The sequence below is a fragment of the Callorhinus ursinus genome, unplaced genomic scaffold (assembly GCF_003265705.2).
Source record: "Callorhinus ursinus isolate GAN/ISIS: 27379988/994484 unplaced genomic scaffold, GSC_fseal_2.0 scaffold13, whole genome shotgun sequence".
NCBI classification, from domain to species: Eukaryota; Metazoa; Chordata; class Mammalia; order Carnivora; family Otariidae; genus Callorhinus; species Callorhinus ursinus.
This window is the reverse complement of record NW_027397075.1, coordinates 48,187,105-48,259,193: the sequence shown is the minus strand read 5'-3', so window position 1 is coordinate 48,259,193 and position 72,089 is coordinate 48,187,105. Positions and strand designations below refer to the sequence as shown.

At 37.6% G+C, this 72,089-nt stretch overlaps 1 protein-coding gene, 1 long non-coding RNA gene and 1 pseudogene across 7 annotated transcripts; all 3 read left to right on the top strand.

The window, feature by feature from the left end:
- The first annotated feature begins 17,426 nt into the window (after positions 1 to 17,426).
- On the top strand, positions 17,427 to 71,360 carry RCOR3 (REST corepressor 3). 6 transcript variants are annotated; one of them, XM_025877721.2, is made up of 12 exons: positions 17,430 to 17,789; positions 18,207 to 18,263; positions 26,849 to 26,926; positions 29,774 to 29,826; positions 31,667 to 31,828; positions 33,227 to 33,351; positions 34,108 to 34,186; positions 45,042 to 45,260; positions 51,365 to 51,442; positions 59,893 to 59,950; positions 68,011 to 68,252; positions 68,722 to 71,360. In XM_025877721.2, exons 1-12 carry the CDS (start codon positions 17,615 to 17,617, stop codon positions 69,064 to 69,066), a joined length of 1,671 nt encoding a protein of 556 aa, XP_025733506.1. In that variant the 5' UTR covers positions 17,430 to 17,614; the 3' UTR covers positions 69,067 to 71,360. The 6 variants fall into 6 exon arrangements, with proteins under 6 accessions (XP_025733508.1, XP_025733506.1, XP_025733509.1 ...); XM_073900228.1 differs by having other exon boundaries at positions 17,431 to 17,545; XM_025877722.2 differs by having other exon boundaries at positions 17,432 to 17,786.
- LOC112828788 (vesicle transport protein GOT1B pseudogene) lies at positions 47,643 to 48,469 on the top strand (annotated as a pseudogene).
- Positions 59,958 to 64,261, top strand: LOC141374029 (uncharacterized). Its single transcript, XR_012380583.1, has 2 exons — positions 59,958 to 61,593; positions 61,672 to 64,261. It is a non-coding gene; the product is annotated as an uncharacterized lncRNA (long non-coding RNA).
- Positions 71,361 to 72,089: the final 729 nt, after the last annotated feature.

Below are 72,089 nucleotides of genomic sequence, written 5' to 3'. Positions count from 1 at the left end.
CATCGCTCGGCATCAGGGAAATCCAAATCAAAACCTCCATGAGATACCACCTCACACCCGTCAGAATGGCTAAAATTAACAAGTCAGGAAACGACAGATGTTGGCGGGGATGTGGAGAAAGCGGAACCCTCCTACACTGTTGGTGGGAATGCAAACTGGTGCAACCACTCTGGAACACAGTATGGAGGTTCCTCAAACAGTTGAAAATAGAGCTACCATTCGATCCAGCAATTGCACTACTGGGTATTTACCCCAAAGATACAAATGTAGGGATCCGAATGGGTACGTGCACCCCGATGTTTATAGCAGCAATGTCCACAATAGCCAAACTGTGGAAAGAGCCAAGATGTCCATCGACAGATGAATGGATAAAGGAGAAGTGGTATATATACACAATGGAATATTATGCAGCCATCAAAAGGAATGAGACCTTGCCATTTGCAATGACGTGGATGGAACTGGAGGGTGTTATGCTGAGTGTAATAAGTCAATCAGAGAAAGACATGTATCATATGACCTCACTGATATGAGGAATTTTTAATCTCAGGAAACAAACTGAGTGTTGCTGGAGTGGTGGTGGGTGGGAGGGTTGGGGTGGCTGGGTGATAGACATTGGGGAGGGTATGTGCTATGGTGAGTGCTGTGAATTGTGCAAGACTGTTGAATCACAGATCTATACCTCTGAAACGAATAATGCAATATATGTTAAGAAAAAAGAAAAAGAAGAAGATAGCAGGAGGGGAAGAATGAAGGGGAGTAAATTGGAGCGGGAGACGAACCATGAGAGATGATGGACTCTGAAAAACAAAATGAGGGTTCTAGAGGGGAGGGGTGGTGGAGCGATGGGTTAGCTTGTGATGGGTATTAAGGTGGGCACGTTCTGTGTGGAGCACTGGGTGTTATGCACAAACAATGAATCATGGAACACTACATCAAAAACCAATGATGTAATGTGTGGTGATTAACATAACAATAAGAAAAATTTAAAGACAAAAAAAAGAAAGTAGTGGTCTTTTGAAGAAGTCCTGTGGTGCCCTGCAGTGCAATGTCCCCTGTTCACTGGAATCTAGTGCTTCAGGCGTGTCTCCTGCATGTGTTGCATGTGCCCTATTGTTGTTTTTTTTAATAATTTTTTTTGTTATTCCTCATATCAGTGAGGTCATATGATACATGTCTTTCTCTGATTGACTTATTTTACTCAGCATAACACCCCCAGTTCCATCCACGTCATTGCAAATGGCAAGATCTCATTCCTTTTGATGGCTGCATAATATTCCATTGTGTATATATACCACATCTTCTTTATCCATTCATCTGTCGATGGACATCTTGGCTCTTTCCACAGTTTGGCTATTGTGGACATTGCTGCTATAAACATTGGGGTGCACGTACCCCTTCGGATCCCTACATTTGTATCTTTGTGGGCATGTGCCCTATTGTTATGGCTGAGCCACTTTTTCCTTCAATCCAGTCATCTGCAGTGGCTCTCTACCTGTTGTAGGCAGTGTTTGGTCCCTGTGGTGTTAGTGGGCCAGTCTGGGGCTGCCTTAGGTTTGAGTTGAGTCAGACCAGGTGTTTGCCAAAGATGCAGTAGCACCAAATTGCAGGGCACTTTCCCTGGGTTGTCCCCTGAAAAACTTTCATTGGTGTGTGAAGCCTGCTGTCATACCAGTTGTCTGCCTTCAGCCCACTTCTGGTGTCTCTGTCTGATTGGTATGTGTGGTTATCTTCCCCTCTCTCCAGGGCAGGAGTCACTTTGGAGTGGTGCTAGGCACTAAAGGGGCGGCTTGCACACTGCCAGGCCTTTGACACCACCCAGGATGGGCTCCAGCCAAAAGCATATTGGAGGGAGCAGATCTGCAACATGTGGGGAAGGGGAGTGTTGGGGAGGGAAGTGGTATCAGCAAGGTTTGGGCCACTGGTCCTCTGCGGAAGTGGTCCTGCAGCTCTGGGACTGAGGCAGTCTTGACTGAAGAGAGTGGATCCACCAAAACAGAGCACGGAGGGAAAGGGGGGATGAGGAGGGCAGTGTTAGCAAGTTAGGCAGTATCAGCACCAGGATGGTTCCTGCAGGTGGCCATGTGTTCATGCTCGGGGGTAAGGGAGGGAAATGGTGCCTGCCAGCTCCTTTATTCCTGGAGAAGTCTTTCAAGGAGCTCTGTCCCTTTGGGACATGCTCTGAGATGAGAAAACTACTCTCCCTCCTGTGTGCCCCAGGCAGTTTTCAAACTGCTTCTCGCTGTATCTCTGTTGGCTGTTTTTTTTTTGTATTATCTCTTTTTTATTTTATTTAAATTCAATTAATTAACACATAATGTATTATTTGTTTCAGGGGTACAGGTCTGAGATTCATCAGTCTTTTTTTTTTTAAAGATTTTATTTATTTATTTGAGAGAGAGAGAATGAGAGATAGACAGCACAAGAGGGAAGAGGGTCAGAGGGAGAAGCAGACTCCCCGTTGAGCAGGGAGCCCAATGTGGGACTCGATCCCAGGACTCCAGGATCATGACCTGAGCCGAAGGCAGTCGCTTAACCGACTGAGCCACCCAGGCGCCCTGAGATTCATCAGTCTTATATAATACCCAGTGCTCATTACACCACATACCCTCCCCAATGTCCATCGCCCAGTTATCCCATCCCCAGTTACCCCATGCCTCCATTGTGTTGTGTCTTTAAGGATGGGGACTCAGTTTCCTTTTGACCTTCTGGTTCTCCCAAAGCCAATCCCATTGATTTTTAAAATTTCAGGTTTTAAGTCCTGCTGGTTGTAGGAACTTACAATATTAGGCTCCTCTGGTTTTCGAAGCCAAATGTTATGGGGATTCATCTTCCTATACAGGCTCACCTGTGTAAGGGTCTGCTTCTCGCCCCTTTCCATGCCCATGGTGTCCCTCCCTCCCACAGACAGTCCTGCATGTCCATTTAGCTTTTAACTCCACCCTTCTTTCCCTTTTCAATGTGGCCACTTCTCTACATTTAGTTGTGGAGTTTATTCTGCCTGTTTTCAGGTTATTTTCTGTGTTATTTGCTGGTGTGAGTGTTATCTAGTTTTTACCTATGGAATAAGATGAACTTAGGGTCCTACTCTGCTATACTCTTTTTCATTGTTTTTGAATCTAAGAAATATTAAGATGTTTAAAGGCCACGAAGAAGATGCCAAATGTAAAGGGAGACATTAAAAATACAGAAAAAGTGAAATAGAATAACCCAATGATTAAGACTCCAAGGCTTTGCACATACTGTTCCTCTCTTACCACAGACTCCCTTCCATTTACTCCATCAGGCCATCTACCACTTGTTCAGGTCTCAAATCAGAAATCATGTCCTGCAAAAAATCTTACAGAATCCGACTCTGTATTTCCAAAGCGACTGAAACTTATCCTACTGTATTTAATGACATTGTGGATTTGTTAGACTCCCTCACTAAAGACCAAGTCTGAATAATCCTTGTAGCCCCAACCTCAGGCCGAGGACTTGGTGCACATAGTAGGAGGTTCTCAGTTAATGTTTGCTGAATAAATGCTTTAAAGATAGAGATGGTCATGCAACCATAAAATCAGGATGGAATCTTCTTTTTCTTGAAGGAAAACACTTAAACCATTTCAGTGGTCTTGACTTAACTATGGTAGGAATTCTTATAGCTCCTTTATTATATTTGAAGGCTGAAAGAGAAAGTATAAAAGGAACTAAATACTCTATAATTTAAAATACTAATTGAGGGATGCCTGGGTGGCTCAGTAGGTTAAGCATCTGCATTCAGCTCAGGTCATAACCCCCAAGGTCCTAGGATCAAGTCCCACATGGAGCTTCTTGCTCAGAGGGGAGCCTGCTTCTCCCTCTGCCGGCAGCTCCCCCTGTTGTGTGCTCTCTCTCTCTCTTGCTCTCTCTCTCTCACTCTGACAAATAAATAAATAAAATCTTAAAATAAAATAAAATAAAATAGTTGATTCCAAAGGTAGTGGGTTGTGGAAGGCAGCCCATTTCAAATCAGAAATGTAATCAGAAAATATGCTCTTTTCCTTTATGGCTTTAGATTTACTGTCCCAGAGAATTAATGTTTGTTTTAGAAAATATATTATTAATATAACTGTTATTATCTCACATTTCATGTGGGTCAGGAATCACAGCATGGCTTAGCTGAGTCCTCTGGGTCAGGGTCTCTCACAAGGCGACCATCAAGGTGTTGGGCTGTACAGATCTTCCTTGACTACAGTGGGATCACATCCCAATAAACCCACTGTAAATTAAAAATACCATTATGTCAAACATGCATTTAATACAACCAACCTACGAAACATCATAGCTTAGCCTACCTTAAAATGTGTTCAAAACACTTACATTAGCCTAGAGTTGGGCAACATCATCCAGCACAAAGCCTATTTCATAATAAAGTGTTGAACATATCATGTAATTTATCGAGTACTGTACTGAAAGTGAAAAACAGCACGGTTGTGTGGGTAAGAATGGTTATAAGTGTATTGGTTGTCTACCCCTGTGATCACCTGGCTGACTGGGAGCTTTGGTTTACTGCCACTGCCCAGTATCATGAAAAAGCATGGTACTGCAGATTGCTAGCCCTGGAAAAGATTAAAATTAAAAATTCGAAGTATAGTTTCTGCTGAATGTGTGTGTATTGCTTCTTTACCATTGTAAAGTGAAAAAATTGTAAGTAAAACCATCATAAGGTGGGGACCATCTGTATTTATCTCAAAGATCAGCTGAAGGAAGAATGTGTTTCCAAGCTCACTCATCTGGTTGTCCACAGGAGTTAGCTTCTTGTGGGCTATTGCACTGAAGGCCTCAGTTCTCTGCAGACTGTTGCCTCAAGGCCTTCCTCAGTTCCTTGCCTCGTGGGCTTTTTTGTAGGGTATCTCTCAAAACATGGCGGCTGCCTTCCTCAGAGTGAACAAGTGAGAACCAGAAAGTGTGAGCAAGATGGAAGTCACAGTCCTTTCTAACCTAATCTTGGAAATGACAGCCCATCACTTTTGCTGTATTCTATTTGTTAGAACCAAGTCACCTTTGGATTCAGAGAGAAGCCCATTCAGGGCAGAGTTTTAGCCTTTTCTCTCCCATACTGTAATTCCACTTTTAAAATTGGCCCAAAGCACCAGTGAGGAGATTTATGTGTATTTGCATAGTTTAAGTGGTGATCCTGGGTAAACTGGAGTGGTAGTCTACCCCAGGCCCATGTCTTCTCTGAAGGATACCATGTCCCAGATTTCCTCTCAGTGACCAGCAGTACAAAGAACAGTGCCATAAAGCCGACTAGATGCCCAGAAGAGAACTAAGTGGGCAGCTTAAGGGAAATGTGAGACTGAACTTCCCTATGATCTCTACACTGACCTCTGGAAGGGAAGGGGAGGTAGAAGCTTGGACTACAATTTGGTGGCAGAGTTTTTAATGGCTTATGGTTGGGGGAGGGGGTTTGAAGTGAGAAGAAAGGTCATCTATGAAAATAAAGAGAGGTGACTAGTAGGGTTAGAGAAATGAAAACAAAGAATATCTGAAATAGCCCTTTTTGAGAATGAGAAAATGAGCTGACTTTAAAAGACAGGACTGTGGGGCACCTGGGTGGCTCAGTCAGTTAAGCATCTGTCTTTGGCTCAGGTCATGATCCCAGGGTCCTAGGATGGAGCCCCACAGTGGGCAGGGGTAGGGTTGGGTCCCTGCTCAGCAGAGGGGTCTGCTTTTCCCTCTCCCTCTGCCTCTGCTCATGCTCTCTCTCACTCTCTCAAATAAATAAAATCTTAAAAAAAAAAAAAAAAGGATTGTTGGGAGGTATGGCGAGTCATATTGAGCTGGTGCCAGTCAGTTGCTAGCGTGGTAGTTTGCCCAGTGGCTTGATTCTCTTGAGCCAGGCTCAGACCCAGGTACAGATTTATAAGAGTTTGTGTCACCTCAGTGTTTTCTCTCTTACTGGGTTACCAACTCACTACAATTTGCCCAACTGGTTATAGATTTTTGCATCTATTTTCTCCACCTATAAAATGGAGAAACAAGGGGCCTGTTACTAGACCAAGAGAGCCTCTACACTCCAGGATTGTTTTTGATAAGTCTCTTTCTCTCTCATATGGTTATGAGCCCCTTAAAGCTATGGACTATGTATTATGCATCTTTGTGTTTCAAATATCTCAAAATTATGATGGGTAAATGTTTGTGGAATAATGATGGAATGAATTTTAAAGCCTCTGGATTCATCAGATATAGTCTGTGACTTCTTTGCTCCTTCAAACTAAGAAATTGTGAAAAATAGAAAAAATTTAAGAATTAGGGAAGACTTTTCTGGTTTATTAATAAAATGGGAAGAAAAAGATAAGACTGAGTTAGTCTGAAACCCCAACAACTTAAGACCTTAAAAGACAGCCTTCACTTTATAAGAAAATTAGTTAAATATGTAAAACATTTGGTTGATAAAAACAATGTATGTATATTTACATTCCATTCTTTTCCACAGGGATTTGAAATAACTTTGTGTGTTTGTAGAAAAAAAAATACAATTACTTTAAGATTTCTGTGTAAAACAGTATTATTTACAGTGAGGTATTAAACCCCAAAGAGGGTATTCAGTGGTGGACTGGGAGTTCACAAAACTACAAGATAAATATGGCCTATCTTCCAGAAACAAGAATGTTATGATGCATTTTTTCCAGGGTTTGGGGACATGGGGAATGAATAATTGGAGAGGTAGATTGGGGATGATCACTATTCTAGAAAAGCAAAGCATAAAGAGACTGTGACCGTTAATTTTATGTATCAACTTGACGGATCCATAGGGTGTTCAGATATTTGGTCAAATATTACTATTTTTTAAAAAAGATTTTATTTATTTATTTGACACAGAGAGAGAGAGAGACAGCTAGAGAGGGAACACAAGCAGGGGGAGTGGGAGAGAGAGAAGCAGGCTTCCCGTGGAGCAGGGAGCCTGATGTGGGGCTTGATCCCAGGACCCTGGAATCATGACCTGAGCCGAAGGCAGACGCTTGATGACTGAGCCACCCAGGTGCCTCTGGTCAAATATTATTTTGAGTGTTTCTCTGAAGGTGTTTTTGGATGACATTAACATTTAAATCCTTAGGTGAGTTAAGCAGATTGCTCTTTCTAATGTGGGTGGGCCTTGTCCAGTCAGTTGAAAATCTAGTAGAACAAAAAGGCTGACCCTCCCCTGAGTAAAAGAAGCCTATGTCAGCTAACCACCAACCAATCCAGACACGAGCTAGCCCTGCCAAGATCAGCCATGAAACCCAGCTGAATCCAGCATAGATCCGCTGACCCTAAGCAACACACACCAGTAAGTGAAAATAAATGCTTAGTGTTGTATGCCCCTGAGATGTTCTGGTTGTTATCACACAGAAATAGCTGACTGATACACATTTATGTATGTCTGTATTGGGTTGACAATATATGTGTATTGCACTGGTTTACAAAATGTTTAAAAAGCCACCAGTCTAGTAAAGCACTATGTTTCTCCTTCATTCCTTATTATTTAATTATATAATTTAACTTAAAGGAAGTTCATGTCTAGGAGTGGCTTCTTGCAGTATTAGAGAATAAAGGTAAACCCTGAGAAAATATAGCACAGAGATGAGAAATGAGAGGTGTGCATGAGTGTATGCAAGAGACAGACAGAGACAGTGAGAGACATAGAGACTTAATAGCAATAAGGGTCCTATACCCACTGCAAGCCCCATGAGCCACAAATTTGGCCCATGCTAAAGAGAATCATATTATCCTGATAACCAAAGTAATGAAATTAGATCAAGATGTAGCTAAGAGACCCTGTAGCCAGAGGGGAAGGGGGACAAAACATAGCACCATTGGTAACAGTTAATTTTTTAAAAAATCCTGTATATATCCAGTAAATTGAGTTTCTTCAGGAAACCTGTTTCTTTGTATTGTTATCTCTAGGAATATTTTACTCTAAGTAAAGGACCATTGTATAGATTTCAGGTGCCATCTCTTTGGTCTCTTTTTCTTTCTTTGACTTTATTTCAAGTCTATACATTTAATAATAATAATTAACAGCTGAATATTTACTATATGCCAGTGACTGGATGTGTGTGTGTGTGTGTGTGTGTGTGTGTGTGTGTGTGTGTCATTAATGTCTAAATACCAAATTTATAGATCATTCTACACATTATATTTTGATTACTATCTCTAGTCTACAGGAATATATATTCGAAGCCCTTAATTTCATGAGCAGCATTTTTTTTCTTTTTTTTTTAAAGATTTTATTTATTTATTTGAGAGAGAGAATGAGAGACAGAGAGCACGAGAGGGAAGAGGGTCAGAGGGAGAAGCAGACTTCCTGCTGAGCAGGGAGCCCGATGCGGGACTCAATCCCGGGACTCCAGGATCATGACCTGAGCCGAAGGCAGTCACTTAACCAACTGAGCCACCCAGGCGCCCTGAGCAGCATTTTTTCTAATACATTTTCAAGTTACTTTCTAGGATTATTTCCACAAATGGATTTAGTGTTAGTTTGTTTCCATTTCAGAGGTTGGCATATCTAATCTTATCCCCAAATCTTCAGATTACATCAGAATTTGGATCCTAGACTGATTTTAATGAATATGTTCTTTAAATGCCTTTTCAACTTTAAAAAAATTGATTTATGAATTCTATTTTGTAATTTATAAAACTGAGGGAAAGAAGTGAGTTAGGAAAGGATACTATGTATCAGGGCAGAGTTAAGATGTAAACTTTAAACTTGTCACTGTCTAGTCTTTTCCTTTTTTAAATTTAGCCAACCAAATCATCACAAAATTGTATTTGTATGATCTAGAAATTTAGCAAAACTGTTTAAATCACCTTCCCACTTTTATTATTTATTTATTTTTAAAGATTTTATTTGTTTATTCGACAGAGAGAGTGATAGAGTACAAGCAGGGAGGAGTAGTAGAGGGAGAGAGAAAAGCAGGCTTCCCGCTGAGTATGGAGCCTGACATAGGGCTCTATCCCAAGACCTTCAGATCATGACCTGAGCCGAAGGCAGACACTTAACCATCTGAGCCACCCAGGCACCCCACCTTCCCACTTTTAAAAGTCAGGATATGTGTTCAAATATAATTCTCCCAGGGTGTCTGGGTGGCTCAGTTGGTTGAGTGTCTGCCTTTGGCTCAGGTCAGGATCCCAGGGTCCTGGGATGGAGCCCCACATTGGACTCCCCGCTCAGCGGGGAGCTTGCTTCTCCCTCTGCCTCTGCTGCTCCCCCTGCTTGTGCTCTGTCATAAAATAAATAAAATCTTAAAAACAAAAAGACAGGGAGATTTCATAGTTTCCTTTCATAAACAATTCCAGAATTAAAAAAAAAAACAACAAACAACACAACTCTTCAAGAAAATGTCCTTTACTTCTAAGTGCAGAATTCATTCACTAAACAACTGAGACTCTCATATGCACAGGGATTGTACCAAGTGCTGAGAATATAGATTAAGACACTGTTTCTCTTCTTAAAGCAAAATTGTTTTTGCTTTAAGGTGCAAATGCCCACAGCTAAGTTATATGCTAAGTAGGAAAGTTGGAATGCAAAAAGCTCTCAAAAGCTTCAGATAAGCAGGGCGCCTAGGTGGCTCAGTTGTTAAGCTTAAGCGTCTGCCTTCGGCTCAGGTCATGATCCCAGGATTTTGGGATCGAGCCCCTCATCAGGCTCCCTGCTTGGCGGGGAGCCTGCTTCTCCCTCACCCTCTACTGTTCCCCCAGCTTGTGCTCTCTTGCTCTCTCTGTCAGATAAATAAAGAAAATCTTAAAAAAAAAAAAAAGGTACAGATAAGCTAAAACAAACCAGGTGAAATTAAATGACAATGCATTTATATTCATTTGCTTAGGAGGGGAGGGGTTAAAAAAAGAAAATAAAAAACCTACTGGAGTCTAAGTGGAGACACAGGCTAAACAATAACAAATGTCAAAGACTCAGAGAATAACCCCTGAAACAAATAACACATTATATGTTAATTAAAAAAAAAAAAGACCCAGAGAATAGAGATGACTCCAGATTTAGTAACATGGGCAGTTGTTGTCAAGAAAGCTTATCTTATTATTTTTTTAAGATTTTGTATTTTTATTTGAGAGAGAGAGCACAAGCTGGGGGAGCAACAGGCAGAGGGAGAGGGAAAAGCAGACTCTCCACTGAGCAGGGAGCCCGACCTCGGGCTCCATGGGGTGCTTGATGGGTGGGGTTCAACGCTGGGTTGGATCCCAGGATCCTGGGATCGTGACCTGAGCCAAAGGCAGAAGCTTAACTGACTGAGCCACTCAGGCGCCCCTGGTCTTTTCAAATGTTTAAATGACCAGTGTGACAGAGCTTGTTAGCTGCCTTTCAGTACTCATTTCCTCCTTCATCCTTAGCAATGGAACCTTGGTTTTTATGACCTTTCCCAGTCTCCTTTCAAGTTAATGGGCCCTGTGACTAAGTTCTGAACATTGATGTATCAACATAAATGGCATGCTATACTTCCAGAAAATCTCCTTAAAGAGAAGGGGTGTGGCCTTCTGCCTTTTTTCCTCTAACTTGGAGTGTGGTCATGATGACTGGCATTCTAACCGCCATCTTGGATCACAAGGGCAAAAGTGACACTCTAGGAAGGTGGAGAGCTGAGATAAAAGCAGCCTGGATCAATGACACTTCCATTGCAGTTGTCATTTCAGCCCAGGACTGCCTACTTCTGTATATCTTTTACATGAAAAGTAAATTTTCATTTTGTTTAAGACAGTTATTTGGGGTTTCTCTTAGATGTAGTTGAACTTTGGGTACAAAAAAACAAAAAAAAAAGGAAAGAAAAAGAAAGAAGAGATTTTCTAGGACTTAAACATCTTAAAAAATGAAATGATCTACTTTGTGTTGTAGTTTCCTATCTCTATATCTGTTTAAATGGAGGTTGTAAGACCATTTTCAGAAATGGTAGCTATGGGGGGAGGGGAGGGCATTGCCAGACCTCTAAAATTATATGATCCCACCCCCACTCCACCTTGAGGATCAGTGGCTCTAAAAAAACAAAACAAACAAAACAAAAACATGAAGCTCCCCCCTGTTGTGAATATGTTTGGGCCCTCCCCACCAGACTGGGCTCAATGTTGCACAGCATCACCTGACTGTTTTGGAGTTAAAGGGCACTTCTACTATAATAACGAAGAACAACCAAAAAGCAAATCAATAAACTTTTCAGCAAAATTGTTGTCATAAAGAAAATCATTATGAGCCTGGATGATATGAATAAAATAGGACATCTGTTGAAGTCCTTCCTGTGTGCCTAGTGTAGTTGGTGAATTAAGGTGTAGTCCACAATTACTGCCCCGCTTAAATTTTTTCTTTCTTTTGTAAAACGGATAATACCCCTATCCTTTCCACCTTTCCTCTTCCATTCTACTTCTCAACTTCTAGTAGGTGGAATTTTACATTATTTTTAAAATTATACTTATCTGTGTTTTGTCTATTGATTCTTTAAACATTTATTTCCTTGAAACAGTAATACATACACATGGCAAAAGAGACCAACTGTGAATGGAATACATGAGATAAAATCCCCCTTCCATCTCAGACAGTGACATCCCCTCCCCAGCAGTAAAGTTTCTTATATACTCTTTCAGAAACACTCTCAGCATGTACAGGCAGCTATAGTTATTTATGTGTGGATGTTAAAAAGGAGATATATACATACTGCTATGGTCTGGATGTTGGTTTTGTTCAATTCAGCAAACATTTATTAAACATCTACTATACACACAGACCTAGATAACCTTTGTTCTCTCTTTTCCTTAACATAAAGTTCCAGCTGTATATATCCATCTGATAATAGGGAAGAAATAATCACACTCGGTACTTCAACTTTTGAAATATTACATACATACTTTTGCCTATAACTCTAGAGCTACATTGCTCTAAGACACTTAGTTCCATTTTTTTCCTTTTCTTATCCGTACGAGTACTTTTCTGGAGTAGGTTCATATTAGTTGTTCCCATTTCCTTAAAGGACTTCTTCACTTCTCAATCCACTGCAGTTTGGTTCTTTGGCCCATGATCCCAGTAAAAGTGGTCTTTCCAAGATCATTCACCTTCTCTTACTTGCCGAAGCATTGTACATACTGGAGCCTTGTCTTTAACTACTGACTTCTCTGCTGTCCTGGATCCTTTCTCTTTAGATCTCTCTATACCTCTGGTTTCAGGAAGTTACACTCTTCCTTAGTTCTCTTCTTTCTCTATTTATGCTCAGCCTCTTTTATGCATTTCTTTTCCTCTGTATGGCCTTTCAATTTTGGTGTCCATCTGCTTTTCATTCTCAGTTCATTATACTTCTCATTTTACATCCTCTTCTTGCCTGATCTACTTAGGTCTCATGACCTTAGTTAGCTACAAGCAACTGGTAACAAATCCCTCTCTGCACCCTTGATCTTAATTATATATCCAACGGCATGCTGGTTATCTCCCTATTGAGAACCCAACATATCTGGAAATGAATTCATTCTCCTTGTCCCTCAAACTGGTAAGTCTTCAGTATTCACCAACTCTGTTGTTGACACAATCCACCCAGACATTCAAGCCAAAATCCTCGCTTCAGCTTAGATTCCTCCATTCCCTCTTCCTTTCCATATTCAACCAATCCCCAAACTTTGCTCATTTTACCTAATTATTTGTATCTGTCCCCAATTCTATTCTTGCTACCACTGCCATAACTTAAACCTCATAATTTCTTAACTAATTTAACAGTCTAATTGATTTGCCACATTCAATTTTTATCTAAAATACCAATTGAACTAAATCACTCTCTTGCTTAGATCCCTCTGATCTATTTTCCATTATCTATAAATTGCTTAACCCTTTGAACACTATCAAGGCCTTTATGTGGTTCAGTCCTTGCCTAACTCTCTAGGCCCATTCTGAGTTCACTTCATGCTCCAAGAATACAAAATTATTTGTAGCTCCTTGACATAACACAATTCAAGATTCTTTGCATTTCCCATACTGTTTCCTTTCCTTTTTTTTTTTTTTTTAAGATTTTCTTATTTTTAAGCTACCTCCACACCCAACATGGGGGGCTTGAACTCACAACCCTGAGATCAAGAGTTTCATGCTCTACTGACTGAGCTAGCTAAGTGCCCCGTACCTGGAATGCTCAATATTTTCCTCATACTTTTTATGTCCTATTTGAGAAATAATTTGACTACCCAAAGTTACAAAGACAATAAACCATGGTATTTTCTAAAAGCACTATTGTTTTACTTTTTACTTTCAAGTCCATAATCTATTTTGTTTTGCTTTTGTTTTTAGTATGAGTAGGCATCCCAAGGTTTTTTATTTTCCACATAGACATTCAATTGACCCAGGAACATTTATTAAAGCATCCATTGTTTTCTCCACATTAGTACAGTGTCACCCTCGCATAAATAAAATGTTCACATGAGTTCTATTCAATTCCATTGGTCTACTTTCTAACACCTGGTAGTATAAACCCTCCAACTTTGTTCTTCCTCCAGATTATATTGACTGTTCTTTTTTTTTTTTTTAAGGTTTTATTTATTTATTTATTTATTTGACAGAGAGACACAGCCAGAGAGGGAACACAAGCAGGGGTAGTGGGAGAGGGAGAAGCAGGCTTTCCGTGGAGCAGGGAGTCAGCCCGACGTGGGGCTCGATCCCAGGACCCTGGGATCATGACCAGAGCTGAAGGCAGACGCTTAACCGACTGAGGCACCCGTCTTGGCTGTTCTTGATCTTCTGAATTTCCATTTAAATTCCAGCTTGTCAAATGACACACACACACTCTGCTGGGATTGTAATAGGGATCAGACTAAATCTACTGATCAACTGGGGACACTGACATTTTCCAATATTGAATCTTCCAATCCATGAGCATACTGTATCTGACCAGTTATTTGGGTCTTCTCTAATTTCTTTGAATATAATTTTCAGTATAGAGTTCTTATACACCTTTCATTAAGATTTATTCCTATGTGCCATATGTTAGGTGGTGCCCCCTAATATATCAGGTCCTAATCTCTGGAACCTATAAATGTTACCCTGTTTGGAAGAAGGGTCTTTGCAGATGTGATTAAGGCTTTTGAGACAAGGAAATAATCCTAGATTATCCAGATGGATCCTAATGCTATCAGTGTCTTTATATAATTGAGGAAGAGGAAAATTCATAACACACATAGACGAGAAGGCAATGTGAAGATGGAGGCAGAGATTGGGGTGATGCTGCTTCAAACCAAGGAACGCTAGCAGACACCAGAAACTGGAAAAGGCAGGGAACAAATTCTCCCTAAAGCCTCTGGAGGGTGTGCAGCCCTGCTCACACCTTGATTTCAGACTTCTGGTCTCCAGAAGTATGACAGGAGTTTGTTTTAAGCCACTGAGTTTGTGGTAATTTGTTACAGCTGTCACAGGAAGCTAATACACTAGATATTTGATATTTTTGATGCATTCATATGTTACCACTTTTAAAAATCCATTTTCTAATTGTTTAGTGCTAGTATTTTAAAACATAATTGACCTTTATATACTGACTGTAACCAGGAACTTGCTAAATTCATTATTAATACTAAAGGTTTACAGATTATCTTATATACAGACTATCATGCTTTCTCCAAATAACAAATTTATGTATTTCTTTCCAATCCTTATACTTTTGGGGGGCACCTGGGTGGCTCAGCCAGGTAAGAGTCTGCCTTCAGCTCAGGTCATGATCTTTGGGTTAAGCCCAGAGTCAGGTTCCCTGCTCAGTGAGGAGTCTCCTCCTCTATCTCCCTCTGCCCCTCCCCAACTCATATGCATGCTCTCTCTCTCAAATAAATTAAAAACAAAACAAAAACAATCTTTATATATTTTTCCTTGCCTTTTTGTTGCTGGGATGTCCAATACAATAGTGAAGTATTTCCTCTTAAATCTTTTGATTTTAGAACTATGAGATGTATCATCTATTCCAAATTTAAACTATAATGAAAATAGTAAAAAAAAATTTTAATACAGTCAAAAAGCAGTCAAACAAGATAACAAATATTGTTCTAGTTAACAAATCCAGAGGCCTTTTCTTAAGCCCTTCTCATGATTCTGTACCACTAGACATTATTTATTAACCCTTTCTTAAAGCTTTCTTCTTCCTTGACCATATTCTTTTCTTCTAACCCCTTATAGACATCCCCAGGATTTTCTTCTTAGGTTTTTCCTTTTTTTAGACTGTTCTTATTAACTGTTGGGAAATCATTTTAAAGCTTAGTATTCTTCAGAACCAGGCCAGCTTCAGGTTTTCCTTCTCTTCAGGGACAAAACAGAAAGAAAAGCCCCCATCCCTGAGTTCTTCTCCCAAGAGTGGAATGCATTCTTCCTTGTTCTGTCCTCTTTGTTGTACTCAAGAAAAGTGTGGAATCTTAAGAGTTTTACTAATAATTAGAAATGTTACAAAAGTCCCCAAATCTTCACATTTTTTTTTTTTAAGATTTTATTTATTTGACAGTGAGAGACAGCGAGAGAGGGAACACAAGCAGGGGCAGTGGGAGAGGGAGAACCAGGCTTCCTGCGGAACGGGATGCGGGCTTCGAACACAGGACCCTGGGATCATGACCCGAGCCCGAAGGCAGACACTTAACGACTGAGCCACCCAGGCGCCCCTCTTCACAATGTTTTAATCCTTGATCTATATGCAGAAATTCCTTTCAGTAGAAAAGAGGCTGGAAAGTGTTGCAAAGTTGGGGGAGTTAGCATGGTGGCCAAAAGGCCTCAGAGTGACATTTACTTTTTGTGAATTCACTTAGTTCCAGGTCTGGCCTTTGCATTACAGGATCAGAGATGCTGAATCACGTTCATTAGAGGCTTGGTATAAAAATGGAAATACCAACGTATTAATTTACAATCAAAAGTGTATGTCATAGGAAATGGTATTCATTTGACCAGGATATTCTCTCAGTGTAGAAAAACTATACAGGAATTAAAATAATATTCAGAACTGTGTTTGTTGAGACAAAGAAATGAATAAGAGGTTTAGTTGTATGAGCTAAGGGAATCACACCAACCTTCGATAGATCAAACTACTTCCACTATCAGAACAAGACAGGTTTTGTACCTGCTCAGGAGACTTTTCCCTTTAGACGGGGATCCTGCCAAATATTTACTTCCCAGGCTTTTTTTTTTTTTTTTTTTGGCCCAATTCCCTGATTGAGACATTCCTGCTTTAGGTATGTTTCTGCTTTCAGTGAAGTCTTGCTCTAGCCAGAGAGGCTTATTTCTGCTTTGATCCACTCCGCATTGACCTATAACAGAATTCATACAGGACAATTTTTAAGTGTTTGGGAGAATACCTTACCTATGGACCATAAATACTGTTTTGCATTCATTTGCATACTACATGTTCACCGGATGTCCTCAATTCTTACTGCTGTGCAAAAACAATAAATAATAAAGAAAAATATAATAAATAGCTCCCAATGCCAGGCAGGCTGGCACAGAGCAGACTTCCTCAAATCTGATGAACGAAATAAGCAGTTCCCTATTCCTCCTGCCTAATGCAATTCCGAAAAGCATTACAGAGCACATAGCCTGCCAGGCTGGAAACCCTGCCAGAATGCAGCTCCTGCCTCACCTCTACTGGGGGCTCCGCCCTCCCTACAGCTCTGCTCCAAGCCCTGACCACGGGGCAGCGCGGCCTGAGGAAGCACCACTGGATAACGCCCCGGTCGTAATTTTATTTCACCACTGACAACACCCACTTTCTAACTAATGAAACAGTAAAGGCGAAAAATGGATGAAAATAAAGCAAAGGTGAGAAGAGAAAATGGAGGAAAGGCTTTTAACAAAACGCAGCGTCCAGATCATCATGACCGCGTCTGCTGCTCTGGGCCTGGAACTCGGAGGGCGCCGGGTCACCCAGTCCGATTCCGCGGCGGACAAGGGCGCGACACCAGCTCGACGCCGGCGGAAGAGCCGCGAAGCCGAGCAGCCGAACCGCCGCAGGATCTCAAGGGGCCACGCTCCCGCCGAGACCTGCCCGGCCGTGCCGACCCGCAACCCTCCGAGAGAGGGGGGCCGCTGCCCTGACTCCGGCGCCTCGGTTCGCGCCGGCCCCTTCTCAGGCTGGGTGCGTTCCTTCCGCCCTGAGAGGGCAAAGAGTCCCACGCCCTCGTGTTCGCCTCCGCCCGCGCGCCTGAGCGCCCCCTAGGAAGGAAGCCGGAGAGGCGGCCGCGCCTCTGCGGCGATTTTATTAGCTCGGTTGGGGTTGCCCGGGCTGCCAGCGAGCGGGGCTTCCCCGCCCCTCCCCCTCTACCCCTCCTCCTCCTCCCCCCCCCGTCCCTCCCCGCCCCGCGGCCGGAACCTCCCTGCGGGGCGGAGTGATACCGGCGGCGGCGAAGAGCGCGGCGCGGCCGACAGGGGCGCCCGGGACTGCGCGGGGCGGGAGGAGGGAGGAGGGGAGAGAGGCGGGGCCGGGGCGGGTTGTTGTGAGGCGACTGCGCTACTGCCGGACCGGGGCGGTTATGGCGGCTCCATATTAACACCCTCCTCCTCCTCCTCTGCCGCCGCCGTCTCCTCCTCCTCCTCCTCTCCCTCCCGCCCGCACTCGTAAGCCATCTCCCCCTTCACCCTGACGCCTACCGCTTCCCCTCACCTTTCCCCCTCCCCTCTTCTACCATGCCCGGCATGATGGAGAAAGGGCCCGAGTTACTGGGGAAGAACCGATCGGCCAACGGCAGCGCCAAGAACCCGGCGGGCGGCGGCGGCGGCGGCGGCGGCGCCTCGTCCACCAACGGCGGGCTGCACTACTCCGAGCCCGAGAGCGGCTGCAGCAGCGACGACGAGCACGGTGGTAGCCTCGAACTCCTCCCCGCCAGCCCGCCTGCCCCCCTCCCTCCTCCCCTCCCCCAGCCCCCTCCCCTCGCCGCGCTCCCGCCCTCCCTCCCCTCGGAGCCCGGGCGCTGCGGTAGCCTCGAACTCCCGGTGCAGTGCAGCAGCACCCCCCGCGACCCCCGTCCCTCCGCCCTCGACCAATCCTCCGCCCTCGCCCCCCCCCGCTCCCCGCCCCCATCCGCTGCCATCTCCCGGAGCGCCCGGAGTTAATATCTTTCCATCCACCCGCCGCTTCTTTCCTCCCTCCAGCAATTTTTATATTTTATTAAGTGTCTCTTCCTTTTTCTTTTTTTTCTTTCTTTTCTTTTTCTTTTTTTTTCTCTTTTCTTTCTTTCTTTCTTTTTTTTTTTTTTTTCTCTTTGGCATTGCTTTGCAGATGTTGGGATGAGAGTCGGAGCTGAATACCAAGCTCGGATCCCTGAATTTGATCCAGGTAGATATATTTGCTTAAGCAAATCCTGTCTCCCCTTTTCTGGGAATGGTTTAGGGTGGAAGGGGTAGAGGGGCGGCCGAGGTAGGGGTCCGGGTGTGCGGTTGGGAGGGGATGCGGGGCTGGGATGGGCAGGCATCTGGCGGGGAGGCTGTCAGGCTTGGCAGGGCTGTGACACAGGGCGTGTGGGCAGATGTGTGCATTGCAAGGTTAACATGGTTCCTTCGGAGGCCACTTGCCCGGTGGTGGCATCGCCTTTCTGTCCCCATGAGCCCGGGGCGAGGTCGGGGAGAGCAGAGGGAGGCGGCCCTCGGCGGATTCGGGGGTCCGAGGCTGGGGAAGGAGCGGCTGCTGGGCCGAGGGCTGGAGGAGAGGGTGTGCGGGCTGCGTGTGGAAGAACCGTGCAAATGTCAATTGCCACACCGCCGGCCCCCGGGAGCGGAGGGCCGCGCTCCGCAAGGGCGGCGGATGCCGGGGCTGCTGTCATCGGCCGAAGCCGAGGGCGAGCCCTGGCCGACCCGCGCGCACACGGGATTTTCTTTTTTCTTTCTTTTTAGCTAGGTGGTGTAGCATTGGTCGCGAAGCTCTGCGGAGTGTAGGAGCCGCGGAGAGAAAGGGATGGGGGAAGGGGGTGGGGAGAAGCCAGAGGCACACCTCGCCCTCCAGCCAGCCCTAGGAAGTCAGACCACAGGACAGTGGCTGCAGCTGCCAAGGAGACATTTTCTCCCCGAGCAGCCAGGTTCCAGCGTCCTCTGCCAACCCAGCTTGCGGGCTCCCTGTCTACTTTTCTCCAAACAGGCTCTCTGGCGGTCACGGGATTTCAGCCTGGACGGGGATTGGGCGAGAGTTCCGCATATGGAGGCGCCCTTGCTGGAGCCTCCCGGAGTGGAGCGTGTTTCCTTCTCCCCACCCCAGACCCTCTACAGTTCAGGCTTTGGACAGACTTTGAAGGAGCTCTTCCCCCCGCCCCCTTTTTCCCTTACAATTGGTCAGTTTTTTGCCCATTGCCCACTCCTAATAACATTGTGTCGGACTTTTGAATTCCGTATTAGATATTAATAGGGCTTACTTTTTTGGAGGGGGGGGAGGGAGGGATAGCTTCTTTACTTCGTTATAGGGCATAGGTATTATCATTCATCCCCTGCCCATTACAGCAATGCAAAATAAAGAGTTTTAAGTAGCCTCTCCTCCTGTCCCGAGGGGGAGGGTAAAATAATGAGTGTTACAAGAATTGTCAGTGCAGTCTGTTTTTCAGTAGGTAAAAGCTATGATAGAAGTGCTCACTAGATGTGGGTTGCCTTCTAAATGACATAGCTGTTAATACATTTTATTCAGAAGCTATCGAGTGTGTGTACTGGTGGTCTTCAAATAATTTTAAATGTTCTGTGAAACTAATTTTACTGATGTAGTTAGTAGGTGAATAACACTTTCACATTACTATGCTGCTTCAGGTATTAACTTGATATTTGGAAAATGCATGCTTTGGCTTAAGATAGACTGAATTCAGTTCCCAGCTGTTTTAATTTTGTGTTCTAAGTCAGTGACCTTTTCTGATCCTTAGTTTCCCTAGCTGTAAAATGGACATAAAAAATGCTTCATGGAATTTTTTTTTTTAAGACGTTATTTATTTGACAGAGAGACACAGCGAGAGAGGGAAGACAGGCAGGGGGAGTGGGAGAGGGAGAAGCAGGCTTCCCTCCGGGCAGGGACCCCCAATGTGGGGCTCAATCCCAGGACACTGGCATCATGACCTGAGCTGAAGGCAGATGCCCAACAACTGAGCCACCCAGGTGCCCTGCTTCATGGAATTCTTACCAGGAATACATGATTGGGCATATGGCAGTTATTCAGTAAAGATCAAATTTAATAATTAAGAATGATTCTGCAAACATATCTTTATGATTTGGGGCATTCATTGGTACTCTGCTTTTTTGGGAAATGATAAACTGACTTACAAATTAGAATTCAACAGCCAGAACTATTCCATAAGTTAATAAACATAGCTATTTTTTTGCTCCATTAAGTAGGTTTATATTTCATAGACAACTGTACACAGGTTGAGTAGGAGGTCTTGTGTCTAAAAACCAGACTTCTTGCTGAAACAAATTTATATATGCCATGGTCTAGATCACTGTAAAGGTTTTTTTGTTTTGTTTTATTTGTTTTTTGGTTTTCATGATAAATACTAGAATAAATTTCAAAATTTGAAAAATAATTCACTAAAAGTACAGAACACTTCAGGTAGTTTCACATGGACACTATTTGAATTACCCAGTGTACTTGATCATCATTTTTATTTTGTTTTTTAAAGATTTTATTTGAGAGAGAAAGCATGAGCAGGGAGGAGGAGCAGAGGGAGAGGGGGAAGCTGATTCCCCACTGATCAGGGAGCTTGGCTCAATCCCATAACCCTGGGATCTATACCTGAGCCAAAGACAGACGCTTAACCCACTGAACCACCCACACGACCCCATTTTTTTATTACTATTTTGAACCTAAGCAGAATATTTGGGGGAAGAAATCACTGAATTTTTACTTTTTTTAAAGTCATTTTCAAGTTACTCAGATTATAATTGATATTCTTTATTAGGATAAGAATGTCACATTTTAAAAATTCATGTATAAATTTTCTCCTTAATAATTTGCAGAAGAATACTGACCCCAAGGACACAACTAAAACCAGTTATCATTTAACCTGGGTAGGCTTTCGTATAGCCATCATAAGCAAATCTTGTCAAGCAAATGCAGATTATCAGTTGTTAGACACTTTTTTAAAAGTAAATATTGAACCTCTATGCCTTTCAATATAGTGCCATTGTTCTGTTTTATTCTAAGTGTTGTGCTGTTGTGTGAAGTTTCTACTTCACATCAATTCAATATAATTTGGTAAGAAGCGTATTTCCTTGGAAAAGGTAAAAGGAAAAGAGATATTTATTAATGATAGAAATTGAGAAATGGTCAATTCCTGTCTCTCCTGTTCTCCTTCACACCTTTGTCTTTAGTCTCATAAACCATTCAGTCTACCTTCATGGAGATTATTTACCCATAACCAAATTATTTGGAAGAAAAATTCCTTAGGTACCAAGATTATGATCAGAATATAGGAAAATTAAAGTGTGTGTGTGTGTGTGTGTGAGGATATTTTTATTGGAGGAGTTAATAGTGATGATAGAAATCAAACACAGAATGACTTACTAAAATGAGTATTTTAGAAAATATGAGAAGAATTGTGATTTAAATTGGAACTACTGAATATAAGTTTAGGAACAGTTTATGTTAACACCATTGCTAAGAATGCCTTTATAAAAATTTACTAACTGGATTTGATTATTTTCTTAGGTGCCTTTTTTTCTCCAGGTTTTTCAATTACCAACTTTTATTTAGTGCCTCCTGACTATTTGTATATCAAGGAGGAGCAGTTTCGTGTGGTGATTAAGTCTCACCTCTTCCCGTATGCCTTTTAGCTAATATGGCGTAGTGACCTTGACAAACTACCTGATGTATCCATACCTTTATTTTCTCATTTGTGAAAGGGAGATAATGTTAACTATATCATAAGATTAGGTGAAAATTATTGTCTATAAAACAATGGTCTTCAAAATGTTTTGCTTGTATATTCATAAAAGAATTTTCAAAAAAATACTTTCTCGCATATTTTTAACATCTGTCACTTACTGCTGTGTTTAAATCGTTGAAAAACATATCTCCAGTGTATTGAAAATATTAGCACTTTGAAATAAAGCCATTATACCCTTATTTTAAATGCATCCAGTTAAATATAAATACTAGAGTAATATGATAGTATCTATTTTATAAAAAGTATGAATAGGTGAACAGTCTGAAAGTTTACATTTTCCCTTTTTATCTTTGAAATCATTTCCATGCATTTTCCCCCACGGAATTTTATATTTTTGTGCTTGAATGTGCTTTATTGATCACCTATCCAATTTCTCTACCACTGTAATATGTATTCTTGTGAACATAAGGTTCTAAGTGTTAAGTCTCTTCTGGTTTGAGTTATTACAGTTAATGTGTAATTGATTGGAATTGTAATAGCTAAGATGTCTTGAGTAAAGGAGAGCCTTGCCGACACCCTTTGTTTGGCACTGTAGAGGTCTTAAAATTTGGGGCGATGTACTCTTGTCAGATGTAGGGTGGGATGAGAGAGCTACCCCCCCTTTTTTTTTAAGTGAGAGAAGGGCGTTTGTGAAGGAGGTCATAAGTAGAATGAGCATATAGCTTAGACTGCAGGTGAGTTCTCAGGCCGATTGTCTTGGGAAAGAGCCCACAGGGAAACTAAAGTTCTGAAAATTGATTCCCATAAAACTTACTTATGCTTATGTACCTCTTGGAAAGTCGTTATTTATCCCAGTTTGAAGGTAGTGAATTAAATATGTAAGTGAGAACCCAGTTCATAAATAGGAGAATTTTTAAAAATATGTGTCTTAATATTCTCAGTACTTAAGTTCTTTATATAGAACATTTGTACCATGATTTCCATCAAAATCCTTATTCTAAATGTCTTAAATCTAAGAAGTGGATTTTTATTTTTGTACTTATTTTGAAATTTGCTATTGGTGTAAAAATCCTAGCTTATCAAAATTATACTTTTGTTTTTTTAGTTGTTGGTTTTCCCCAATTGGTCTTATAAATGTACTTTACCAACTGCAGTTAAGATATCTAAAAGATTTCAAAAGGTTTAAACTTTTAAGTGTTTCATTTCATACTTTTAAAAATTGTTTAATAATTTTGTTTCCAGAACTGTCATGCTACTATACAGTCTTTAAAAATGAGAGTAGCTTGCTTTTTTTTTTTTTAAAGATTTTATTTATTTATTTGACAGATAGAGAGAACACAAGTAGGCAGAGTGGCAGGCAGAGGGAGAGGGAGAAGCAGGCTCTCCGCTGAGCAGGGAGCCAGACGTGGGGCTTGATCCCAGGACCCCAGGATCATGACCTGAGCTGAAGGCAGCCACTTAACCGACTGAGCCACCCAGGTGCCCCAAGTGTAGCTTGCTATCTAGGCTTTGGTTTGTTTTTTAATCTATTTGGAAGATAGGCTATTTCTAAGGCTGGATTATTTTGTTGGTGAGGCAAGCTTAATTTTCAGTATTATTTCTTTCCTTTTTTCAAAGATTTTATTTATTTGTCAGAGAGAGAGAGAGTGTGTGCACAAGCAGGAAGAGTGGCAGGCAGAGGGAGAAGCAGGCTCCCTGCTAAGCAAGGAGCCGGATGTGGGACTCAGTTCCAGGATCCTGGCATCATGACCTGATGCAGAGGCAGATGCTTAACTGACTGAGCCACCCAGGCATCCCTTCAGTATTATTCTGAGTATTGGACAGTTTTGAGATATAATGCTAAATATTGTTACACATAAAAGCAAAATAAATATTGAGTTTATGTCCTTTAGATATTTTTCTCCAGCTTTTATAATGGAAAGGATAGAACTTTATTGGATGCAAAGCATCCAGTATTTTAATAATACAAGTTACTTTCTCCTTTTATAGGAGAGAAGTCAGGTCTGAGTTGTTAGAAAAACAAAAAGGTCATTTCAGCTATCCAATCTCATTTTCTCTCTTTTTTTAAGATTTTATTTATTTATTTGACTGAGAGAGGGAACACAACTAGGGGGAGTGGGAGAGGGAGAAGCAGGCTTCCCGCGGATCAGGGAGCCCTATGCGGGGCTCCATGTGGGACTCAATCCCAGGACCCTGGGATCATGAGCCGAAGGCAAACGCTTAATGACTGAGCCACCCAGGAGCCCCATCCAATCTCATTTTCAAGGGTTTGGTGAGAGAAGGCATCAGCTGTTTGTGTTAGAGCCCCTTGAGTTTTTATTCATTTGTGTTATTTGATAAGGTGACAAGAAGTCTTTTCAGAGTAGAGATAGAAGGGAACAAGAAACTGCTTTCAATGAGCATATATTATAATAAGGTTTAGGTAATGCATACTGTATGCCAGGGTGGGGAGGAGCAGAGGGAGAGGGGGAGAGAGAATCCTCAAGCAGACTCCCCACTGAGTAGGAAGCCCGGCATGGGGGCTCAGTGTGGGGCCTGGATCCCAGGACCCTGAGATCATGACCTGAGCTGAAATCCATAGTCAGCTGCTTAACCGAGTGAGCCACCCAGGTACCCCTCCCTAATCATCTGTGTTTTTAAAGAATTAAACTGAGGCATGGACAATATAGGTAAATTTCCCTAAGATGACAAAGCTGAGAAATGGCAGAGCTTGAATTCGAATTAGAGTCTGGCTCTATAATGGTTACACTCAACCATTATATTAAAATACCTCATTTCCTGTGAACATCAGTCATCTCCTTGGCCTAGTTGACACATACATGATTAAAAATGGTGGAATTTAGTTCAAGGTTAGGAAAAGAACATTGTGGGGATGCCTGGGTGGCTCAGGTAAGCGTCTGCCTTCAGCTGAGGTCATGATCGCGGGGTCCTGGGATTGAGACCCACTTGGGGCTCCCTGCTCATCGGGAAGTCTGCTTATCCCTCTCCCTGCCTCCCATTCATGTTCTCTCTTGCTATCTCTCTCTCTCTCAAATAAATAAAATCTTAAAAAAAAAAAGGAACATTGTGAAATGCCTAATTAGGCATTCTCTGCTACCAGACACAATCACTCTCCCTATTAGCCCCCCCACCCCCATATTAGAAGAGCTGCTAGTCCCCACAGCTTGGATGTCAGTTTTTGTCAGATCAAGCCCTTAATTGTAGTCCTAAGAATTTTTTGGGAAACTTAACTGTTATGCTTCATGGGGAAAAATACAAAAAAATAGTTTGTATCTGTGTAAGAAGAGACATTTCGTGAAGATATTTTAATTAAGATTTTTCTATAGTGCAAGAATCAGATGCAGGAAATATGTTTAAATATTAAGCATGATATGCTCTTAAGACTTGAGACTTAATGGGAACCTTTCTTTGTTGCATTCCTTATTCTGTTAAGTAGGATTTAAATTATCTTATTGTTATAATCCATTGTGAAAAAAATCAGTCCATGTTGAAGAATTGAAGTTTAGAATACGCACTAGAAATAGCAGTAAAGATTTCTGACCAACTTGGATATGTCTGTTTTATTTCCTTTGGCTGCCAATTTTGCTTTTGTGTTTGTATTTTATTTAATTTAATATGTATCTTGTTTTTGAAGTTTTTAAAATTGGAATTTGTTTTCATTGAATATAAATTTTAGATAATGTACTTCTTTGCATTTTCTTAAATTCTCAGTTTTTTGTCCTCTTTATTAAAGATAATGACAAAACGCAGTAGGTTTGCTTGTAGATTCATTTTGTAAATATGATTTTTCTAATACTTTGGTACTGTTCTCTCATTTCTCTTTTCTCCATCCTTAGTTTTTCCTTATAGTAAAAAATTTTAAAAAATTTTTAAACAATCTTAGCTTCATATTTTCACTAACAATATATCATTTTCTATAATTTGTTGATTGAATATGCAGTAGTGATGTGTAATGATTCTCCAAAGATTAAAAACTACTGAACTATATTAGATTATTCCTGGATAGATAACTTCTCTAGATTGAGATTATACTAGTAGTTCCTTTACCCCTGGAAGTGAATGTTCTTTATTCCAAATATTTTATAACTTTCTGAATGATTACAGTTTAACCTCAGAATTCTGTTAATGTTTTATGTGAATAATTTTGGATTTCTTGCCATTTGTTGGTGGTAGCTATCAATACCTCATAAAAGTCAATTATGATATATTCATAGACAAGTCTTTAAGTAGGTGGCAACAATGCTTCATTTCTTGATAGTTTTAATTAACTTGAATGCACCTAGGAATTAGAAAGAAACCAGAAAAGACCACTGAGTAATTAAAAGACAGAACCCACGGGCATGTACTTGGCACTGGGACAGCTGTGTCGGCTTTCATTCATTCTATCCTTAATGCAGTTTTAATAGAGCTTGATTTTTCTGACTTTTTAGATCATAACAGATTAGAAATAAGCAACAGTAATGGTGTGCTTCTACAATAGAGGTAGACTGATTACTTCAAGAAACAGCATTATTAACTTCTACATTTTTTGACTTTGTTTTCTTACACAGAGCACATAATTTTATAAATATAAACTGTAATAAATGAAATTAACACTAAAAAGGAATGGTTGGCAGACTCACAAGGAGTAAGATTAAATAAAAACCATAAAAAACAGATACAAGTATTTTTAAATGATGGTAATCTTGGCCCATTCAGATATGAGGCAAAACAAATAACTTACCACCTGAGGTATTCTCTAGTTTTAAGTCAGAATTTTTAATGATTCCCAAATAATGTTAGAAGGTTAAATCAGGTTTATTTCCTGTCAAGAAATAGAGCTATGTAGTGTCCTTAAGAAAGTCTTTCTCTTTAAAGGGGATTAAGTTCAGTCTTTGTGAAATTTTCAATTCCATAAATGAAATACTTAGTATATTTAATGTAAATCCATTTTCCTTCTGTTTCCTCGTACTTTGTTCCTTTGTTCTCTTGCAGGTACTGTACTAAAATAGAAATAAAGCTTACTTTGTTTATACTTATTTTAAATGTACATAAAATCCATCATATTTAAAGTAATGCATTTTTTCCCCAGGTGCTACAAAGTATACAGATAAAGACAATGGAGGAATGCTTGTGTGGTCTCCATATCACAGTATCCCAGATGCCAAATGTAAGTTTTCTGAAATTGAATGTTTATGTCAATAGAGATCTGTCAGCCAATTCAAAATGCAACTTATATATTTTTTGGGTCGCTTAGAGTCTCATAAGAAAACAGTCTGTCTTTGTTTTGTTTTGTTTTGTTTTTGATGGAGGTTGTTATATTAGAATGTTTTTCCTTTTGAAAGATAGTGGGTTGATCATTCCAATTTGTGTCAGGCCCAGGAAGACTGAAAATACCTAGGATCTGATGGCATTGCTGCTTAAATCCTCAAGCAGGGGAGGGAGTTACTATGTAGACATCTGCACAGGCTTTTCCTCAGTATATGGAGCTGTAAAGAAATGCCTTCAAACTTCAAAGAGCCCACTATCATTACCATTTTAAAGAGGAAAGGGGAAAGAACTGACTTCAGCAGCCATCAATCAGGTCATCTTTGAGCTCTCCATTTCTGGACGGAGACCTTCTGGATCATTGACCATGCACTTCTTGAATCATGGTGTGGCTTTAGACTTCAATGTGATGTAGCGGACCTGATCCTTTGCGGCACATCAGATATAGGAAACGTGCAGGTAACAAAACTAAGATCCCCACCCCTCCATTCAGTTATCATTGAATTTGTTAAAGCAGACAAACAAAAAAATCACTGCACAGCTATTCTTGCTGCTGTAAAATATTTAAAAATATTTACTAAATCTTAAAGATGTCCCATAATGTTTTATTTAGTCCCATGAAAATTAATGATGTCCTATATATCATGTGCATAGTAAGTCTAAGCATACTTATTGATGCGATAAGAGAACTAAAAATTGAAAATTGAGTATTTTGCTGCATACCTGATAATTCTTCCTATTTGACAGTTTCGGAATACCAGCAAAAGGTCTAGCTGGTAATCTAGGAATTACATGCCCTTGAGGCATTCTTAACAGAAAATACAAAATTGCACATTTGGCCTGGGACTGTATACTGAGAAACCTGAGGGAGATTATCAGGTTTCTCTGGTGCAGTTCTCATTACAGCAAAGGTTTTCATTCATAAACTGAGCATCAGGGTATCACTGGCTTTTGCTGTCCTCGCACTGTTTTGTTCAGTGGTGCATTTCTTAACAAGATGTGGAAGACAAAATTCAGAAAGCCAACATATCCTGATTGTGTGGTGTCCATGTAGAATATCCTAGACTGAAGATCTCGGGCAGTGGTTTTCAACCCTGGCTGTGCATTGGGATCATTTGGGGGAACTTATTAAAAGACAGTACTGATGTCTGGTCTTTATCTCAAACCAATCAAATCAGAATCTTTAGGGGTGGAGTCTGGACTTCCTTTTTATTTTTTATTTTATTTATTTTTAAAGATTTTATTTTTAAGTAATCTCTGTATGAGGCTTGAACATGAGGTTTGAACTCATGACCCCGAGATCAAGAGTTGCACACTCTTCTGACGGAGCCAGCCAGGTGCTCCTGAACTTAACTTTTTAAAGGCTCCCCCACTGATTCTAATGCATAGCAAAGGTTGGAAACCACAGATTGACTGGTGTTGTTTAGCCTTCTGTTTATAGGACTGTAGGACATTTTTGTTAAATTTAAAAAGCTTATATTTAGACCTGTCTTGTGTTTAAGTGCTATGTATTTAAGTTCTAAACAAACATTATATAATATTTGGATTTTCTGCAAAAGTTTACAGTCTTAGGGAACTATAATAGCATCCATAAAAAATAGCTGTTATTCTAATAGCATTATTGTTATAATATCATTTTTATATATTAAATTATCTTATATTGACTAGTAATAATAGCAAACTCATATAAAGTACCTAAAATGTGCCAAGTGTTATTCTAAACACTTGATATATATTAGCTCATTTAATCCTAGGAAGAAGGTACTGTTTTAGAGTGAGGAAAGTAAGGTACAGAAAGGAAGAGTTAATTGCCTCTAGTCAGAAAATTAGCAGCAAGGCTGAAAATCAAGCCCTGGTAAACTAGCTGTTCTGGGATCAGAATTGTTAACCTCTGCTTCTCCAAATATGCTTAAAGAGAATTTTATAAATCATACACACACACACACACACACACACACACACACTTCATATATATATATATATATATATATATATATACTTAAAAAAGGATCAAACAGGAGTGACTATATGGATTTCACATAAAACAGTCCTCCTGACTGAAATGGCAGACATCTCAGCAGTGAGGCCTTAAAATAGCTAGTACCTCATCATTGAAGCTATGCTTATCTAAGTAATTCTGTTGGCTTGATTACATATGGAGGATGAATGAAAATGGAATATTCAGACACCTTCTGTACAGCTTGCAGGAAGAGCTGAAGAAAATTTAGGGCTACCGAAGCATATTTAAACATGTCGTTATTACGTATAGCTGGCAAAACCAGAGATAAACCATCCTTTGTACAGCAGTCAGAAGTGGGAAGGTAAAGGCTTTGGGCCAACTCTTACTACGAGATGGGGTCTGAAACAGCTAAGTCCCTTCAAATAAAGACTGCAACAGAAAAATGAAGAAATTATCTAATATTTTACACTGTAATTAGGTTCTGTTGGCTATATACAGATTGGTCTTTTTTATATACAAAAATAATTATATAACATCATTGAATTTAATAAGTATATGCTGTATAATCTTAGAGATAAATCATACTAAGCAAAATTTTAAATCAAGGAAGCTTCTGATCCTGTTTGTAGAAGTAAAAGTCTTTTTTTGTAACATTTCATGGAAAAGGACTTTTCCCTGGAAAAGCCCTGGAGTATAATATTTTTATTTTGCTTTGTTAAAAAAAAAAACTAGATTTGAGCACATGAAGTAAATAAGAATAATTAATTATGTAACATTGTTTCATTGCAGTGGATGAATATATTGCAATTGCAAAGGAGAAACATGGCTACAATGTGGAACAGGTATGTAGAGAAACATTTTAATATTAAAGCTTGCCTCAGTATTTACCAAATCCAAAAAACATCTCCTGGTTGTTTCTATCCTAAGAAAGTGCAGTTCAACCAATTTTACAGATACCACAAAAGTCCTAGCAAAGTCTGACCTTTCAAAATTATGGATTTTGCTTTTATAAACATTGTTCATCTCAAGGGCTTGAACATTTTCTCTCAATACCTCTGTTTCTTACTCTGCTTTGAGTTCTAAAGGTATCTGAAAGCATTTATATTATTCTGGCAAATGCTTACCAAAAGGAATTTTTTTTTTTTTGAGTACAGGTAATTCTCTGTGATCTTTTAATCTGAAAGACCTAGAAGTTAAACTTTTTATTTAAAGAAATATTTAAGACTTCAGTTTTGAAAGAAATAATTTATGAAGGGCTGTTTTTTAATTTTTTAATTTATTTTTTGGGGGGCTTTTTTATTAGATAACTTTAAAAGGAGATCTACACGGGACATATGATTCATTATCCCTTGTAATGAGGGAATGAAGAACATGAAAAAATAAAAATGAAATAGAGATTCTTAAATCTATTTTCAACTAATTATTAGATCAACCTTTATCAAAATAGTAAGATAAGTGAATTATCTGTAATCTGGATTATTAAGAGCTAACTTTATAGTTAGCACCATGGTTAAATAATACAAAGTCATTTCTAGAAATTGAGATTTTTATCTAAACATAGTTAACTTTTTTTGTGATTTTTGAAGCCTTTGATTCTTTTGTTTTTAATTCTTGACTTTGTTTAATATTTGTTTGAGACGTTAATCCTTTAAAATGTGACTGCACATATGTTCATTTTAAAGGAGTATTACTAAAGTACAGAAATTAATTTTAAAACTTACTATTTAAAAAGTTGCTATAGGGCGTCTGAGTGGCTCAGTCGGTTAAGCATCTGCCTTCAGCTCAGGTCACAATCCCAGGGTCCTGGGATCGATCCCCATGTCGGACTCCCTGCTCAGTGGCGAGACTGCTTCTCCCTCTCCCTCTGACTGCCGCTCTCTCTGTCAAATAAATAAATAAAATCTTTATAAAAAAATAAAATAAAAATAAAAAGTTGCTATATCTCTTCTTAAAAAGTGAAATTTGATACTCAGTACCTTATAGTAAAGATAAAGACCTACGACTTACTTAACTATAGAAGGGAAAGTTGTGGAAGTTTAGAAATTACCCATTTCGGGCTTTCCTCTGATTTGGTAATAAAGTCATTGAAGTTATTAATATGCTTCATAATAATTCTTTGTGTGCATTATGACAATAAAGAACTTTAAAAAATATATGTGGTAAATATTATTAAGGTTGCAATTGAGGTACTCCTTGAAACTGTTCAGCCCATGGTATATACTCCTAAAATGTTAAAACTTAAATATTTTTCTACTGTGTCTCAACTGAGCACTTCTAGTTTGGTGTTATGATTGATAGTTTTATTCAAGTATTTACTGGATATTTTTCCTTTTAGCATGTTTTTCTCTACACATTGACAAATGAGTAAATGTGGGTCAGTCTTGATACGAGTCTACACACCTGCTTTAGTAATTACAGTCACTCTCCTCAGCTCACTGTTTTTCCTAGATTATGCAGCAAATGTGGTATGTAAGAACATTCACTGTTCTGAGGCCCTGATTTAAAAGAAATAAATAAATGAGGTCTACTACCTGGGCATCCCTGATTAAAAGCTCTAAACTGTGAGTGTATTTTCAGTTGAAGTCATGGGCTTAAGATTTTAACCTAATTTGTGTTTAACTCTCTTAAGTGTGATGGAACATAAGTCCATTAAAACGAAAGGGGAATGATTTCTCTTCAAAGGCACTTGGCATGTTGTTCTGGCATAAACATAACATTGAGAAGTCCCTTGCTGATCTCCCTAATTTCACTCCCTTTCCGGATGAGTGGACAGTGGAAGATAAAGTCCTGTTTGAACAAGCCTTTAGTTTTCATGGGAAGAGCTTTCACAGGATTCAGCAAATGGTATGGTAATTTTGGTTTTACTGTAATTCATACCTGAAAGATATACAGTTATTAAACACTTCCTGATTACTAAATACAAAAAAGTTTTCAGTCTAATTTTAATATTTAAAAATATTTGATACTTAAAATACCTATACATTTGTATGTACCCTATTTTCGATAACCACTCTACTGCATGACAGTTATGTGCTATTTCATTGTAATTCTGTTTTGTTATGACTTAAATATATGTATATTAAATGTGCTTGTTCTAGGAGAAAAAATCATAATTTCAATTTTATTTTTAAATGTTTCATTTTTTAACATTAGGATTGTATTTTCTACTTTATATTCCTTTGGATGTGAAAATCAATTTTTAAAAATTCTGTATTTCAATATTGTTTAGGCACTGTTGTTTTTAAGGAGAAAAACTATTTCTAGTTTTTAAATTTTTAGTGTTGTGTCAAAAGAATATAAACCTGAGAAGTTGCTGCATTAGAATCTTTTAACCTGAACGGATGAAAATTAGATCATGTTTGCAAATATATCTAAGTGTGTTCCATAATTGAAGAGAGCCTTTTTGATTGGGAGTATGTGTCCTTGTTTGCCAATATGACAAATCAGTGCATGATGATTAGTCATTTTAATACCCAGAGACTTTATTTGGTAGCTAAAGTCTGATTATATTATTTATCATCTTCAAACCTGGATTTAAGACAAATGATTCAAAAAATTCATTGTCGAAAATTGAATAGCTTTTCTTGAAAACATGATGCTGACAAAAGCCAGGCATGAAAGGTCACATAGTGTATGATCTCATTTATATGAAATGTCCAGAATAGACAAATCCATAGAGATGGAAAGTAGATTACTTGTTGTAAGAGACTGGGGTAAGGCAAGACCAGGGGATGACTACTAATGTTTCTTTTTGAAGTTATGAAAATGTCTGGAATTAAATAGTGATGGTTGCATAACTTAGTGAATATGCTAGAAACCACTGAATTGTACATTTTAAACTGGTGGATTTTCAGGTATGTTAATTATGTATCAGTTTTAAAATTTCAACTTATAGAGGTGGGAAGAAAAGAGTAACTCTTTAAGAAAAACAAAACACTGAATGCTAACATTGTGTTGGGGACATCTGGGTGCATTGTTACCATGTTTGTGACTTTCTTGTCTCCCCTTCCCTCTCAGAACAAATAGGAATATTCATTCAGAAATGTCAATGACATAGGTGTGGTGGGTTACTATGACTGTAACAGTACATTTTAGTTCTGTAATTATTAAATGTACCCATGAAAATATTTTTCATCTATGCCTTTAAGTATCAAAGAATAATATCAGAAATATTATTCATTTCTGTTAATCAGAGTTTATGAATTAAACTTGCTGATATTAACATGATTTTTTTTCCCCAAGCTTCCAGATAAGACAATTGCTAGCCTTGTAAAATATTACTATTCCTGGAAAAAAACTCGATCCAGGACAAGCTTGATGGATCGCCAGGCTCGTAAACTAGCCAATAGACATAATCAGGGTGACAGGTAGGTTGGATGCCTTTATATAGTTATATTGTTAGGGACACTGTATTGGATTGCTTACATTTCCTAAGGTAGAAAAATTATCACAACACATTGTAAATACTTCTTAACCTTACATTCATGTTTCCAGGAAGAGTTGAATGATCAGAAATCTTAATAGTTAAGGACTTTAACTCTTTAACTGTTAATCATCGCCAGCAAACACTACAACTGAGTTATATTTGAGCTGTGTTTAACTGTACTTGCAAGTGCTTCCTTTTAGTATTGATATATTCAGTACATATCCTTAGAATACATGAAGAAATATATTCTCTAGAAGATGCTCTTTCCATAATTGCCTGAATACAATTACCTGAGTAACTGAAGTCCACATTATTGTAGCTATATCTTTCTGGTGGTACAAAATCATTTTGCTTATTGGTGTTTGTGTTTATCCTCCAACTGGAGAAATGAAATAAGTATTATATCAAATTAATATATGTGTTCTCTTTCCCAAATGATATTCTTTCTAAATTTCTTTCCTATTGCATCTCTGTCTTTTAGGTAGACATGTTTGCTAACTTGATTCTATATACCCAAAAAGATAAATGTTTCTAAACACTACAAAAATCTAAATTATAGAAGGTCATCTTCCCAAGGACACCTCTTGTTTTGTTGGTGAATGTCTAGTGAAATTATTAGCAAGGTGTATTGCAATTTGATAAGAGCACTGGAATAGAATAAAAAGGGAATTAAGTTTACTAATTTGTTTCTTCTCAGTGATGATGATGTAGAAGAAACACACCCAATGGATGGAAATGATAGTGATTATGATCCAAAAAAAGAAGCCAAGAAAGAGGTAATGATTATCATTAGAGTGCTTGTAATTGTTCTACAAATCCATGCAAAAGAGAATAAATTGTACTTAATGTTAAGAAAAACATTTTTATATCATGGTGTAGGAAGTAGTAAATTTCAATATTAGAGGTTTTTTGGGAAAAAAAGTAATATCTAGAACTCCCAGTTAGCCAGTAGGTTAAATAATTGTTGGGTTATCTCATCCACTTAGAAGTGTAAAAGCCCTGCCACAATTGCTAGTCTTCAATCCAAAGAAAGAAAACCACCCTCAGATGATACAATATGAGTATAATATTGTGTAAAATTCAACTTCCTGGTTTTGTTACCCAATTTTTCTTAAAAACACTTGTTTTGTTCCATATTATAGCAAATTAGAAATTAGATCTTCCTCAACTTACAATGGGGTTATATCCCAATAAACTCATCATAAACTGAAAATGTTGTAATTCAGAACTGCATTTAATATACCTAATTTAGCAAACGTCAGCACTTAGCCGAGCTTACCTTAAATGTGCTCCGAACATACATTAGCCTAGAGTTGGGCAAAATCATCTAACACAGAGCCTATTTTATAATACAGTGTTGAATATTTCATGTAATTGAATACTGTACTGAAAGTGAAACACAGAATGGTTGTAAATACACACAGTGGTTGTCAGGGTATCGGTTGTTCTCGTGTTTGCGTGGCCGACTGGGAGCTGCGGCTCACTGCCCCCACCCAGCATCATGAGAGAGCATTTTACTGCACATCGCCTGCTTGGAAAAAAAAAAATTCAGAGTACGGTTTCTGTCGAATGCCTGTGGCTTTCATACCATCGTAAAGTTGAAAAACTGTAACTGGAACCGTCATAAGTTGGAGATGATCTGTAGTAGCTGGGTACTGATAGCAGTGAAAATAAAAGCTGCCTCAAAGGAAGAGATGGAAGAATCCCCAACTAGAAAAGCACTCCTGTTCCTCAAAATGATGATAATAATGATGACTTCAGATCACTAGGAAAAGGCTAAATTGATATCCATACTCATTTACACAGGCAAGGAATCACATAATTGTAAAAAATAGACCAAATATTGAAGGGTAAAGGCTTGTGAGGTATAGACAGCTGTGGATTAGTGAAGATCAAAATTGGGAGACAATGTAACTTCATCTTACTTAATGACCTCCATTCCTCAGTGCCATTGGCCCATTCTGGCCCTTGTCATCATCTTAAACTTGATCAGTGACATTTTAAGGATCCTACTCTTACCTCAATTTGTTATTTTACTGATTTTCTTACTACTGCTAAGTGTTCTCAAATTACTTGATTCCTTTATTTTTTCCCAAGTCTGCCTAGTTTCCCTCAGCCATAGACCCAGTGATCAACTACTTAAATTGCTCTTTTCCCGTATCTTTAACTCCCCATTTCTCTGTCTTCTGCCATACCTTCCCTAACCCTGTGAACCCACAATGCTGGGTCTGTTGCTGTTCTTGGTCTGAGAGGCACAGCAGGAGAAAATGACACAATCATGTAAATTGTTGCCACTTAGAAAAAATGATTTCAGATCTCAGTGCAGTCCTTATGCCTCTCAGTGGTTATTTAACCTCTAAGCCTCAGTGTTTTCCCTTGGTAAAATGAAAACAATAGGATTGTTTGGGAATCAAAGAGATAATATGTACAGAAGCACTTCTTACCGCATGCAGTACATAGTAGATCTTGAATAAAAGGTTGTTTTATTCATTGTTTGAGCAGGTATTTTGAACATGCATCCCTTTCTACACATCACCTACCATCTCTCCATTCCCCCCAAAAGCTTGGCTGGTAACTTAACAGAGAAAATATCAAGCAGGAACTCCCTTAAATTCCAGCCTTCTCTCTGACCTCTGTGCTACTCTACTACCCTTTTCATCTGAGCATGTTTATACTGAGAACATTAAAATTTCAAAAATCTTATAGATCTATTACTATGAAATGATACTCTGGAACATTTACTGAATGAAGTCTGCCTCAATGCCTCTCTCTCACGTAACAAAGGTCCCTTCCCTTGTTTGATCCTGTCTGTCCCTTCATGTCATGACTACGACTTTTCCCATCAGTTATCCCTCTAATGCTGTATCTTCAACCTTTTCATTGCAGCCCAAATTATGCTCATGTCTTCTGTGTAAAAGCGTAAACTATCTCTCTACCAGTCTAGAAAAAACTCTGCTCCTTCCTACTACTTCTCTTTTGACTTTGCTTCAATCAGGCTTCTGTCTTTCCACGTCACTGAAACAGCTAACAGAGGTCAACCTAACTGCCACATCCAGTGACTGATTGTTCATTGTATTCTGCTTATGCTTTCTATATCATTTCAAGTTACTGACCTCTCCCTTCTTCCTGAAAATCTCTTCTTTGACTTACTGATTCTATGATTCTTCCCCCTGCCGCCCCAGTGGCCTATTTTATTTTTCAAATTTTATATCAACTCTAGTTAGCATACAGTACAATATTGGTTTCAGGCGATTCTGTGATTCTTGTCTACTTTTTAATTTTTAAAAATTTTTTTAAAGATTTTATTTATTTGAGAGAGAGAGAGAAAACATGAGCAGGGTGAGGGGCAGTGGGAGAAGCAGACTCCCCACTGAGCAGGGAACCCGATTTGGGGATCTGGGGATTGATCCCGGGACTCCAGAATCATGACCTGAGCTAAAGGCAGACACTTAACTGAGCCACCCAGGTGGCCTTTGTCTACTTTTTTAACTCTTGTGTCTCAATTTTAGTGACTTTTTTCTTTCTCTATTATTATTTTATACTATACTAGTCTATACTTTTGCAATTCTGTTCATTTTATCTTTTTTTTTTAGTTTTTTTATTAACATATAATGTATTATTTGTTTTAGGAGTACAGGTCTGTGCTTCATCAGTGTTCCACAATTCACAGGGTTCACCCATAGCACATACTCTCCCCTATGTCTGTCACCCTAATTTTTTCTCTCAAGTAACTGTAAATTTTGTCCTTTATGTTCTATGCAACTGCCTTACTTCTAGGTTTTCATCTTTTCTCTGAATTATTGGAATTTTCTGTCTTCCCTCCTGGCCTCTTGACTCTCCACACTACCCCCTCCAGTCTGTTCTTTAACCCTGTTGCCAAAGCAATTTTTTTTTTCTTAAGATTTTATTTATTTGAGAGAGAGAATGAGAGAGAGAGAGAGCACATGAAACCAGACTTACTGCTTGCAACCCTTCCATGGCTTTGTCTGTAGGATTAGGATAAAACACAGAGCTCTCTAGTGCGGCATTCCCCACCCCAACCCACCCCACATATTTCAAATTACTAACAGTGTTTTATTTTATTTTTTTTTAAAGATTTTATTTATTTATTCATGAGAGACGGAGAGAGAGAGAGAGAAGCAGAGGGAGAAGCAGGCTCCCCGCTGAGCAGGGAGCCGGATGCGGGACTCGATCCCAGGACCCTGGGATCATGACCTGAGCCGAAGGCAGACGCTTAACCATCTGAGCCACCCAGGCGCCCCCTAACAGTGTTTTAGAAAAGTCTTAAGGTCCCTGGCTTTTGTCCTGTGGTTATGTTGGTTCTTTTTTTCTGGAATTGTCTTTCTTCCCAAATCTGCCTAGGCAATTCCTTATAACTTTGTAAAATGTAACTTCTTTATGAAATCTCTCCTGTGCTTTATCTTGAATTGACCACCTCCTTATTTTTCTTTAAATCTATTAAAATACTCGTTGGGGGTCCCCTATTTTGCCTGCCTATCACTTTGTGGTAAGCTCTTTAAGAGCAAGAATCTATCTACAGGGCCAGAAACATAGTAAGCATTCAGTCAAATTTATTATAATGAATGCAAATATACATTATAAACTTATTTACTGTATAAATGTAAGAGATTAGGGATTTGAGTTATCTAGAGAACTTATGTATGTGTAATTCTGTTCTGTCCAACAATGTGAGATGATACATATGCATTTGGCCTTTGTTTGCCTGTGATCTCATACTATTAGCATAAGGAAAGTATAAGTTAAAAAATGTTAAAAGGAGGGCGCCTGGGTGGCTCAGTCGGTTAAGCGTCTGCCTTCGGCTCAAGTCATGATCCCAGGGTCCTGGAATCAAGCCGCGGAGGCAGGCTCCCTGCTCAGCGGGGAGTCTGCTTCTCCCTCTGCACCCCCCCCCAAATAAATAAGTAAAATCTTGAAAAAAAAATGTTAAAAGGAATTTTCCAGGTTGTGGTTCAGGGCAGGTACTGTATGTCAGCAGCTTCATTCATTCCTCTGCTCTTTCACAAATGATAGGGACACAGGCAGGAATGATACTGTATTACTGCCTTTAACACAGATCTGCATACCTGCTTCTGCATGTTATTGACACATTATATAGAAGGTTTTTTTTTTATAAACTTTTAAAAATTGTGAACTATATATTATCATACAGTATGTAGAGTTTGAAGAAGAGTAAAACAACCGGCATCTCCATCACTGAGCTTAAGAAACAAAAGTCCTGTGTGTATGTTTCCTTAATTGTACCCCTCTCCCTTCTCTCCAGAGAACCTCTATCCTGAAAAGGGAACCCTATCCTGAACTCTATCAGTTATTCACTTCCTTTTTTAAATAGTTTTATCACATACATATGTATCTCTGACCGTCTTTGAGTTTTGTCCACTTCAAACTTTTATTTAAATGGAATCATATATGTCTTTCAGCTACTTGCATTTTGTTGTTGTTATCCAACATGTTTTTGCAGTTCATTTTCCTCGCTATATTACAGTGTTCCATTATATGCATATGCCACAACTTATCCATTTCTTACCAATGGACATCATTTCGTGTTTATTATTATTGTACACAATACTGATAATATTTCCTGAATACACACATATAAGAGTTCTTTTGGAATAGTGCTTCTCAGGTTTAGTAGGTTTAGTATTGCCTCCTTATGGGGCATTTAGAAGTTATGGAGGGGTTTTTCATTATTACAGTGGCATATGCTGGGAAAGCCATGCCAACTCTCCTGAAATGCACAGCACAGATTTGTTCCACCAAAATGCCACCAGTGATTTATTGAGTAAATAATACCCTAGGACCCTAGGAGTGTTTGGAGTGGAATTACTCTAGGGTTATAACCATGTTCATCTTTGCCGTTACCTAGTAAAGTTGACTCTTGAACAACACAGGTTTGAACTGCGTGGGTCTGCTTTCATGCAGATGTGTTCAATAAGTACAGTACTGTAGATTTATTTTCTTTTCCTTAAGATTTTCTTCAAAACATTTTCTTTTTTCTAGCTAAGTTTATTGTAAGAATATGGTATATAATACATACAACATACAAAAGATGTGTTGATCAACTGTGTTGTCAGTAAGGCTTCTGATCAACAGTAGGCTGTTAGTAATTAAGTTTTTGAGGAGTCACAAGTTACACACAGAGTTTTGATTGCAGGCAAGGTCAGTGTCCCCATCCCCTGCATTGTTCAAGGGTCAGTTGTACTTCTCTTGGGCTGTAAGAGTACTTATTATCTACTTCCTTCCCAACACTTGATATAATCAGACTTTTAAAATGTTACAAATCTGGTAATATGAAATGGTATCATTGTGTTCTCGATTTCATCAGATTACTAATGAGCTGAATATTTTTCCATCTGTTTATTGTCTATTATTGTGTCTTTTTAAAAAAATTTTGTTTGTTTGTTTTATTTTTTTACTTACTTTCCTATGGGGCTGTTTTTTTCTTTTTCTTAAAGACAGAATATATAAAAGTTTTTTTCTTACTGAATTCTTTATGCATTCTGGATACTAATCCCTTAGTTAAATGTGTTGCCAACAGCTTTTAGCAGTTTGTGGTTTATCTTTTTACTCTCTTCACATGTTTTTGATGGACAACTATTACATCAGAAGCAGGTACAGATTCAAATTTCAATGTTCTTTTATATTTTCAAATTTAAGCTTTCAAGTTTTGCTTTTTACACTTAAGTCCTTGTTCTGTCAGTAATTAAGGTTTGTTCATGATGTGAGGTAGAAATCCATTTTTATTTTTGTTTTCTAATATGGAAGTGAGTTCATCTCTTTCAACTGGTCTGCACTGTCAGCTTTATCATAAATGATATTCTATTCTTATTTGTGTATGCATGACTGTCTCTTCTGCTCCTCTTGTCAGTCCCACAGTGTCTTAATTGCTATAGCTTTATGATAAGTCTTGATAGCTGCTAGGGTAAGTCCCACTGCTTGGGGGTGGTTTTTAAGGAGTAAGTAGTTGGCTATTCTTGGACCTTTGCTCTTGAAGCTTATCCATTCCTAGAAAAGCCCTAACAGATATTCCATTGAATCTACATTGTAGAAGAGAAGTGGAGATCTACATAATAGGGAGAAAAGCAGCCTTTGTGTAATTTATTTGTAGATACGTTTGCATTTCCTATGAAGAGATTTATGTCATCTGAAAATAATAGTTTTATTTCTTTTCAGTTCTTACATACCTTTTATTTCTTCCCTTACTAAACTGGTTAGATTCACCTCTATAATGTTGAAGAGAAGTTATGATAACAAATATTTTTACCTTATTCCTAATTTTAGAATGGTTTTAATGTTTCAGTATCAACCAAAATATAATCAAAGGTTTTCAACTCGCTTACATGACTGGTCGTTGATACGCTAGCTGCCAACTGGCATTCCTCTCTAGCCTGGTGGCCCGTGAGTAATCTGGCTTCTTACCATGGGTTGGTTTTCTCCAGAGCATTTATTTCGAAAGCACTAAGTGGAAACTACCCAGCCTCTTCTGGCCTAGCCTTGGAAGTTATTCAACATCACTTCTGTTGCATTCTGTGGGTTTTAAGTGAGTTACTGAAGTTGGTCCAGAATCAAGGGAGGGGATATAGATCCCACTTCTCAGTGGCTGGAATGTTGAGGATTTTGATGACATGTTTTGAAACATCCAAGCCTAGAATACAGAATTTTCATAAATGTTTTTCCATGTGTGTTTGAGAAGAAAATAATACTCATTTAGTTATAGGATTCTGTCTATTAATTGTAGCTTGTCAGTTCTATGCTTGAAATCTATGTTCTCTTACTGCTTGCCTTGCTAGTGTAGTTTTTGTTATCTGCTTATCTGATCAATTGAGAAGTGACACTCTGTATTTCAAAGCTATTGTTATTAGGTGCATAGAGTAGAGGTCTGGAATTGTTTTATTCTGCTGCTGAATTGAACCCTTTATCAATATGTGTCTCTAGAAGAATGCACTTCAGGGGCACCTGGGTGACTCAGTCGTTAAGTGTCTGCCTTCGGCTCAGGTCATGATTCCGGGGTTCTGTGATCGAGCCTTGCATCAGGCTCCCTGCTCCGAGGGAAGCCTGTTTCTCCCTCTCCCACTCCCCCTGCTTGTGTTCCCTCTCTCGCTGTCTCTCTCCCTCTCTCTGTCAAATAAATAATAAAACCTTAAAAAAAAAAATGCACTTCAAACCCAGGTCTCAAAAATTTTTACATATTTTCTATGTCTTCTGCTTTAAAAATTATTTTGTCTGATATAACTCTGCCATCTTTTATTAAGTATTTGCCTGGTATATCTTTATTAGTTTTTTTCAACATTTCTATGTCATCCCAATTTAAGTGTGTGTCTTATGAGGAGCATATTGGTAGGATTTTATAATTTATCTGGAGAGTTTAGTCCCTTTATATCTGTCATGATCACTGATCTCTGTATATTTTTGTTCTTTCTTATTTTTTACCTTTTATTTGACTTGCTTTTTCCAGTTTTCTCCTCCTTCATGGCTTGCTTTTTTCTTTCCTTCTTTCTTTTTTTTTTTCCATTAAGACTCCATCATCTCCAGTTCCACTTTTTTATTCTCTGCCAATTTGGGATGTTTCTATACTTCTATTCTTATTGTGTAGCCTGGAAGTTTTTCCTACGTATTTAACTTAAAGTCTAATAATTGGGTTTTTTAAAAATAACTTTCTGACTAATATTGGCCCTTAGACTGTTTTGACTTCCGTCACTACCCTCCTGATTTATATGCTGTTTTTATTCAATTTTAGTTACATCTTGTTTTTTTAAATCTCTCAAACATATAGTCATTGTTTATTTGTATCTACATACATGTTTAAAATTTACTCATCATTCTTTCTTGAATCTTAGATCTTTCTTCAAAAATCGATTCCCCTTTTCCTGAAATATATCTTGTACAAGTTAATTTAGTGAGTCTGTTACTTATAAATAGTCAGTTTTGGTGTGTCCAAAATGTCTATTTCTCCCTTGTTCTTGAAACCCTGGTTTTGCTGGGTTTAGACTCCTAGGTTTACCATTACTATTTAAAGATAATATTCTACTGCTTCTGATTTCTGTCATTCCTGCAGAAAAGTCTGCTGCTAATTATCGTTCCTTTGGAGGTAATTTGTCTTTTTCTCTGCTTTTATGGTCTCTTCTTTGTCTTTAGTGGTGTTTCACTTTAATGTATCTGACTGGATTTTTTTTTTTTAATTTGTTTTGGATTCATCGTACTTCTTGAATCCTATTTCTTAAGTTCTGTGAAATTCTCATTTGTTGCCTCTTTGAATATTGTCTTCCTCATTCTCTCTATTCTTTCTTTTGGGAATCCTTTTAGAAATCTAATGGAGTTTCACATGTCTCTTAACCACTCATTTTCCATCTTTTTGTCTTTCCATATTTCTGTACTGCATTGTGGTAATTTTTATCATATGTACATTCTAAGTCACTCCTGTTCTTTTGAGCTCTGTCTAATCTGCTAAGGAACCCATCCACTGAGTTTCTAATCTTATTTATACTATTTTTTAATTTCTAGATGTTCTGTTTGGTTCTTTTGCATATCTGCTTAGTCAGTTTTGATAGACTCCTAAAAGAATATTCCATATTTTCAATTCTGTCATTTATCTCTTTAAGTACATGTAACACATTTGTTGTATTCTCTTTATCCAGTAATTCTTTTTTATTTTTAAGACTTTATTTATTTATTAGAGAGAGAGACAGCAAGAGAGGGAACACAAGCAGGGGGAGTGGGAGAGGGAGAAGCAGCCTTCCCTCAGAGCAGGGAGACTGATGGAAAGGCTTGATCACAGAACCCCGGGATCATGACCTGAGCTGAAGGCAGATGCTTAACGACTGAGCCACCCAGGCGCCCCTATCCAGTAATTCTAATATCTGCAGTCTTTGCAGATCTAATTCTATTGTTTGCTTCTGCTGTCTCTCACTCATGGGGCTTGTTTAGCAGTTTGTGGTTGGGACCTCATTTTCCTTGGAACATACTTGTGGAAAATTTTTGAGACCTGGGTTTAAAATGCATTTTTCTAGAGACACTTTGCATTTGTTTTTGCTAAGTGTCTGAAGGCCCTACCAACCTGAGACACTTTAAATTTCCGATTTGGGATTTTTCAGGTCAGACAGTTCATATAAATTTAGTCCCCAAATCAGCTTTTTTTTTTTTTAAAGATTTATTTATTTTGAGAGAGTGAGAATGAGAGAGAGAGAGCACATGAGAGGGGGGAAGGTCAGAGGGAGAAGCAGGCTCCTCACTGAGCAGGAAGCCCGATGCGGGACTGGATCCCGGGACTCCAGGATCATGACCTGAGCCGAAGGCAGTCGCTTAACCGACTGAGCCACCCAGGCGCCCCCCAGATCAGCTTTAATGTAGGCCTGTGATTGGGGATTCTCAGGGAAGACTTTCTGACTATCTTCCCTTTTCATTCAGCCGAGGGTGAGATAGGCACGTCTCTCTTTCATTACCCTCTTCCTCCACAAGACAGGAGCATTTTTTTCTGCTTCGCACAATAATGTGTCCCCTCCCAGGGGTCTGGCGATGTCTGCTGTGACCTACAACTATTGCCCGCTGAGCCTGGACCTTAGGCGTATGCCAGCCCCAGCAGACTCACTTAGACCCTTAGGTTTCTGCTTTCTCATTATTTCTGGACTCTGAGGAATTTTCTCACTTCCCTGCCACCTCAGAGTTAAATTTTTAAAGATGTTTTAAAAAAATACTTTGTCCAGCAATTTTAGGAGCACTACACTGGGAGGGATTTCCTTGACCATCAAATTTGCCATGGGTTGCTTTGCGTTAGGTGTTAAGCAGTGAAGTGGATTATGCTTCGTTATTATGATTGTTTTTTGACTTTTACTCAGAGTTCCTTTTCTAAAGAATTGGAGCATTAAATCTAATCAGTTGAAATTAGGTTGCCCTTCAACCTAGTGGGCACCGTTTCAAATGAATTCCTGTCTCAGAAGCACAGAATAACACTGTATTTTTATATCACACTTTAAGAATATTGCAAGTAATAATGAAATCTTACTTAGGAGTTCATGGTCCTTATTATTTGAACTATCCTAACCTCTTTCAAAATACAAATTCACATTTTATTTTATTCACAGATAAATAGATTTAGAGTTTAGAAATGTTAAGATTAAGATAATTCTGTGTCCTTTTTAATCTTTAGAGGCATAGTTCTCTTTCAACAACTCTGAAGTGAGAATGAAGTATTATCTGCCACTTGTCGTAATTCCTCATTTGCCCCTTTTTAATTTTCCTAAAAAACTTTGCACTTAATAAGTTACAGCTTTTTTTTTTCAGGCCCTGTATTGCTGAGGGAAAATATATTCCATTTTGAAGCAAACAAGAATAGTTTAGAATCCAACTTACTTTTTTATTTGTTCATAGTCATCTGGGCTAGACACCAGACATTTTATTGAGTGGATTAATCAGGGATACACTATGGTGTGTGCTTATTTTCCCCCAGTTGATGAGTGCTACATGTGTGTCTGTGTGTGTGTACTTGTACATAAGGTAATTGGTTAGAAGTATTTTTTAGGTGTACTTAATGTAGCAGATACTTCCATTAATAGACTTTCTTTGGTTTATACATGCATGAAAACCAAATGACTTACTATTCTATCTTTATTCTTCCAGGGTAATGCTGAACAACCTGTCCAAACTAGCAAGATTGGACTTGGAAGGAGAGAGTATCAGAGTTTACAACACCGCCATCATTCTCAGCGTTCTAAGTGCCGTCCACCTAAGGGCATGTATTTAACCCAGGAAGATGTGGTAGCTGTTTCCTGTAGTCCCAATGCAGCCAACACCATCCTGCGGCAGCTGGACATGGAGCTGATCTCTTTAAAGCGTCAGGTAGTAAAAATAAAAACCTTATTGTTAATGATTTTATCTATTCAGTTTATCCACTTTTAAAACCCCAGTAAACTTAAGTTTTTTACAGATTTTCTCAGCTACCCACTTATATAAGCTCTACTCTTTAAAATTCACCTTGTTTCCAAATTCAAAGATGCCTCAGTCTATTCTAAATTTGAATCCCAGCATTGTTACTGGTTAGCTCTGTGATAGTGGGAAATAATAGAATTTCTCTGAGCTTCAACTTTATATCTATGAAATTGAAGATAAAATAATCATACTTCTCTTGCAGGTTGTTAGGAGTTGGATGAGATGTTAACTGCAGATTGTTGAGCTGTGTCTGGCACTTTTTTTTCTTTTTTTTAAATTAACATATAATATGTTATTTGTTTCAGGGGTACAGGTCTGTGATTCATCAGTCTTACACAATTCACAGCACTCACCATAGCACATACCCTCCCCAATGCCCATCACCCAGCCACCCCATCCCTCCCACCCCCTTGTGTCTGGCACTTTTTGAGTGCTCAGTGAATAATGGCTGCTCTCTTCATCCTCATCCTTATTACCAGTAGTGGCTGCCATGGTATTATAAATATATCATCATCATAATCAGGTTAATCATGGTTAAGAGTCAGGATCTAGGGTCAGTGAATGTAAATTTTAACCTTAGCTACATCATCTAGTTCCTGTGTAACCTCGGGGTAGCTGGTTAACTCTTCTTAACTCAGCTTCCTCATCTTGAAATGTGGATAATAATACGATGCTTGGGAGGAATTAAACAGGATAATATCTGAGAAGTGCTTACAACAGTGCCTAGCACATAATAAGTACTCAGTTAAGGGTTGTTCTTGGGTCTCTGGCCTTTCTTGGTCATCTCTTCCCCTCTCTCTTGGTTTCTGTTGTTTTCCCTATGCCTTAGACCTAGTAATTCTTCTAAGTCTGTATCAAGCAATCTTACACTATATGCCAGTGACTTCTGAATCGACTTCTAAGGCTTTGACTTTTCCCCCAAGCCCTGTATTGCTCTATCTCTAGCTACATGCTAGGCATCTTCATCTAACCCCTGAAAGATGGTTTTTCTCTGTTCCCTGTCTGTTGAAACATGAGAATCCTCTTCGATGTATCCCTTGCCATTATCACATCCCCCAATACGTACGAATCCAAGTGCTAACCTAGTTGTGTAAGTTTATCTGAGAAATTTTCTTTAAATCAGTCCCCTCATTTTTAATCCCATCACTACTACCTTTGTTCAGGTCCTTACAAGCTCTGACCTGACAGGAACTGTCCTGTGATTCTCCTTGCTGTGCACTTTCGCTGCAGCTCATGCTACATATTGTTGTCCATGGCCATGTTATCTTCTTAAAATACTGGTATGATCAAAGTCATTCACTTTAAAGCTCTTCGTTAATTTCTACTTGCCCTTAGCACATTATAGCAGAGGTAGACAGGAATTGATCAGAAGGTCATGTTAAGAAATTTAAAATTCATCGTGAGTTAAGAAACCACTGAAGGGGATTTTAAAGAGAGGTGTAACATCGTCTTATTTACATTTTTCAACTATATCTCTTTGCATTTTTTATTTTACTAGTTGCTCTAGGGATTTATAGTATGCATCCTCAGCCTACCATCTCATCCTTGCTTAGGTATTACAATATTATCCTTAGAGTTAATATTGTACCACTTTATATAAAATGTAAGAATCTTGCAACGATATAATGTGGGATCAAGATAGTTTTTCTCTATCTGAAACATTCAGATTTCTCTATCACTTGACCCTGGTTATTCACCCAAACTGCTCTTATATTTCTCTTTTCTTCTCCAACAAACTTCTTGCATAAATATCTACCATATTAGCTTCCTCTGCTTTTAACATCACATATTCTCTGATGCTTCCCAATGTAATTTCTGCTCCATACACCATCCCAGTTCTACCAGTGGAAAAAGTTATCTTAAGTTTATTTATTAACCAATTGCCCAGTTTCATGGCCTCTTGAATCTATTACTGCTAGTAGTATCTGACACTGACAACCACTTCTTCCTTCTTGGAATTCCTTTCCTTTGGCTTTTATGACACCAGGCTCTCTAATGTATGTAGTATATTTTTGACTGGATGCTTGGCCTTTAGTTGAACAGTGAATGTGTGCACGACTTCCATCTTCCAAACCACAGCTCTCTTTCTTTTTAGAGAACTTGTGAAACACTTTGCCTGTGATGTCTTTAAAAGGTTTCAGGTGGTCTTGAAGCTGGGGTAGGGGTGGCTGCATCTTTCCAGAAGATGTGACGGCTCTTGCCTGGTCTGCTTCCCAGCTTCTTTTCTCCTGACTTTGCTTCCTGCCCTGGGTGCCCTGAGGTTCTGTCGCCACTGCCCTCACCACTGCAGCCATGATCTTCCTAATGGACACCCAGAAAACTGAAATGGATTAACAGGATATGGAGTGTTTTCCTTGTGCTTTGGAATGATTCTTTTATTTGACAAAGCACTATTGGCTGTTGGGTAATGTTTTCTTTGTAGCTGGCTTGGCTTTTGTAATTGGTTTACAAAGAACATTCAGATTCTTCTTCCAAAAACCTAAAATGAAAGCTATAGGGTTTTTCCTGGGTGTTGTGTTTGTAGTCCTTGTTAGTTGGCCTTTGATAGGCATGATCTTTGAAATTTATGGATTCTTTCTCATGTTCAAGGGCTTCTTTCTTATGGTCATTGGCTTTATAGGAAGATTGCCAGTCTTTGGGTTCCTCTTGAATCTACCTGGAATTTGGAAATAAAGTTGGAGAAAGCAACAATATGGTAGAAAGACAAGTGAATTGGAGATTTATTTAAAATATTATATTATTTATAAAGTCCTTTGAAGAATATTCAGCACAAAATTAAATTACATGAAATAAAGGTTCTTTACAGAAGTTTAAAATGTAGAGCCTACCAAGTACCAATAGCAGTTAACCAGCAGTGAGAACGGTCTTCTAACCAAGTGGTCTAAGAAGTCAGTGAGCAGACTGAAGGAGTGACATCTGTGTTACAATACATATTGAAACTCTTGAAGGCGATTTTTAATGGTTTTTCTGCCATGTGGGAAATACAGCCAGCCTTGGAGAACTGTGGTGTCTGTTTCTTTCCTTTTTCTTTTAAAGATGCAGTAACATCCATAGGCATTTGCTTTTTTAGAAATATTCACTGGAATGGCAAAAATATTTCCATTTGCATCGTCTCTGAAAGTAATACATGAGTTAGATTGGATGATGTCATTTTAATCTGTTAAAACCAAGGAGGGCACCTGGGTGGCTCAGTTGGTTAAGCGACTGCCTTCGGCTCAGGTCATGATCCTGGAGTCCCGCCGGGATCGAGTCCCGCATTGGGTTCCCTGCTTGGCGGGGAGTCTGCTTCTCCCTCTGACCCTGCCTCTCTCATGTGCTCTCTCTCTCTCTCATTCTCTCTCTCAAATAAATAAATAAAATCTTAAAAAAAAAACAAACAAGGAAAACCCAGTTTGATGTATGAATGACTTTTTTTTTTTTGGTAAACATAGGGTTAAAATTTTTTAAAAAATTGGTCAAAATTTTTTTGACTAATGGAATAAAATGTACTCAGTGGCCTGTATTCATACTCTATCCTTAACACTACTACTTACTTATAGCCTATTTTTATTATAAAGGATCTTTTTTAAAGCTTTAAACTCCTTTCTTGGTTTGTCGTTTGATGTGTGACATAGTAATGGTTTGCACTCTTCGGTTTACAAATTCTGCTATTTTTATATCACAGACATATCTCATATGAACACAGTCTCATATGAAGAAGTCCAAACTGCCTTCCCCCATACCCCACCCTAGTTAGCTGTTTCTCCTTTGCATTCCCTGTCATAGTGCTTAGCACCACATATACTCGGGTTACTTAAGCCAGTGACCAGAGTTATCCTTGATTCTTCCTTCTCCCTAATTCTCCCCATCAAGTGTTTACAAACACATCTTAATTTTTGTCTCCAGGTTGTTTCTTTTCTCTGTCTGTGTGCCACCACCATGATTACTTCATTCCTGCTGTTTTAATTGAAGTCCTCAGTGTTTCTCATCTGGATTGTTAAATTCATTTTCATCTTCTTTATTCCATTCCATTCTCCAGATGACTACTGGAATTATGTTTCTAAAAGGCAAATATGACTACGTTGCTCCCTTGCTTAAAAATTCTTTAGGTCGAGGTGCTTGGGTGGCTCAGTCGGTTAAGCGTCTGACTCTTGATTTCAGCTCAGATCATGATCTCAGGGTCATGAGATTGAGGCTCACGTCGGCTCCACACTCAGCACTGAATCTGCTTGTCCCCCTCCCTCTGCTCCTCCCTGCATGCATGCACTCACGCACACTCTCTCTCAAATAAACAAATAAAATCTTTTTCTCAATCTTTAGGCAGAATTCAAATTCTCTGTTCAGTCCCAGCCTAACTGCTTTCCTGTCTTCCTACATGCTATTCTGCCTGGAAGGCATTTCCTGCCCAACCTTGCCTACCTGCTTAATTCTCGTTAATCCTTTGAAACTAAATTTAGGTATCATCTTCTTTGGAAAACTTACCCTATTTTCCCCATTACCCATGCCTGTTAACATAAATACAAAATACTTGCTCTCTTTTCTCTCTTTCTCCAAGTCTAGGTTAGGTGTTTTAGTGTTTATCATACTTCTATATATCTCCCCACTAATCTATGAAATCTTTAAAGACTGAGAATTTACATTTTTACATTTTACCTTTGTGTGTCTAACATGGTTGACCAACTAACTACATTTGAATCAACCTAGATTTTTACATTTTACCTGTGTTAAGATCTCAGGAAAAAATTTCACAAATCACTTTATAAATATTTGATTGTCCATACTGGAAAAAAAAAAGCAAACCAAGAAGAAAATGTAAACAAATGAACAAACAAAAGTCCTAACCCTTAATATTCTAGGTAAAGATTAATAATATTGCTAGTAGAGTAGTAGTTAAAAACTTGGCATAGTTCAGATTCAGGTTCTTCCGCTTCTGTCTGTAGCATAGGGAAAGTTTCTTGACTTCTCTGTGCCCAGCCTTCCTCATCTGTAAAATGATTATAGTAAAAGTAGAGTCAGTTCTGCTATAATGCTTATTTTGAAAACATGAATTTGTTCCAACACAATTGATATACTAGGGAACAATTTGACTATAATGTGAATTTTGCATTTGCTTATATTTGATTTTTATCAGTGGAAAACTGACCTAGTTGAGTACATATACAAACACTCAGATGTATACCAGCTCCCTCAATTCACTGTATGTTATGAACCACACATATCCTATCTGGTGTTAAAATTTTTCATCTGATTTTCAAATAACCCTCCTTCTACCACTTCCCAGTAACTCACAAGCTGCAACTATTTGACATTTCTGTAAGCAACCTCAGGTCTTTTCCAAGGTTAAGTACCATCTTTATTGTAGCATTTCTAAATTTCTTTATTATTTAAAATGCATAAATCTGCTATCATTTTTATGAGGTTCTTATCTTTTTTTATGTGTCATTGATGAAGTTTTTCAGTGTTGGATCCCTAGCTCTGTTTCCCCATAAATCCTGTGGTTTTTTATTGTGCGATTTTGCCTAGTAGGGTGATTTTTGAGAAAGCCTCTGTCAGCTTATAGCGGAACTCTTAACAAAGTAGTTATGAGAATTAAATGATTTATTACACGTGAAGCACCAACAATGATGCTTAACCTAATAAACACCTAATATTATCCAATCTCATCATTATTATTCTTATTGGAATAACTTATTTTTACCAAACATGGTAATGAGCAATATTGATGGAATTTTCCTCTATATACCATGTGTCTTAGACGTTGTTAAAAGATACTCAGATACTATGATTTGTAGACTGTTTATTAGCCTACTAGAGATATATTAGTTATATATATAATTAGATGATTAGTGGATATATATAGTAATTGATGTGGATATTAGTTGAATGGCCCCAAGTGTGATAAAATGTAATTAAGTGTCTGTCCTCCTGAAATAAAATTTATGAAGGTTTTGGTATATATCCTTTTTATTTGTTGAGTACTCAAACATTTACCTAAGCTTGTGATCTGATTCATACTTTGGGCTATTTTGTTGAAGGTTCAGAATGCTAAGCAAGTGAACAGTGCACTTAAACAGAAAATGGAAGGTGGAATTGAAGAATTCAAACCTCCTGAGGTATGTTATTAAAGAATATATGTGACTAAGTATGGAGAAACCTTATTCTTTGAATTATCTATCCTGTATTTACTATTTTGGTTGCATGTGTTAATACTTTGAAGATGTCATAGCGTGGGTAATTTGTCACGTCTCTGTTTTGTCATTTAGATAGTCTTTTGAGACTTGGCTAACGATTTAAGTGAAGTCATTTCTTTCCTGCCGTTAGCAATTCCTATCAAGCAAAGTAAGTAGGGAAAAACAGCTATACTGGTAGGCCCAGTGCACATGAAAATAGAAGGTAATTGATGAGCAAGCCAGTACATATCTGGGTCTGCAGCAGTGTTTGCTCAAAGCCTTTTCCTACCTGTGTGAATTGATAACACAGCAAGAAAAAGAACGTAAGAAAAGGAGCTCATTTAGCAATTTTAGCAATTTTTATTTTAAGGTATTTGTCTTTTGGCTCAGATTTTTAATTAGGATTTTAGTGTGTGGACTTAATTAACATTCTTGTACTCCTATCCCTGAAAATGTGAAATCTAAAAGCAAGAGGTAGATTAACCATTTTCTCATCTTTCTTCTATTTCCTCTGAAACCTAATATATATTTAATATTTATGATAATTATAGGAGTACTTAAATGCCTGTAAAGTCCAATCAAGTCTTTTCACAGAAGCTTCTATTATAAATCTTTTCTCTTGTCTCTCTCTGTTTTTTAAGATTCCTATGCTGTGCTTCATATCCTGGACTTGCCTTTCTATGTATTTAATAATCAGATAATCCTTATTTGGTCCTAATGGGATGCTCCCTCACCCCTCCCCAATCACAAGATGCCTGAAATATCTACAAATGAAATATGCGTGAGGGTCTGGTGGGGAGAGCAGAAGAGTTGGGGGGAGCGCTTCACAACAAATGCACCATATTCTGTCTCACTCATTAGAATCTTTCAGAAAGGAAGAATCATTAGGAATAAAATTGTTCTTGGTTTTTTTTTGTTTGAATGGTCTCTTTCAAGAAAGTTAGATAATGGGAAAAAATGAAATCCACATAGACCGATATAACATCTGATTCCAAACCCACAGATAAACTGACGAACATTCGAGTGACATTTCTGTTTATTTAAAGATAGTAATACAAAGAATACTGCTTTCTATTACTGTGAAAAAAATTATTTTAAATCTTATATTAAAATTGTTTTGGGGCACCTGGGTGGCTCAGTTGGTTAAGCGACTGCCTTCGGCTCAGGTCATGATCCTGGAGTCCCAGGATCGAGTCCCGCATCGGGCTCCCGGCTCAGCGAGGAGCCTGCTTTTCTCTCTGACCCTCCCCCCTCTCATGTACTCTATCTCTCTCATTCTCACTCTCTCAAAATAAATAAATAGATCTTCAAAAAAAATTGTTTTAATTTCATATTTAATTATACATTAAAATGCATAAAAGCCAAAAGCTTTACATGCCTATAATTTCATAACTTAAAAAATTAAGTTAAAAAAATTATAGCAGATATTAAAAATGGGGGAATACCATAAAGAACTTTATGTCAATAAATTCAAAAATTTAAATAAAACTTAGAAATTTATAGGAAAATATATCTTACCAAACTTGTCTTAAGAAGAAGGAAAACCTGATAAATGTATAGTCATTAAGTAAAATGAAGGAACAGTTAACATTTTTTTATAAGGAAATAACAAGCCCAGACAGTTTTACAGAAAATGTCTACCAGATTTTCAAGGAAACAATGATTCTAACCTCACATTTTCCAGAAAATGGAAGGATAGCTTCACTCATTAACATTACATAAAGACATGAAAGTGCAATAGCATTTGTAACTTTATGCTATCTCATTTGATGCTCACATAAATCCCAAGAAGTAGATGAAGCAAATACTATTTTACATGACAAATCTGGGCCTCAGAGAGGTTAACTGGCTTGATCAATGTCACATCTAGTAAATAGTGAAATTTTGGCTATATTTCACAATCTTAGAATCCAGTTGGAGTCCTAGATTGATATCCTGCTCCCTCTTACTTTGGAAAGTTTTCATTTAATGGCAAAATTATATGTTGATTCTCACATTTAAATGCATTTGGGGCTTAGAAGTTATCAGACATTTTTACATCTTTTGGGGTTTTTGTAAAAATAATGATCAAAATGAAACAACCAAAATCTTAGCACTCTACCAATCATACAATGAAGTTTGAATATTACTTTGAGGTTGATTTATTGAACTCCTATGACTTAAAAATGTATGTAGGGTTTATTATCTAGAAAACACTCAGGATATATTTATATTTATCATATTATTTCTGTTCCTTTGCAGGGAAGAACAACCTGAATAGATCTATTTCAAAAAACTAGATTAACAGTCTTTATAAAGACCTTGAAAAATCATGTAATCTATCACCTTTTCTTTAAATAATAGAATTTCTATCTAATACATAATAAAAGAATTTCATTAACCATTAGAACAATAGGCTACTAAGTGATGTAACTCAACTGGAAGTAAACAGTTACTAAGATGCTTTACTTACTCATTTGATTATTATTTTCACTTAGGAAAAAATTTGGTGAAGAAAATTTATTCACTCCCATAAGTATTTATTGATCACTTATTTTATGTAAGGCACTGTTTTAGGCACTGTGGGAAATGTGTGATGGATTTTTCCATCTGCCTTAAAAAAAAAAAAAACACAGTCTAGATGTTATAAGACAAACTGATTAAAGTTGTGTGATAGATTTATAAGTAAAAAACTACAGGAAAACAAGTGATAATTACTCATTCTTGCTAGGATAATCAGGGATGACTTCCTAATGAGGGATGTTTCAGCTGAGGTTTGAAGGATGAGTAGGAGTTTTGCACATACAAAAAAGGGCAGGCAAAGGGAATAATATGAACAGTGACTTGGTATGGAACAGTACATTCAAAATACTTACATATAAATCCTGTGAGGGAAAAAAACAGTCAACAGGCATTCCCTGAACACTTATGTCCTCATTGTGGTGCTGATTACTATTGAGAATTTAGTGAAAGTGTAAAACAATTTTCTCTCATGAAGCATATTGTAGGAAGGCAAAGTTGGATGCAGACGACAAGTGAACGTGGTATATGAGAGGGATGTTAACAGGATTGAGTTCTGCAGGGACTTCTTTATGATAGAGGTCAGTGGGCAAGGGCTAGAGTATAAAAGTCTGAGAGCTAGGAAGAGAAGTTTGCCTTTTAAATTAGGTCAAATGGGAAGACCCTGTAGTTTCTTCAATATAAGAAGGATATAATGGGAATTTTTAATTTTAGGAAGGTTAACCTGGTTACACAGGCTAAATTGAAAACTTCATACCTGCTAAAATACCAACCATGTGAGTGATAAAGTAAATGGTAAAAGGGATTTTGGTATGGTCAGGTATTAGTTGTAGGAGTGGACAGCAAGTGATAAATCCAAAGAACATTGCAAAATAGAAAATAGTATATCTATTTGAAAGTATGTAAGAGTGTTGGGGGGAGTGGTGGTCTGTGGGGTTATGCTTTGATTTGTTTTGGTTGGAGGTAGGAAGGTGGGACAAGGAGATTAATGAAACCAGGAAGGAAGAAACTGGGAGTGCTTTTTGAAGCTAGAAATTTCCCCATCTGTTGATGTTTTCATGCATAGGTGGGTGACATTCTTTCATTATGGATGTTGGATGGAATTTTCAGCACCGGGTGGAAGGTTTAACTTGGTGTCCTCTTCTAATTCTTTCAACTTAAAGATAGTATGAATCTACTACTGACAAAAATGGGAAAGATACGAGAACTAATTTAGCAGGGAAAGGATGCAGTAAAGATGCCGAATTAATGAAGGATGTCATAGATTGTTCTAGAAGGATCTTTGGGGCCTTTCATATTATTAGTTTTATAACTATTATATATTGGATTATTTTAGTTTAGATTAACATTTTATTATTTTAAAAACAGCAGTATTTCTGACTGGGGTTTGCTGTAGAAGAATGTTCTCAGTGGTACTACCTAGCTAACCATAACTACTACACAATTTTAGATTCCTAGATATATTCTAGTTGTCCTTTCTGTAAGTTAAATAAATCTCTGCCAAAGTGTCTTGGGTTTAAAAGAGAATTAAAAAATCAATAACTTGAAGGAATCTTATGTATTTAAAAATTTTGACCCTGTTTCTCCTTCAGTCTTTCCTTTCTTCCACTGCTTCTGTTTTGTCATACAGACTCTTAATTCAATGCAGTTTCAACCCTCCTCCCTGCATTTTTCCACTGAAGCTGCTGTTTAAAGGCTAAAGGCTAACACTGCTGCTGCTGATCAAATTCCCCAGCTCTAACTCATTTTTCTTGCCTTTTCCTGAGCCTTGACATAGATGACAACCTCTCTCTCTTCCTTTAATTTTTGAGAGGTGATATGATATCATTTGTAACTATTATGTTCCCTTTTCAGCTGTAATTTTCCTTTCTATACGTAAATATAAGCATTCTCCAAGTTTTTATCCTCAAAATTCACTTCTCTTCTCTTTGGAAACATCATACAAGCTCATCACTTCACTATACTAAAATTGCATCATATGACACAAACTCAACCACACATATTCAGCCAAGTAAAAAGGAGTATGTTTAGTAATAGCAAGTAGAGGAGAGCTGGCAATCCTGCCTAAATTCCCATTTATCAAGTGTCTCCCGCAAAGTAAGCAGTTAGGGGCTGGAACTTTGAATCCACTATTTCTTTAGAAGGCTTTAGCGTGGGGCACCTGGGTGGCTCAGTCAGTTGGGCATCTGCCTTCAGCTCGGGTCACAATCCCAGGCCCCAGGATCAGGCCCCACGTCGGGCTTTCTGCTCAGCGGGGAGCCTGCTTCTCCCTCTCCCCCATCCTGCCTCTTTGTCTGTCTGTCTCTCTGTCAAATAAATAAATGAAAATCTAAAAAAAAAAAGAAGAAGGCTTTAGCTTCCACAGGCCTCCTGTGTGAGCAGTCTCCTTGACTTGAAATTCTAGTATTTAAGAATGTATTTATGTTTTTCATTCAGTACTACCCTAAATTTCAACCAAAGCTTCATCTAGGATTAACTGAAAAACTAGTGGTCCATTTCAGTGCTGGAGGAATATCTGGCCATGTGGACTTACTGAGAGATTGTGTGCCTGTTTCCATGACCACCTTTGTAAGAACATTTCAATAGTAATTTGGAATTTAAAACAAAAATCTTTTTTTTTTTTTAATTCTTAGGCAGGTTTTAGAACCTTACATCTGAGTAAGATATGACTCCATTGTTTTCCCTCATACAATTTTCCAGACCCTTAAAAGCTGTGTTTGAATAGATGAATCTATTTTAACCTCAAGTGGATGCTGAGCTCCACCTGAATGACCTCATTGTCAGTGAATCCCAAGTTACAGTCATCATCTTAGTCTTGCCTTCCTGCGCCTCCCCAATCAGCAGTTCATGACTTCTTAGGTCCTTAACAGCACCACCCTTCTCCCAGCTCTCCAGGCTTGAAGTCTTATTCTGATTAGAATCCTGCTCCTCTCCCTCTGTTCCCCCTCCCCAAAAATCTATTGCTTATCAGATTTAGTGTGAACTCATTAACCTTGATATTTACTACCCTTGCAAAAGTGGTCCTTACCATATTCTAGTTTAGTTAAATATCACCAACTTTCCAGGTGTATTTATCACTTCTTCTGAATTGTTGATCCTTTTGTTGCCTATACATGGTGTGTCTTCTGCTCTTTGCCTTTCAGAAATTTATCCTGTTGTAACCAACCTCAGTGTCTAGCCCCTCCAGCTGGCCTTCTTCCCTGTTCTAGTCATTGTGACTTTTTCCTCTCATCTTTGAATCCGCAGTATACTCTGAACTTTTAACTTATCCTATCTCCTGATTCGTTTATAAGCTGAAATAAGCTTTCATAGTGCATGGTATTTCTCTTTATTTTTTGCTCCCTTTTCATTAATGATACCTTTTCTTCCAGTTTCTGCCTTTCAGGTTTAACAAACATCTGTTGATCAACTTCAACTTCTGCTTGCTTAGGCACTGTGCCAGGTGTTTTTTACCCGTATCCTAAACATAGCTTTATATATATTTTACATTTATTCTAAATTTAGTCGTCAGAACAACTTGCACTGTAGTATTACAGGAGATCCTCAGTATCCAAATGCTCATTAGTCTAAAGGATTCATAGAGAAGCGAAAGTTGCCAAACAAGAGAATATTCACGAATGAACTAAGCACTTATAAAATTAGGCCCTGCTCATGAGCTATCCCTAGTTAACTCTAGCTGGTATCTTTCCCAGTGAGCTATCCCTAGTTAACTCTAGCTGGTATCTTTCCCATCCATCATATCAACATCCTTCTCTTACTTTCTTGTAATGCAAATACAGCACAAACCAAAATGAAATTTTAAACCTTGCAAAAGATGCAAAACTTCCTGAAGTCTATGAAAGGCCAAGAGAATGGCTTTAATCTCTTGCAAAATTGTTGACAGATGGGTATTTAGCAGAGTTAACAATTGAAGAAAAAAGCATATTGACTCAGACTCACTTCAAAAAAGAATTTGAGTAACAAAGAATTAAGGGAGGCCCTTGAAAAAATTGTTGAGGTCTTCAAAACAAAAATGACCCACTCTGTGCTCATGTTGTAAATTTCAAAGCCAGTGAATATTACACCATTGTATGGTCAGCAAAGATATGCCAAAAATAAAATTAAAGCATATAAGCAAAGTCATTAACTATTAAAATAATTTTCATAAGTTTTAGTTTCATATTTCAGGTTAAGTTGCACTCAACCCTTTATGTTATACCATTTATTCTGAAATATTTGGACCTGTTTTAATAAGGTTCTAGTACCAATTATCCTTGGGTACCAAGGACCTCTTTTATCTACCTTTCACAGTGAAGGTGGCATCAGACTGCCTGGGTATTAACTCAAATATTAACTCCTATTCCATTCTTGTTCATCCTCTTTTTGGGGAACATATGTTTAGAATTTCAGGTTTTCTTGAATTTCAGATTTCTAGAATTTCAAGTTTCCTTTTTCTTTTTCTTTCCTTTTTTTCACTTTTTAAACCTTGGTTCACCCTTCTCTTATTACTGCTTCTTTATAGCCTATAGCCCCCTCTTTTTCTTTACCTTTTTTTTTTTTTTAAGATTTTTATTTATTTGTCAGAGAGAGAGAGAGAGAGCACAAGCAGGGGGAGCAGCAGAGGAAGAGAGAGAGAAGCAGGCTCCTCACTGAGCAAGGAGCCCGATGTGGGGCTCGATCCCAGGACCCTGGGATCATGACCTGAGCCAAAGGCAGACGCTTAACGACTGAGCCACCCAGGCGTCCTTTCTTTACCTTTTTAATGTTCTTTTGCTTCATTGCCAGTATGCTCATCTTGAGGCTTATCCATTGTCTGCCTGGCCTTGCCTTGCTCTCTTCTTAGTCTCATCATCTGGTGTTCAGTGCTTTCTGCTCTAGGTTTTTTCCTCCTTTAACTCAGTCTTTTTTTTTTTTTAAACTTTTTCCTTTCTTCCCTAATAATTTTTTTCTAATTTTGAATTTTTGTTTTATTCTTTCTTCTGAATGCTTACTTTGTATACCTCTTCACCTGTGGTGAGAAAGTAGATGTTCCCCAGAACCTCTGTGTACTGTAGAAATTTTTATTGCTAAGACCGTGAGTGAGATAAAACCTAAACACTTGTTCTCAGAGGAAGCCTTTCTTTCTGTTTTGCCCAGCTTATCCTGTAATCACACCAGGCCAATTTATCTGGGCAGTTTCTTCTGTAAATCTCTGTAGGCTGGTATACTTATTTCTCTGTCCCTCCTTCTACTGCCAACGGTCCTTGCACTAATCAGTGGGTATACACGAATGAAATTTGATTTAGTGTTTAATATGGTAGTTTTGCCATAATGAAAGTCCTAAATTTAGGATTTTTTTTTTAACAAAAATATTGGGAGAAATGTGGGGAGGCCTTAGGGGGAAAGAATCTATTCTTATAGTGGGTCACTTTCTGCTTCAGAAATTTAAAGAAATATTTTAGGAATTAGTCCTGATCTACAGTTCTGTATTAATTTATAACACTGGTTTTGATGGAGTAAGGTTAGGTTTAATCGAAATGTAAAGAGAATTTTAGAGCAAGTCACAGATCCTCTCTAAGGAAGATAAAGTCTCTTAAATGTTTAAAACTAGGCTAAAATTAACACTTGCCATGTGTCATAGGAACATTGTAGTTGGAAAATGGATGACTAATAGATTTTCTCAGTTTTAATGCCTCTGACTAGAGTATAAATGTGAATGTTGTTCATTCTCCCAAATTGGTACATTTCCCTTTCATTATCTTTTTGTGTGGGTAAAAGGTAACTCAATGTATTTTTTAATCCTTATAAAAGCAGAATCTTCATAAATCAGTTTTAGTAATCTCATGTCTATGATTTGGTGAAAAGTTAAAAATAAGCACTTTGGAAAAATGTCTGTCTTCATATCCTCATTAGGAAACTTCTCTTTAATTTTGTAGTCAAATCAGAAAATTAATGCCCGTTGGACCACAGAGGAGCAGCTTCTAGCAGTGCAAGGTATATTAAAGATAAGCAGTTATTGTTGTTAATTATTTAACTTGTCATGAAAGGTGACTATCATAGTCCTTCCCTTCCTTAGAAATGGATCAAGAAAGGGCACTTGTGTTTACCACAAAGTCCTGAAAACCAGGAATTCTGTTTTGTTCTTGTGGATGTGACTTTACTGAGCCTATATGCATTTTGGGTCCTGTACAGCACGTAACACATTCTCAGCCTTAATGATGGTGATGACAAGCTTGAACAAGTCATATGGTCTCTCTGTACCTTTGCTTCAGTTTTCCTGCAGTTGGGTTCATTCTTACTATATTAGTCATTGATAACTCACCATTAAAAGCATAAACTATTGTATGTTTCCGGTTTTTCCAATTACTTTGTATAATAGTGTTTCTCTATTTGACAAATGTCATTGCTGAAAATATTAATGATTACTTAACTTTCAGTGTATCATAACTTAAGAGATGTGCCACTGAATGCTTAGAAACCTGACTTTAAAAATACATATGTACTTGTATATAAACAATAAAAGAGAAAGTTAAGAGATACATTGAAAAATATACATAGAGCATTTTGAACGCATTTATAAGAATGCTTTGTTGAATTATATGGCAGAGCACTTTTTGTATTATGAATGCCTGTGGGCAGATTGGTAGTGTTATAAACTTGGATTTTCTCATGTTTGAATTACTTAAGGAAGGGCAAACTGTATATTTTTTAATTCAGTGTTGTAGTTTTCTTTTTTTTCTTTTCCGTTCAAGATAAACTATCTGCAGGACTGATTGTGTAATTATAAGTTTGGTCTACAATTTGGTTTTTCCTGGCTGAGCTCTCTTTGTGTTGAGAACTAATAGCTTTTTTATCTAAGTTAATTACTATAAGAGAGTTGGACCCCTGCAAAACATAGAAGTATACTTTGAAAAATATTTCTAATTATTCAAACACAGAGAACATATTTAACTCAAAAAGGATGTGCAGGTATCATTTAGATGTGAGAATAATGTAATTAAAGATTGATTAATAGATGACTGCAGTTTGGACTAGAGTAAGAATTACCCTGCCAGTGTGATTAGAAAATGTCACAGGATAGTGCCATCAGGATGATGTCAGCCTTCTCTTTGGCCTATATGGCACAAAACAGTCATTTCATAAACAGAATAAATACTTGATCTTATGGAGGCAGGATGCTGGATGTGCACTGAGCACATATGTAATTGTGGAACCAAGTTTCTGAATGAGTCAGAACAAAGTTTAATGAGTTTATAATGTTCAGTAATAGCTATTTTTAAATTAGAAACTGTTTAAAATTTAGATTAAAAAATGAGTAGGGGCGCCTGGCTGGCCTAGTTGGTAGAGCATGCGACTAGATCTTAGGGTCATGAGTTCAAGCTCCATGTTACTAAAAAAAAAAAAAACAAAAACAAAAAAAACTAGTATTTTCAGGGGCTGTTTCATATTAATTTAGATCTGTGACTTACAGCTCTAACATAGTGATTTGGGGAAGCATTGCTTTTATTGATGTAAAGCTTGTATTTCTGTCCATCCGTGTGTGTGTGTAGCCTGTAGAATTTAGTGTGTGTGTGTAGCCTGTAGAATTTAGTGTGTGTGTGTGTGTAGCCTGTAGAATTTAGTGTGTGTGTGTGTGTGTGTAGCCTGTTGTGTGTGTGTGTGTGTGTGTGTGTGTAGCCTGTTGTGTGTGTGTGTGTGTGTGTGTGTGTGTGTAGCCTGTAGAATTTAACCCTGATTTCCAGTATTTTAGTTGCTTCAAGTTTAGTATATTAATCCTGTACTCTAATATGAAGATTATCCCAGTGAAAGGATTTTTCTGGAGAGACTCACTGAGGAAAATCTGGGCTAATGTTTCTAGAGCATTCAGGTTTTGATACCGTTCTGCAGCACTACCGTGGAATCTTATGCCTGGGTTGAATATTATGCGGAGCTGCATTCAAAGGAAGGGACAATGGCAAGATTTACATGTATAGTTTGAGCTATATATATGGACATTATCTTAGTTTATAAATATTAAAATAATATTTATGGATATAATCAAACATTTCCTCTCTGCTGAGATATATTCAGTATTCTTATGCACATTTGAAAAGTAATTCTTAATTATACTAATGCAGCAATTTGTACAAAAATATGCATGTTCTTAGGATTTTGAAAGCACTTTCTTGATATGTTAATGTCTTTAACTCTATATGTGGAACTTTTGTTTCAATTCGGGTTTTTTAGGGGTTTTTTTGTTTTTTTCTTCTGGGAGGGGGGTTCATTACATAAAATAAAACAATATAGAGCTATTTGTGTCCAAAATAGTTATTTTAGGGAAAACTAAAAAGTGCCATTTTTGCTAATAAGCCCACATGTTTACATAATGCTCAGAAGTGTGTCTTATAAACAGTATAATCTTATAGTAATGTCACATGTACCTGAATCTCAGTGTGGTTAGGTACATAACTGCAGTTTTTATTTGAACATGTAGTTTGCTGTCCAGAAAGACCTATCTTAGCAGGCAGTTATTTTGTTTTTCTTCTCTTTAATCTTTATTTGTGATAAACTTTTATATGATATTATTACGACTGTTTCAGTTTTACAAAATAGTAAATCATATAAGTTTTGATATTAACATTTTAGTTTATAAGCACTTTCTTTTTAAGACATTTTGTATATATATTCTGATTTAACACTCATTTGTTAAATGCCTTTTTAAATCTCCCTCATAGTTGACTATTAGAGTGACCTGAAGAGAGAAATATAAACTCTGGTGTCATTAGTGAGACTTATACTGTTAAATAAACTTTTTTATTTTAACTCCTTTAAAACCACATATGTGTATTAGGATCATTTCCTAGGGCTTAAATATATATTTCCCATTTTTTCCCCCATCTACTTAATACTACTACCACTTAAATAATAACTATTTAAATAAATAATGAACTATTTTTCCTTCTTTCTCCCTTATTTGGAAGGGGGGAAATCATGTTCAGACCAAACATGAATGTTTATACTTGTGTAATCTATCACTTTATTATGTTAATTTTAGTTCTAAATTTTAGTTCTAGCTATGTTATAACTTCATTAACATTCTTCAAGAGTCCCCAGGTAGGATGTTATAAATGTGGCTAATTTAAACCTCTCTCTAAAAAGTACTTAAGAATGGTATTTCTATACTTTCAGTAATCTGTGCCAGCCTTAAGTATCTGAGTTTTCTATTATAACAGATTAGCCAACAGGAGATTAATTATAGTCTTCACAATTTGTGTGAATGGAAATATCCCTGTTTATAGTTTGTGTCATATATGTATAAATATTTTTTCTAATTTGTAGTGCTTTTAGAAATTATCCTAAAATCAACTTGATAGATATTCATATGTGATAAACATTTCTTATTTAGCAAGAATTAGATTCTGGGTGTATTGTTTTTCATGTAAAATGGAACAATTATTAGCTGTTTTCAAAAAAATAATAATACATTTAAATGATAGTACAAAACATTGACTCTTCAAAGTGTAGAGGGGCAGAAGCCTGGTATACAATATTTTAGGCCTTCTCTTTATCGCATTTATTTTATAATCATTAGTGCTAAAAAATAATACAGTCCCCAACTAAAATATTAGTGCTATTTTACAGTAAACAACAAGAAACTTTTCCGGTTTTATCAAGATATCAGCTTTAATTTTTAGTTTAGTTTTTTTTTTATATTGTCTGCCTTCTCTTATAAAACAGGAAATGACAGAACTACATTCAAATCAGTTATGCTTTCACAGTTAAATGTTACCTTCTCTTCCTGTAGTTTATACATTTCATTCGTTTTTAGGTTGCAAGCCTAGAAATTGTCTTCTTTTTAAAATTTTATCTCATACATTAAGAAAAAAGCTAGAATGGTTCCTAAAGGAGGGAGAAAGAGATTCGGCACTTGATTAAAACATAGGGATTGTAACCCAGTACATGAGTGATCAAAAGTAAATGGAGATCAGGAGATTCATATTTTTCCATTTAAAAGACACTCATTTGCTTTAGATAGTTTCTGCTATTAAAACAGTTATCATAAGAATGGACACCCAAAAGCATAATTGTCAGCCCTCTGATGCATTCACTTCAGATAATTCATGATTCAAAATTTCCAACCTCTTCGTGTTAGAACTTAACTTGTAACACAGATGATGGGAACACAAGACTCAGAAGAGAAAGGCTAGATATTAGAAAGAGAATATATGATTTTGACTTCTAGCCCTCACCTAGATGCATCATTCACTGTCCAATTGCTGTTGATATCTTTTTTTTTTTTACTTTAATATGAATTCTTGAAGAGATTTATAGGAGGCGGGAAAAAATGCATGTTCCCAAATGGTTTGAGTTTAAAGTTAATCTCCTACTGATAGGAAAGAACCACATCCCTGGAGTTTCTAGATGTCACTATGTTCTTATTTCAAAAATAGATTTCCTGGTTATACTAAGTACATGCTCACTTTAAGAAATATTGTTATAAGAAGCAGGAAACAATATCCCCCCAAATTTTACTGCCTAGAAGCAGCTTGCCACTGTAATGTTTTGACTTTTTTGGGGGAATGGGGTAGCCCAAAATTAGATTTTAAAAATAACTTTTTAAATATACCAAAAGCAGACTCATGATATCCCTTCTATCTCCGGAGGAGGAAAAAAAAAAAGTCTGTAGTTTTTATGTCTAGAGTTGGAAAATACCACACTACAGATGCTCCTCAATAGCCCAATTTTAAAAAATACAAATGTATTTTTTTGTTGTTGTTGGGCAGAATGAAGAATACTGTTTGGAAAATGTGGGCTTTTATAAAATGTGATGGTAGTTTGTTTTTTTTTTATGTTAATTCCCAAACAAAATTTCAGAAGTGTATGTTAAAGATTATAAGGTATCATCTACCAGCATAGGAAGGCAAGTTGTTTGTAACTTTCAAAATTTGACTGAAAACACTTTTTTCCTCTTCCTGGGAAATTTACAATTTACCTCTTCCAGGATTTTCCAAAGTTTCATTCTACTAACCTTTAAAAACTGACCTTTTGCCCCAAGGTGAGAAGTTTAATTTGAAACCATGGTTCAGATGGACCTAACCCTTTTACATCTTCAGGAAGATACAGAGATTTAATCACTGTGTTTGATTCCCTCGCTGATAAAGCAATCAGATGACCTTACTTATTATAAATTGTGAAAAAAGAATGGACCACCCTTCTTCCACGTACAAATTGGAAGTAAAGTAGCTCTGATGTCCTGGGTTGTTAAAGTTAGTTGCTCTGCATTGCTACCCCTGCTAGGTTTTCCTCCAGAAGCCTAGCTGGGGATTCTTCTGAAGGACCTGTTCTAGTAAGTCTTCAGTTGGTGTTTCACTAGAATTTACCTAGTTATCAGCCATAGTATAGACATAAGAATTCCACCTTCTAACCAAAATATGCTGTTGAACCAGCATCATGGGAAGTGTGAGGGTAATAAAGAAGTTAGCTATATGCGACTCTTTGAGGAAGAAAAATCTCTCCTATTTCCTGAGCACTTCCTGTGTACTGAGCATTATATTTCATAGGACAGTACTTCCCAACTTTTCTCACATTGTGGCATACAGAAAAAATTATGAAATTTGTCACAACACACTGGGGCAAACTCATGAGACTGCTGTTGTCCAGAAAGGACTGCCAAGGAGCACTAGCTGTTCCAGACCCTGCCCAGCCATCCTGCAGGCTGAGCTCATTAACATCCCCGAAGGCCCATTGTTCTCAGGACATGAATGGGATCCTCAACCAGATTACAAAAGTCTGCAGTATGGTCTGAGCCTTAAGATTTTACAAAGTAGTTTATATGGCATACCTGAGTTAATGATAAACATACCTGGGTGACTCAGAACCTAGACGACTTGGAAAAAGTCCTTGACATCCAGAGTGTCTGGGAAAACTAAGGCTCCTATAAAAAGTAGTTTTGGTTTGGGGGTCTATAATTCTGGAAGTGCAACAGTGTTGGTGACAAGGTAAAGTCCCTTGAGCAAGAGAAAATAAAATGGAAGATCAAAAAAGAGGGGACGGTTATAAAATGGAATCAGACATGGGGACAACTTACTGATAGGTTTTGGAATATATTTTGCTAAATAGGTGTTCTGAGGATTGTAATATCTTCATACTTGGAGTCAGATAGTCTTAATGTGACTTCTTGCTATGATACAGAAGAGCTAATCTTAGATTTATTTAAAGTTTTCATTTCCAAACTCATGTATTCAGTAGATTTGGTCATTTCTGCAATGTAAATTAAATATCCCTTGTAAAAATTACTGCATCGCTAGAACTCTGTGTCTGATTTCTAGTTAGGAGTTATTTTTCAGTGCATCAGTCTCAAATGAGTCATTACTTTCCAAAGTATAAGTAGTAGAGAAGTACTTGAATATGTAGCAGTAATTCCTAATATTAAATAAACTTGGATTTTTATTGTCAAATAAACCCTCAGTGGAACCTAGTCACCCTTAGAATTTTTACTCAGTTACAGAGTTTGAACTGGAAATCAGCTCATGGATTTAAAGAGAACTTATGTTGCTAAATACTGTAAACAATGTTAAGTGTCATAATTTATTGTCATGCATATGTCTTTCCCTTTGAGAACAGAGCAAATGAGCACAGTTTACAGACCCCAAACTCTATATTAAAACTCATTATAGCTTAATAATGTCAAACTTCCTGCCCAAAATGCTCTTTAAGATAAAGGCACTCCCCCTAGAGTCAAGCCTGGCTAGTTGAATATAAGCAAGAGATACTCATTCCCAAGTTCACCATATAAAATAAAGGCAGAAATTAAAAACAAGAATTTTGTCGTATCGTGGTAATTGGGTAGATCATACCAATAGGTATCTATAAGAATGAATCTAGCATTTCTCCTGAGGTGTTAACATATCCTTATATTATTCTCTCATCTTTGATTATATACATGTTGAATTTATTTAAATTCCCATGATTCTGATGGCTTAGGTTACATTATAGACTTTAATATCATAAGTATCATTTTTTTCTCCTTTTTCATCTTTGTAATTAATGAGTGACTGTTTTCTGGTATTTTAAACACTAGTTATGAAATTATAAAATCAAAATTTTTGACACCTTTTATTTTGAGTTAAATGATGAGTTAGTGAACGTCCTTTTAGAATTCCCTTAAGGGCAGTTTATTATCCATCTTGATTATATAAAGTCATTCCAAATTCTGTAGTATAAATGACTATCTCAAGTTCATAAATCAAATATTATCTTTCATTATAATAAAATTCCCATTACAAAAAGTTAGGTTCTCAAATAACTGAATGTTCTTATATTTAAGGTAGTGATGATAAGCAAAAGTACACATAGCCACTACTGTAACCTTATTCTTTAGGCTATAAAGTATAGTTGTAATCTTCCACATACACAGTCTTTGGAACTATTAGATGAGTTGAAATCCAACTGACTCTGAAAAATAGCTTCTCTTTTTTTGCCCATCACATTGTGATGATTCACTTTTTTATGTTTCAATTCTTATTTCTATTCATTGGTACCCTGGTGAGATTAGGCAAGTAATCCTCTTGAAGCTGGTATTAAGACCAAAATTATGATGCTTTTCTTAATGGGGGAACTCTAAGACTACTCACTCAGTCCATTGAGGGGATAAAAGAGATGGCTCATTCCCATCCAGTTTTGTTTACAAACGGTGTTGCTCAAATTTAGGTGACTGGCTACTAGGGAAATAAATGAATGTGGAATTGAGGATGGAACAAAGAATTCAATGCTTTACAATAAATGGACTATATTTGAGAGTTCAAGAGAGGATTGGAGAAAATAACTGAGTATGTAAAAAATGGTAAGTTTCTGATTGTTCAGTTGAAGGCAAGTGGCTGGCTCACTGAAATGACATAATTGATAGTTTTCATCTGTGACCCTGATATCTTAGTCTCTATCTCAGAATTGAGAAATGAGCAGAGTTTATGAGAAAGGATTTTCATTGCTGGTATCTTTTGTGTGTGCATGATGTATAGTACACACAGCTCTCCTTATTGATCCTTCACAGGTGTATTATTTACTTTGCCTTCCAGGTGTCCGCAAATATGGTAAAGATTTTCAAGCTATTGCAGATGTAATTGGCAACAAGACTGTTGGCCAAGTGAAGAACTTCTTTGTAAACTACAGGCGTCGGTTTAACTTAGAGGAGGTATTGCAGGAGTGGGAAGCAGAACAAGGAACCCAGGCTTCTAATGGTGATGCTTCTACTTTAGGGGAGGAGACAAAAAGTGCTTCTAATGTGCCATCAGGGAAGAGCACTGATGAAGAAGAGGAGGTGTGTTTGTGTATGGAATTTGAGCTAATATGAGTTGAGGAATCATCATTTTGTGTGGTGTTCTATAAGGTTAATTTGTCAGAGGACTAGCTAAATGAGCATGAAAGGTTGACAATACACTTACTCAGTGGTGCCTCTCTCGTGACTCTCAAGTCCTAATGACATGCTAAGTTCTGATCCTAGAAGAATGGAGAGTGTATTGTTCTTTCATAGTCTTATTTTTATTTCCAGTGTTAAGCTGTTTACTAATAAAGATGCCTGTTTGGTAGCTTCGTTGCTTTTTCGGTTTTTGGTTTTTTGTTTTGTTTTGTTTAAAATAAAAGAAGCTTGTGCTTCCAAAAAACACTGGTGTTACGTTTTTGTTTTGTTTTGATTTGTTTTGTTTTTCCTGTGACATCCCAAACTATATTGTATTCAGTTCATTAGGAACTCTCATCTCATACATGTATTTTTGTTTCCTCACCTCTAGGCACAGACCCCACAGGCTCCTCGGACTCTGGGTCCATCACCTCCTGCCCCATCATCCACTCCAACACCAACAGCCCCCATTGCCACTCTGAACCAGCCTCCACCACTTCTTCGTCCAACACTGCCTGCTGCCCCTGCTCTTCACCGGCAGCCTCCTCCACTCCAGCAGCAGGCTCGGTTCATCCAGCCCCGGCCAACTTTAAATCAGCCTCCACCACCTCTCATTCGCCCTGCTAATTCTATGCCGCCCCGTCTAAACCCAAGACCAGTATTGTCCACGGTTGGTGGTCAACAGCCACCATCACTTATCGGAATTCAGACAGATTCACAGTCCTCACTGCACTAAAATTAAATTGGACAGAACTACAGTAACTTTTCACCCCATCATTATACCAGTGCTCATCAGACTGATGCAAAAGAGGAGAGAACAGTCCCTCCTAGATGCTGAGGCTGCGAACTAGTTTTGTGGCAGTAGGGTAACATAAGTGGATGTCTAGGAAATTTTTTGGTTCGTGCAACCGAACTAAATGTTACACAACAAAAAGCCTACAGTTAGCCTCCTTTCTAGAGTATACGTTCAGCGACATCTCGTAAAAGGAAAAAAAAAGATTAAGTATTCTATATACCAAGGTTTTTTTTTTGTTTTGTTTTTACTGTATTTATTTTATTGAGATTCTTTATATTTCTGCCTCTTCGTAGTCAAGGCTCTTAGTACAGAAATACTGACTTAGGAATTGTGAAAACTCCTTAAGTTTCTTAAGGATGTTTGACTTTTTTTCTTTCTTCCTTAATTTAATTTTTAACAACATTTTCCTATGTTAGGAGTGCAAGAATAAATAGCCTGCTTTTCAGATTTTGACATATGTTCATTTAATGCATATTTAAGAATTATAGTGCATATCCCTTTTTTCAAAAAATCTTGCTTTTTTTTCTAAAGGAATTTTAATATATTCCTTTAAAAGAAAGCAATTGAATCAATTGCAAAGCAATTATATGAAACCACAAAGAATGTACTGAACCTACTAACCCTTGAACATACGCTTTAGGGTCCTAATGCAAAGTCCTTGCTTAAAGGTCATTGACCTGTCATCTACCAGTAATAAGAGGATCGGAATAATAATTTTACATACAAATGAGAATTTGTTGAAGTACAATGTCTTTAAGTTCCTTGAAAATGGAGTTAATTTTGATTTTTTAAAAAAATGTTTCTAAATGCTATCTGCTTTTAACTAGTAGTTGCCTATATTTGGGGACTTTAGAAGAGAATTATATTTTGTCAGTTACGTGGAGATAGTGGTTATGGAAGCATTTATTTACAATACCCTTTATGTGTTTAGGTTCTGACTTAAAATTGCCCTCACACTTATTAATACGGTCTGCATTTAATATAAAGGATGTTTTCTTGATAAATCTCTATTGTACTATTTGGATACATTTGTGTATTCCTTGCAGCCGACCTGTGCTTGTGGGTTTGGTTTAGGGTTAAATCAACATTATTTCATAAAATAAATTTCAGAATTTGTTCTGTGTTATCTAAAGATGTATCAGTATATTGTCACAATTGTGCTGTTAACTTAAAATGCTGAGACCCCCTTTTTATAAAGAAGCAAAAACATTTCAAGTCTTAATTGAACACATAAATCATTAAGCACCTACAAAGAATATTTTACAAGTTATAGTATTTCAACAATGTGTTACTAATATTTTTGATACGGTGATTTCATATTGGAATCATGACTTGTGCAAAGGGACAGATCACTTAAATAACTATACTAGTGGAACTTAAGGCTAAATGTTTGCACATTTATATTCTCATCATATCTAGAACTACTTCATGAAATAGTCAACATCTAAGGCCCTTGATTTATGTTTTGAGAAGTCCTGTATTCCCAATATTGGAAAAATAGTTCCTACCATTGGCTCTAAAGCCTTAAGGAGCTATTAGATTTAAATTCATTGATTAGTTTTAATTTGGAAGTTTAGACCTCTTCTCTTCATAAGGACCTTAAGTTCTGGCACAAACCTTTTCCAGGGTGTATCTTGTCTTTCTCATTGGATCATCTTAAATAGTTCCTGCCCCTGGATTGTAACTAGATAAAAATCTGATTTAAAATTCTTCATATTCAAGAATTTACACTTATTTTTACTTTAAAAGCCACGGGGGTGGGGGTGGGCAGTTATATATCTTAAAAGAAAATATCTAAAGCATTTTTTTAAAGTACTTAGATTGTCTTGCATATGTGCATACTATACGGCTTTTATTGTCTTGTCTCTTGTCAGTAGACCTTCAGTATACAGTGTGTGGGACATGTCAGTCAAGTTGGTCAGCACCAGCATCTGTCCAGCTGTTAAGTATATTATGATTCGTTTAAAAATCTGTTCTATGCCAGCCGTGGGCCAAGATGCTGTATCTGAGGGATGTGCTGTGATTTGATTTACGTACACTAGAGCACACAGTAGAAAAATCTGAGCTTCATTAGTAATACGACACATGTATATAGTGAGATGTCTTATTGTGTGCTTTGCATATTTTGTAAATATTTTGCACGTCATTAATTTTCTTTTTTGTTTAAGCAGTGTTTGGCCTGGAAGAGTGATATGCTTGCTGCTTAATCAAAGGATTAAAGAGTTAAAGATGTCTATGTCTTCTATTTTTATATAATTTCATGTTGTATGAAGAATTTAGGACCTCTTCACTGTGAAACTCTAAATATTGATTTTTATAAAAAAGCAAAATCTAGAAATATTTTAATGACCATTTCATAATGTCAAGGTTATCATTTTTGAAAAATCTACACCCAACTATTTTTTTCATTACATAACTAAAAATAAATCACACTGTTGATACGCCTGGTAATATTAATGAAAAAATATTTTTTCTATATTCTTTAATTCCAGTGTAATATGGATGGAGGTGAAAGGTAAGTTTTGATCAGAACTTTTCCTTAATCAATAATCCTACAATTGAGTAAAATGCAATGTAGAATAAAGATGAAAGAATGTAAAATTCTGTCTTAATATAGGCCAACATTCTTTTTAGGAATAGATACAGGGAATAAGCAAAAAAAGTGACAGTCATAATTTTAAACAATATTAAGAATATTGCCAAGTTTTTTTGGTTGAAGTACTGAGTTTAGTTAGTAAATATGTTGTACTATTTTAATGTTCCTTCCTGCTATCAAAAGTAGATTACTCAGACACGTTACTTGTGGCTGGTCACTTAATACTAGGGTATCGAGTCTCCTCAAAACAACTAATAATCTGACTTAGAACTCAAGGCAGGATCTGTCTTTCTCTTTGTGCTTCCCCAAAATAAATGATGAATACATTCTAACTATAGGAAAACACAAGAAAAAGAAATTAACATGT

Bases quoted from the DNA above. Each gene is read 5' to 3' on its own strand.
- RCOR3 (XM_025877721.2), top strand. From the start codon at position 17,615: ATGCCCGGCATGATGGAGAAAGGGCCCGAGTTACTGGGGAAGAACCGA. The intron at 33,352-34,107 runs GTAGGTTGGATG...GTTTCTTCTCAG, and splicing joins AGACATAATCAGGGTGACAG to TGATGATGATGTAGAAGAAA. The intron at 45,261-51,364 runs GTAGTAAAAATA...ATTTTGTTGAAG, and splicing joins TGATCTCTTTAAAGCGTCAG to GTTCAGAATGCTAAGCAAGT.